Below are 72,089 nucleotides of genomic sequence, written 5' to 3'. Positions count from 1 at the left end.
TCCCACCATATGGGCTTCTGGTTCTTTCTTCTTCATGGTCGCTACCCTTCTGGAACTGTCAGAACCTTCTATCTTTCCACTTTTTTATGGCATTTTCAATAAGTTCCCCGGATATCACAATATTCGCAAAGTCTTTTGTGGCACTTCCTACCAACTTGTCATAGAATGGTGCTTTCAACGTGTTGATGAAAAGGACCGTTATCTCAGTCTTAGTCAGTGAAGGCTCTACTTGGGTCGAGATCTCTCTCCACCTTTGCGCATACTGTCTAATGGTTTCTGCTGGTTTCTTTTCCATCATTTGTAGAGTCATTCGATCAGGCACCATATCTGATACATGCTTGTACTGCTCATAGAATGCTGATGCCAAGTCCTTCTAAGATTGAATCTTTTCTCTACTAAGTTGGTTGTACCATTTAAGAGCCGACCTTACTAGACTATCCCAAAAATAATGTATGAGTAGCTTATCTTCGTTCACGTAGTCGGTTATCTTCCGGCAGAACATGATGAGATGCGTTTTTGGGCATCTTGTCCCATCATACTTTTCAAAATCAGGCACCTTGAACTTCGGAGGCAGAATTAGATCGGGTACCAAACTGAGTTCTTTAGCATCTAGTGCGGAGAAGACTTCAGTGCCTTCTATCGCTTTGAGTCTTTCCTCTAGGCTCCTATATTTCTCATTTGCATCGTGATTATCCAATTTCAACCTGGCTATCTCTGCTGGATCATCCAAATCCAAAATGAGTGGATCAGCAGGACTAGCCCCCGGGTTTGATACGAACATTCCTTGCCCTAGATTAGCAGGTAGTGCAGGTCGTCGCTCCAGGCCTGTAGGTTTCCATTGAGCGTACCCTCTTTGCGTTGCGTGGGCGTGCAGTGGAGTAAAACCTGGCGGATGGGGCGGATCTTGATCGTGATTAATCCTTGACTGTGGTTCCACAACATCAGGGTTCATAGGTCCCTTTCCTTTTACTAGAGCTGACATCATGTCCATCATCTTGGCCATTTGGTCCCTTTGTTCGAGCGATTCTTCTCGAGATCTCACCATTAAGTCTCTTGTCTCTTGCTGCGACTTGGCCACCTGCTCTTGTAATTCCCTTTGAATTCTTTCCATCCTTTCAATCCTTTCATTGAATTCGGCCTCCATTACTCTAGCTTGTCGGCGCATTCTATACAAATGACGTGGTTCCAGTCTTGTGGTATTACAACTGCGAATTGCATGTTTAACCTCAGCAAACGATTATGGAATATGCAATGAATGAATGAATGAATGCATAAATGTCAAATGAATGTTAGTCATGAATGCATATGTAAGAATTTGGTGTTGATTTCAAGATAGCCCCTATTTAGGCATTTCATTCATCAAAAGAGTCTATTACAAAACATTTTGTCATTTTCGATTCAGCCATTACACAAACTTCCTAGCTATATTTACTCGTGCTAAGAATTCTGATATGTTTGATCTTCGACTTGGAGGGAATTGGTAAATGAGAATTTCAGCTTCTTCCGATAATTGTACCACGTGCATGGCTACCCCACGAACTTCATTGATTAGATAGCTAAGTTGCATTTCTTTTTCTTGGAGGCCTTCTTCGTAAGCACGATGTATTTATCGTACTGACTATTCTTTTCTTCCAAAGCCTCCAAGAGAGTATCTAGCTATTGTTGACGATCTTGCAACATGTCTTCTAGCTCTCATATTCTCTCTTTTAGTTCTTGACGTTTAGATCGACTAGTCATTACCTCGGCAGACACAGCTTCATATTCGGCGTTCTTCTTCATTAGCTCCATCATAACCCGCGCAGCCTTTTCTTATTCTTTCTTCGCTTTCCCTTTCCAGAATTCCATCCCACCTTTGATGTTGTTTAATTCTTCTTTCCATTCTGCTGATGATTTGCCCAACCCACTATTCTTGATAGTGACTCTTAACTTCTTATTTTCCAGATAAAGGTCCTTTAAGTCATTTCTTACGACTTCGACTTCTTTTTGCACTTTCTCGATTTTAGACCTTTCAATCTGAACGTCGATCTTCAACTGCTAATTTTCTTCTTGAAGAGCACTGAGGTCTTTTGACATCTTGGTCTTTTCGCGTTCAAACTCTTGTCTTGCCACTTCTAACTCGGACGGTACTTCCTTCAAGAAGGGATTCTAAAAGGCGTAATTCATTGATGAAACTCGCTGGCTATTCACCCGTTGCATTCTCCATACGTCGTAATCTTGAGTAAGAGTATCAGCATACAAGGCCAACTCCATCAGATGAACTTCCTTCCAAGATTTTGCAGCACCTCGGACCTTCTTCATATAGCCTTCGCTCGCAAAAGTAAACTCGGACTGTGCTAATCCTCCAGTGGCGGGTATGAATTGTCGTGAAGAAAATTGCCTCTGGACCATTAATAGAGCGTATCCAATTCCTCCCCATAGCCCAAGTAGTGGTACCCAATCTTGATTTCCAACCTTGTATAACAGAACCGAAGGGCGGATCCACGGTGCTATCCAAGTTACATCTTCAGCTCGAAGGTTCTGAAAAACTGAAACCCAATATTCTTCGGTGACATCCTTTGGCCATTCTCTCTCAATATAGGCTTCCAATGGGGTGAAGGTTTTTGAAAACATGTGGTACGGTGTGCGCTTTACTTTCCAGAAATGGCTCAAAATCCAGACACTGAGTGACTGCACGCATCCGATAAATCGTCCTTCCTCTTTCCTCCGACAACTACTCAGGGATCTGAAGGTCTCGGCTAGGATAGTCGGGACACGGTTGATTCCTTATTTTAATTTTTCAAAAAAATCCACCACCGCAACATCTATGTGTCCAATAACTTTTGGGAAGATGATCAAACCGTAAATGGCCAAAGCGAATAGGTTTACCCTTTTCAACATGTCAGGATAGTTCAGAACCAATTCTCGTAGGGAAGACCATGGAATACAAATGGTTTCATTCTTCTTCTTTATCTGTTTTTCGGCCCATGCGTCAGTCATGTCTATCAATCTTACTAACTTCTTCTTGAAGGTCTTCGGCTTAGGCTCCTTCACATATACTTTATAGAATTGTATATTTTCAACACGAAGCAAAGCAACATACTCCTCTATAGTCGGAGTCATATCTTCTCAATTGAAGGTAAAACATTGGTAAGCCGGATCCCAAAATCTGACCATGGCTTGGATCAATCATTTGTCTACGTTGGCAGTAATCAAGTTGGCTATATCCCCATATCTTTCAGTGAAGATACCCCTAGTGTCTGAGTCCCACTGATTCCAAATTCGAACCAAGTCTTAAAGGTTATTTTGGTGAACATTCACAATTACGTGCTCGGGTAGATTAGCAATACATCCCTCCACTAAACTATCCTATTTTTCTTTCTGAGTTTTTAGAGACCAGTCCTGAACTACGGGATTCTTTTCAGTTGTTTCTATAATTGACTCTTCCATTAGAAACCCGTTTTTTGGCAACCAATCTCTAGTCAACACCTTCCTAATATGATGCTTATAATGCATAATGCAAAATAAGAACACAGACAAACATCTTGGTTAGTACAACAAATATGAATTACGAAAAATCAAAATAGAAAGTGTAAATGTCAAAGAAATAAAAAAAAGAGGCGTTTCTCTCATGTACTTATTTTGGTGAATATTAACGGACGGAGATTAGACATGGCTCTAATTAGGTGGATCGTACGGTTCGCTATATGCGGTTTCGGTTCTATACATGTACTCGAATTGCCCGTACTGTCATCTACTAAGATTAATACGAAACCTCGGTCGTACCCATCACAGGTTCACGAGTTCAATTCGAGGCATCACATTTACTTATGCCTATGTGGAGGGACAAGTTAACTCACGAAAGCATAAGTCATATGTAACCCGAAAGTATTCACTAGCCTGTGCGGAGGGACAAGTTAACTCACGAAGGCATAATGTTTACTTTCACTTAAACGGACGAAGCCCGGGTATAGAGCTCATGTTATGCAAAGATGCACATATACGGTGTGTGGGGAGAAACTCACAAACCTTTCATTTTATCTAAAAACTACTAAACTAAAACCATAAAACTTAAAGCTGAAAAACAAAAGGACAAGACGAGTTAGAAAAATATTTACCACATAATGCGAATGCATGACTTTTCGAAAACAAAAATTTGAGTATCACGACTAAATGTCAATTTGAACAAGGAACTTTGAAAATTTTGACAACGCGAATTTAATTCCAAACACGACTCTCAAAAAAAGGTCCCCAGCGGAGTCGCCAGCTGTAGCGACGTAAAAATTTTGGTTTTGCTTGGTCACTAATTGTGGTGATCTATTGAAAATTTGAAAACTGAAGTTTGATTTTACAAAAAAAGGGAGTCGCCACCGATCCTTTTTATAGGTGTGATCGGACACCTAATAAATTTATTTTTAAAACAAAAAGAAGGCCGAGTTTAGGTCTACGTCAAAATTCAGAGAAAAAGTAGGGTTCGGGAGTCGGTTACACGCGAAGAAGGTATTAGCACCCTCGCGACGCCCAAAATTGGTATCTTATAAACAAGTGTTGTCTTGATTTTAAAAAATGCAAGTCCAATGTAACATTTAGTCGTAATTCAATTGAAAAGATGAGAAATTTTAGTTTTTTTGGTTTTTGAGAAGGATATACCATTTTAACACGAGCCGTCAAATTCCATCCAACATAGCGATGAAATTTGATGACTTATTGTGAAATCGGTGCATTGCCTTGATTATTGAAATTAATTAGAAAAAGATTTTCGTTTGAACGTAAAGCGAATTGATATGAAATAAAAATAAATAAACAACAAATCTAGAAGTACATTGAAACAAATATAAGTGTGACAATAATATTATAAACAATAAAGATATAATGTAATACTCGAATTGAATATGAGATGGAAACAATGAATGTATATACGTAATAATGACATTAAGAATGTGTACGTAAAATAGGAATGAAAAAGGTTTACATAATAATACTAATATGGGTACATAATATATATATACACATAACATATTTAAAATGAACATATACAATATACATATATAACAGACCTGTACTAATAATAATGGTAAAAATAGTAACAATAAAAAGATATATGTACACCAAATAACATATAATAATATTAATATCATGAGTGACAATATGGAAAATAATAAGTAAATTAATGAGTATAATAACATGATAAACATGTCAAATTGCATATTTTTTATGCCTAATTTGGTTTATTGATGAACTGAATCCTGCTAATTAAGTGTTTTTATGATTTAATTCTTGTCAGGGATGCAATTGATCAAAAGCAAGCTGAAAAGGGGCCAAATTAGAAGAAAATTATTAGAATGGGCCAAAGCGAAAAGATGGAGCAAGCCAAGGACTAGTCATAAATTTGACTTTGTAAAAAGCCAAAAATAGGAAATTCTATTTTAAGTTTATTTTAATTTTATTTATTTTTAATTATTATTATTTTAGATTTTATATTAATTTTCTTAAGCTATTTTTAGTAAACCCTATCTATATAAATAGGGGGTTTTAGTTCTTAGGAAATCATCCATTAATCAATTGTCTTTACATTCCTATTTCATTTTGGAATTCCATTATCCACTTTGTTTTCTTTTTCTTAATTCAATTGAGCATTAGATTATTTTGTCTTCTTTTTACAAAATTTGTCTAATTCTCTTTGCAATTTTTCTTATCCATTTCCACTACCTTTTTCATATAATTTCTATCATTTCTATAACCTTCAAGCATGATTAAATTCATGCCACACTAAACCCATTTTAGCTTTAAGCCGGTGTTAACCCCGTCAAAATACCCATGAGTTACGAACCCGAGCTGTTTAACTCCCAACTTTCGATATTTACTATTTCTCCGGATTAAGAGTATGACTTCGTCAACTCACAAAGTCAAGTCAATACTAAGTCAAAAAAAGACGTCGTTTGAGTTAGTGTGGCTAGACGTACAGTTGGAATTCCGAAAGGATCGATTGTCTAATTGGTCTTCCGTGAACACATTGGCGTGCCAAGTGGGGATTGCTGTTTGGTTCCGTCAAGGGAAGTAGTAACCGGATTTAAATGTCTTAACGTTTGAGGGCATTGGTTCGAGCTAGGCTCTTCTAGAATGCAAAGCTGCCGGAGTTCTAAATCACGAACGTTTCGTAGGTTGTTCGATCGGTAAGGGTTAGTTATATGACGTTCCATAACTAATTTACACAAGGAAAAGTTGGTGTCCGAGGCGTCCTTGGTAGCTATAACTAGCTTATCGAAAAGAGGAGTTCACCTAATTTCGAGGAACGGGTCAAAGACGGGAAAACCCGTGCTTAAGGCTGAGCTAAGTTTTATTGATTTTCCTTTAAATCATTTTGTTATTTATTTTTATTTCATCTTTTATTTTTATTTCATCTTTTACTTTTTACTTTTTACGTTTTCTTGTGTTTATTTCAGGTTTCATATTTTATTTCCCCCCTAAACGTCGCGGGCACGACAACTGCCCAGACACTAATCTGGTCAAGAAACAAACAATTTTAAGTAATTCCAGTCTCTGTGGGATCGACCCTACTCCCTATACTGCTTTAATTTGCAAACTAGGTGTAGGTTTATATTGGTGGAATCGACAACCATCAGTTTTGGCGCCATTGCCGGGGACTGGCAACACTTACAATTGTTTAAATCGTCTTTATGACCAGATCTTCATCAGGAGATCTCGAATACGACCCAGAGATCGAGAAATCAGCACAAGCTCGACGAAAAGAGACAGAAGCTCTTAAACGTGCAAGTAAATCAGGAATTGAGCTAGGACAGGGGATCCTAGAGTCCGACGTTGAAAAATTGAGTGAAGTAATTCGCGCAGAGGCAATTCGACGTGGGAAACGAGTCGAAGAGGTTGAACCTGAGATCGAACCACTCTTTGAAACAAAAGGCAACCTTGGTGAACTAGAAAGGATGGCCAACCGAACCATTCGTCAACTAGCCGCTGCTCCCAACGAGCAAACATCGTTATGCATCAATTATCCAACCGGAGGAACCCCTTTCGAATTGAAGTCAGGCTTGATTCATCTTTTGCCCACTTTTCGAGGCCTGAAGAATGAAAATCCACACACTCACTTGAGAGAATTCCACATGGTCTGCTCAAGCATGAAACCCAGGGAGTACCCGAAGATGAGATCAAACTTCGGGCCTTTCCTTTTTCTTTAGTTGATACAGCAAAAGAATGGTTATTTTACTTACCTCCCGGTTCTATCACAACGTGGGATGACTTATCTCTTGTATTTCTTGACAGGTTCTTCCCAGCGTCACGAGCAGCGGAGCTTAGGAGGGACATAGTGGGAATTCGCCAATTGGAGAGTGAATCGCTCTACGACTACTGGGAGCGGTACAAAAAACTGTGTGCGAGTTGTCCTCAACATGGGTTAACCGAACAATCACTTCTTCAATATTTCTACGAGGGTTTGCTCCCTATGGAAATGAAGATGATCGACGCTGCTAGCGGAGGAGCGCTTGTCAATATGACCCCTTAAAGGGCAAGAGAGCTAATATCCACCATGGCGGAAAATTCTCAACAATATCGGCCAAATTTGGAACAGACAAGACGGGTTAATGGGGTAAACGTTTCAACTTTAGAAGATAAATTGGATAAGCTTACGAATGTTGTTCAATCTTTGCTTACAGAAAAGAAGAGTTTGACCCCACTATGTGGAATTTGTACTACGTCTGAACACCCGATGGATTTGTGCCCAATCCTTAACGACAATTCAACGGTACATGTTGACGCTATCGGAGGTTTTCCAGGACCTCCGCAAAGACGTTATGATCCTTTCTCCAACACCTACAATCCCGGGTGGAAGGATCATCCCAACCTGAATTACGGAGCTAATCCCCGATATAATCCACCATACCAACCGAGACCTCTGCAACCACAACAACAACACAAGCCGAACACATCTCTAGAAGCTGTTGTGGAAAGACTTGCCGCCAATGCTGTAAAATATCAACATAGGACAGACGCATCAATACAAGAGTTAACTAATCAAGTTAGTAAACTCTCAATGGCAGTTAATCGCTTGGAGTCTCATGGTAAATTACCTTCCCAGAAAGAGCCGAACCCTCGGCAGAATGCCAGTGCAATCACTCTTCATAGCGGAAAGGTTCTGGAAACAGTACCAACTAAAAGTCATGGGTAAGAAAAGGAACAGGAAAAGCAGATCTCCGATCCAACAACCAGGCCAGAGTCGAAAGTTCAGAAACCAGTTGTGATGCCACCTCTTTTTCTAGGGAGGCTTGCAAGGGATAAGAAAGAGAAGGAGGAAAAAGAAATCTTCAAGACATTCAGGAAGGTGGAGGTAAATATTCCTTTACTCGACGCTATCAAACAGATCCCCCGTTATGCAAAATTCCTCAAGGAATTGTGTACTAGCAAAATGAGGTTAATAGGTAATGAAAGAGTAAATGTAGGAGAAAATGTCTCCGCAGTATTGCAAAAGAAAGTTCAGCCCAAATACAAGGACCAAGGTATGTTTGCTATTTCCTGTGAGATAGGTAATGTAGGCATTAAGAAAGCCATGTGTGATTTAGGGGCTTCTATTAATGTTATGCCTTATTCTATTTATAAGTTGATTAACGCGGGTCCTTTAAAAGAGACAGGAGTAATAATCCAGTTGGCGGACAGGTCAGCCGTCTATCCCGAAGGGCTGCTTGAAGACGTCCTTGTTAAAGTTAATGAATTAGTTTTCCCTGCAGATTTCTACATTATTAGTATGGAAGATGATAATTCAACTAATTCATCTGACATTTTGCTTGGAAGGTCGTTTCTAAGTACCGCAAGCGGAAAAATAGATGTTCAAAGTGGGACGCTGACCATGGAGTTTGATGGCAAAATTGTGAAATTCAATGTCTACGAGGCTATGAGTCATCCTAACTCACTATTGAATATTTCTAGCATTGATATTTTAGATTGTTTAACTCAGTCTTATTCTGAATATCATGACTTTGATGAGTTGGAAACTATCCTTTTCAGAAACATTGACATGGAAGTTTTACATCATCTCGAGGAATTCGCAGTCATTGAAGATCCGTTGTAAGAAATCGTCAATCATTTGGATATGCAACCTTCGTTCACAAACCGAGGTAACCAATTTGAACTATTACCTTCCCAAACTAAAATGTTACCCTCGGTTTTACAGCCACCGATCTTGGAGCTTAAAGCATTACCGGACCATCTTAAATACGTCTTTTCGGGAGAGAAAGACACCTTACCGGTAATAATGTCAAACAAGTTAACCAAAGACGAGGAGGAAAGTCTAGTTCGAGTTCTGAGAGATTATAAGGAAGCTATTGGTTGGACGATAGCCGACATAAAAGGGCTAAGTCCATCCACCTGTATGCACAAAATTTCCATTAAAGACAACACGAAACCAAAGAGGGATGCTCAACGACGCCTTAATCCACCCATGATAGAGGTAGTAAAGAAGGAGATCCAAAAACTGTTAGATGCTAGAATGATATATCTGATTTCTGACAGTAATTGGGTTAGCCCGGTTCATGTCGTGCTCAAGAAAACTGGCGTGACAGTGGTGAAAAACCAATTAGGTGAGCTGGTCCCTACACGGGTACAGAATGGATGGAGGGTTTGCATCGATTACAGGAAGTTGAATGCAGCTACCCGAAAAGACCATTTTCCACTCCCCTTCATTGATCAAATGCTCGAGCGATTAGCCGGTAAGTCCCATTATTGTTGTCTCGATGGGTACTCAGGATTTTTCCAGATTCCAGTGGCTCCGGAGGATCAAGACAAAACGACTTTCACGTGTCCCTTCAGAACATTTACGTATAGATGGATGCCATTTGGACTCTGCAATGCTCCGGCCACCTTCCAAAGATGCATGGTGAGCATATTCTCTGATTACGTCGAGAAAATCATCGAAGTCTTTATGGATGACTTCACGGTATACGGTAACTCTTTTAACGAATGTCTCAATAATCTTGCTAAGATATTACAAAGATGCATAGAATTTAATCTTGTTTTAAATTATGAGAAATGTCATTTCATGGTTGACAAAGGATTAATTTTGGGTCATATAGTTTCCTCGAAAGGAATCGAGGTCGATAAGGCAAAAATGGACATTATTAACTCGTTACCTTACCCCTCATCAGTGAGGGAAGTTCGTTTGTTTCTTGGCCATGCAGGATTCTACAGACGATTCATGAAAGATTTCTCAAAAATTGCGCGACCACTTTGTAGTCTGTTACAAAAGGATAAAGAATTTGAATTTGACCAGACTTGTAAAGACGCATTTGATGTGCTGAAGCAGAAATGGGTCTCCGCTCCCATAGTGCAGCCACCAAATTGGAACTTCCAGTTCAAAATCATGTGTGATGCGAGCGACCAAAGTGTGGGAGCTGTTCTTGGCCAAAGAATAGAGAAAGAGCCTCATGTTATCTACTATGCTTCGAAGATTTTGGATGCTGCCCAAAGCAATTACACAACGACCAAGAAAGAATTATTAGCTGTTGTGTTTGCTTTAGATAAATTTAGATCTTACCTATTGGGAACTAAGGTAATTATCTTTTCTGATCATGCAGTTTTGAAATATTTAATAGGGAAGAAGGAGGCAAAACCCCAACTAATCAGGTGGATTCTACTCCTACAAGAGTTTGATTTTGAAATTCGGGATAAGAAGGGAAGCGAAAACCTAGTAGCTGACCATCTGAGTCGATTACCGATTCCAGTAGACGACACACCATTGAAGGACAACTTTCCAGATGAAAACCTGTTTTCAGCAAATGCAGTGCATCCTTGGTATGCAGACATAATAAATTACCTCGTCACAGGTACTATTCCTTCATATTTGCCAAGGTCTAAAAAAGATAAGATAAGAAAGGATGCACGATATTACATTTGGGATGATCCTTACCTTTGGAAGCATTGCTCGGATCAGGTAATATGACGTTGTGTAGCAGAAACAAAGGTACAATCTATCTTAACTTTTTGTCATTCTTATGCATGCGGAGGGCACTTTGGACCTAAACGCATTGCACACAAAATTCTCGAATGTGGATTATTTTGGCCCAACATATTTCGTGATGCCTTTTATTTCTGCAAAGCTTGTGAAAAATGCCAAAGAGTTGGCAACCTTAATCGTCGAAATGAGATGCCTCTTATTCCTATTCATATTTGTGAAATTTTTTATATATGGGGCATCGACTTTATGGGTCCCTTCGTTTCTTCTTTCGGTAATTTTTATATACTCTTAGCTGTTGATTATGTCTCTAAGTGGATAGAAGCAAAGGCCACTCGCAATGATAATGCTAAGACCGTAGTTGACTTTCTTAAAAGTTCTATTTTTTCCAGGTATGGCACTCCCCGAGCATTAATCAGTGACAGGGGAACACATTTTTGCAATAAACTCATAAGTGCATTAATGGAGAAATATGGAGTGACTCAACGAATTGCCACTGCTTACCATCAACAAACAAACGAGCAAGCCGAAGTGTCAAATCGAGAGATCAAGTCTATTCTGGAAAAGACGGTTAAACCTAAGAGGAAGGGTTGGAGTTTGAGACTGAATGACTCACTTGGGGCCTATAGGACAGCTTACAAGGGACCAATAGGCATGTCACCTTACCGACTCGTTTTCGGTAAACCGTGCCATCTTCCGGTCGAGTTAGAGCACAAGGCTTTTTGGGCAGTTAAGCAGTGTAATATGGAAATGGAGTCTGCAGGGAAGTCTCGGAAGTTAGACATCCAGGAACTCGAGGAAATTAGAAACGATGCATATGAAAATGCTCGAGTTTATAAAGAAAAGACGAAGGTATATATACACGATTAATATTAATAATGATGATAGGAGTGATGAGGATATATACACGATATGGTATAAAAATATATACATGGAATAGTAAAGAAATAATATATATATAATATAAACATATACAATATATACATATATTAGAGATAATAATATGAAAAAAGAAAACTATTAGTACAATACATAAATACATACACGTAGACACATACATAAACATTAAGTGAAAATATATATTAGTACTAATAATATTATTAATAAATATAATAATAGTATATTAATAACAACAATAATATAATAATGTGGTAAAATAATAATAATATAGATACTAATATTGAGATACAAAAAGTTGCTATAATAATGAAATTATAAAAATAAAATAATAGAACATTACTACATATATACATATATACATAAACTATACACTAATAAATAATAATGATGATAATAATAATAATAATAATAAAATTAAAATAGAATAACGGAAAAAGTAAAAAAAGGACGAAATTGAATTGAAAAACTAGTTATTGGGGCCGATTTGAAATAAAAATAAAAAGAAGAGGACGAAATTATAAAACGCGCCTAACTTGGAGGGGCTAAAAGCACAATAAACCCCTTGGTCAAAACACAGCGCAGTACGGGGGACCAAATTGAAAAGCGCTGAAAATTATGGGGCCAAATTGAAAATGAAAAAACTTGATTGTAAAATCCCAGAAAAGCGGAAGGGCTAAAAGTGCAATTAGCCCTTCCGCTTTAAAAAACACGAGGATCCTGTTTGGAGCGGGTCGGGTCGACCCGACCCAGGGCCAAAACGACGTTGTTTTTGTTTTAACCGGGGGGACCAAAACGGTACGTTTTGGTCCCCTATAAAAGATAAAAAATTTTGAAAAAATTCATTTGAGAGGGGAAAGGGAAAAAAAAAGAGAGAAAGAAGAGAGAAGGGAGGGGGAAGGGGTTCTCGGCCTGGGGGCCGGTCACCGACCGATAGTCGGCCGCTGTCTGTCGCCGGCGCGGGCCACCGCGCACGGTGGCCGGAGAAGGTACATTTCTAATTTTTTTTCTTTTTTTTTGCTTTTTATTTATGTTTTTAAAATTGTTATGTTTATTTATATTTTTGTATTTATAAATGTACAGGGAATAAATTCGAAAGTAAAAACAGAGATAAAAATAAAAAATATTCACCTTAAGGTTTTGATGTTGGTATTTGGTTGCTGGATCGACTTATTTTTTGTATTTCCCCTTATATATTTCCGATCTGTTTGTGCTTGTATTGTTTTTGTTCTTTCTTTTGAATATTCGGAAAGAAAGAAAAAAATGCCCTCGTTACATTCGTTTGTTGTATTAAACCATATTCTCCCCCCCTTTTTTTACAATTCTGATTCGGGTTTTATAACCCTCTTTCAATCATTTTTTATTGTTTCTGTCTCTTCTTGCAGGTATTGGGGTGGTGGAGCAGAGAGTGGGTGAACGGTGGGTGGCCGAATGTCAAAGGATTCGGCGTCACAAGCTAGGGTTAGGGTTTAGGTATTTTTTATTTCTGATTTGTGGTGTTGGGCTTAATGTTTAGTTGGGCTAAGGGTTTTGTATTGGGTTTGGGTAATTGGTTGTAAGTGGGTTAGGTTTAGTCATTGGGTTGTTGTGGGTCTGATGGGTTAAGGTTTGGTTAGTGGTTGGTTTAGGTTTTAGTGGGCCAACCGGGTTTGGGTTAGATGTTTGGGTCTTGGGGTTTGATGTAATGGGTAGGTTTAGTTTGGGTTCAAAATTGTTGGGATTTAATGTATTGGGCTGAGTAATTTAGGGATGGCCCAAAATTAGCCTTTAACATTAAATTAATCAATAACATACTTGTTTGATTTTACTAAAATTGTACAAAGAGTTTTGTAGGAAAAAAGAAGATATTTAACTGACATTTAATGTGAGAGAGTGAATATATTTTTATTTTTGGTTGATTAGAGCCGTTTTTTTTTAATGATTTGAACCGTAGTTATAAACCCATTGAAATGCATTAAAATAGTCAGAAGTCTTTTAATTGTAAAAAAACCACCCGGTTTATTATGGTTATTTTAACAATTAACATTTTATGTATTAAATTCACGTCTAATTAATTCATTGTTATTAATTAAAATAATTAATTAAGTTTTTATAGTTAATTAAAATAATTAATTAAAATTTTTTTTGTTAATAATTTTCGTTATTGACCATGATGTCTATTAAATAAATTGATGGACCAATTAAATGATAACATGTTGCAACTTCTAGTGTAATATAATACTTTTTCCATAAGCATAATTAGAAAAACAGAAAAATATAATAAAAATGTTAAAATTTATATAAAATTATTAAAATTATAAAAATATAATAAATTATAAAATTAATAAACTCTAATAATATTTTAAAATTTTATTTTTTAAGAGTTTCTTTCCATAATTTTTGGAATCATATTTTTTTAAAAAAATTATTTAATAATTTAATATTGTGCTAATTTGACCAAAAGATAAAAAATTAAATTTATTGGGTATGTTTTGTATATGAAAGACTAAAATAAAGTTTTAATAGCACAACATTAACGGATAAACTATTTTGCACTATGATCCATTTTGCGAATTAGTATAAATGCATAATGAGGATTAACTTCATTCAGATTTATTTTCTCTGAAATTATCAGGTGTGAAACCTTGACTATTCCACTCTTCAAATGTCTTGTTGATCGGCTCACACACGCATTCCCTTTTTATATGGAAAACATGTAGACACTGAGCAGAGAAGGTATGAAGATTGAAAGCCATTTTAATAGGGAAAGTACTGATCCAGTTTACAACTGAGCTGGCACATAACCCAGACGAAGAGCACATGCATGATTCACTATTGCCTTGTTGACTCATTTCTATTCATAACATAGAAAATGCGTACCTTCCCAAACATTAAATTTATCCTTAGGCTAAACTCCTCCGATCATGGGCTAGCATTTGTGAACCATTATATCAGCCATGGCCAACCATCACCCCTCATTCTTTTCAAACTCAATCAGGAAATGCTTACACAAAGTCTCCAAAATTCTCTTCTAACCAATCCAATTCCACTCTCTCACTACACTCCTAACTAATTTACTCAGAACTTGCTTATCCAAAAAACCTTCGCACCTTTACTATCAACTCTCCCCTTTGTAGAAACTACCTTTACCGATTCATTTTAGTTGAGCTAACTCAAGGGTTACAGAATTTGGATATATAGCCTCAAACTTTTGGATTACAAACAAATAAATATTTAGTTTCATTTCAAGTGCTTACAATTGGTACACACGCCTGGTTTAGTTGTTCTAGCAAGCTCAATACATATATAGGCTAGCAACAAACTTGGTATTATAAGACTAACCCACAAAAGATCAAATCGACTGGCTTGCAGAACATCGGAAAAAAACTATGGGTATATTCAGGAAAGAATTTCAAAAAAGAAAGAACAGATGTACAACATTTCCATTGGAACTTTCAGCGACCTGTACGAAGAATTGTATATGCACTAGACAAGGAATTCAGAGAAACACCCTTCCCAGTTGATGAAGAAAACAAAATTATACTATCAGAGCCCGAGTTATCTGCTACAGATAGGCTAATTTCAGTAGTCTGATCACGTACTTGAAAGGTTTCAAGGATAGAAGATGGCATAATATTCGGGGCACTGTCAAGTGTTATATTAGGCAAACTAGCATTGCCTTCAAGATATTGCACTTCTTTAATGGTGGGTCTCAAATCTAGTTTGGGGTGGGAACAAAGCAGACCTAGTTTCACAACATTCTCCATTTCCTCCACCATGTAATTCCCCTATAATCTTGGATCTATAGCATCAACAATGGCATCTCTTTTCCAGCATCTATTTACTAAATCGACTAGAAGAATCTCTTCGGATGGTGCATTAGGATCCAATGGCTTCCTCCCATAAGCCACCTCTAGCAGAAAAGTCCCAAAAGCAAACACATCTGCAGTTTTTGTTAGAGAATGACCCTCCATGCAACACATGCACCAGCAAGCAGATCAAACAGCTCATGCCAAGCAAAAAGCTGTCGAGCCAAGTGTTGCAGCTATTTTGTTTTGTTCATTTTAATGCTATCTAGTTCATTTTGAACTTAGTTTAGCTTGTATTTGATGTAATTTGATAGTGAAAGAGCTAATCACCAGCTTTGTTTAAGTGTGCAAGCATAATTCACCTAGTTCCAATGTATTAAGTGGAGTTAGGTAGCTATTAGGTGAGTTTTAGTTCATTTTGACCAGCCAATGTCTGGTATATGTACAAGGCGTCATGTCATTGTTTTAAAAATTAATAAAAAAAATTCATTTCTTTTTATTCATATGCTCCACCATTTTCTTTACTTTTCAATTCTGTTTGTTGTTCTTTAGCAATATTTCAGTTCTTGTTTCTTCACCATGTCACCAAACTTGCTAAACAAGCCTAAGCTGAACCAGCTTCTTCCTTGTTCATAACACCAACAATTGGTATCTAGAGTCATTGTCTTAGTGGACCTGTTGCATTTGAATCATAACTTGAATGGCTTCTTCAGGTTTTTCTCCAGCAGCTCCACCAGTCTTCAATAGAGAAGGCTTTCATATATGGGTGGTTAATTTGAGGACTTACCTGCAGGCCTTTGATCTGTGGGAAGTTGTAAACACCGATGCTAAGCCAGCACCACTTAGGGCCAATCCCACAATGGCTCAGATCAGACAACATACTGATGAGAGGACCAAGAGGCACAAAGCCATGTCCTGCATTTAGAACTGTGTGTCAGATGTCATATTTATAAGAATTATAGCTTTTGTGTAACAGCCTAATTTTCAGTGGTGTCAGAACAGTAATTTGAGATCACTAAATCCGACAAATGAGTAGGAAATATTATTAATTTAGTGAGTATAAGTTAAATGTGAAGTTAGGAAAAAAAAATTTAAAATAGTGAATAGCGTACTAAAAATAAATATTAAAATAATTAGAATCGAAAAACGAGGTATTAAGACCTCGGGAATTTTAAATCGAGCCATAAATATTTTTATAAATATTTATGGAGCGTTAATAAGTTAGTATTAAAGTTTCGTCAAGAAATTTTAAAGTTCTGATAGTTAATTGAACAAAAAGGACTAAATTGTATCAAATGCAAAATTGTGAGAAATGATTAAATAGCTTAAATGATAAAAGAAAGAGGGTTTAAAAGGAAAATAGACCCAAGGTATCTTTGGGCTGGACGGCAAGGCATGAAATCAGCAAGAAAATAAGGAGAATTAAGGGAAAAATTGGAAAATTGCAAAATTTACTTAATAAAGCTAGGACTAAAGTGGAATTATCTAGATTTCTCTTTATTTTTCTGCATTCTCATCAGCAAAAACACCATGGAAGAGTTCCTTCAAGCTGGTTTTTCATATTTTTACTTCAAGTAAGTTCAATTCTTGATTATTTCTTGAAATTTTTGTGTTTTGTGACTTTTACAACTAGGTCCACTTGTTGAATTCATTAGTTTTTAATTCTATGAAAGAAATTGAAAGTTTCTATGAATATGTGCTGGAACTATATGATGATTTGTCATGGAATTAGAGCTTTAAATTGTTTATATGCTGATTTTATTGAAAGAATTGAATAGAAAGTGAATGTTTAGGACCTAATTGTAAAAGAGTTTGAAGTTAAAGTTTCATGTGGAAATTCTGAATTTCAATAGTTATGAAATAACTTCTAATGACTAGGAAAAGTATTAATTGAGAAAATTATCTTAATTGAGGGGTTAATTAGTAAGGATTGAATTGTATGAATTGTGAAATTTGGGGAAAAATGGAAATCAACACTTTGCACTAAAACTGCTTTGGACAGTAGCAGTAGTCTAACTCTTAAAAATCACCAAAAATTTTAGAAATATAATTAGAGGATGAATAAAATATGAAATTAAAGCTTATTGAGTCTAGTTTCTTATAGAAGAAATTATGTATGCAATGGAATTGTAAATCATGAGATATGATAAATTTTGTGAGACAAGGTCAGGATGATTTTGGGTTCCCCTATTCTGAATTTGAAAAATCATCAAAAATTGGATAAAAACAATTAGGGGCTTAAATTTATATGTTTATAATCCTGAATGAGTCTATTTTCAAGATAAATAAACGAGGACATCATTTGAATTCTGTACAAGAAGATAATTAATTTTTAGTGAAGAAGGGTCTGAACTGTCAGACAGCAGAACAGGGGAGACTTCAATGAATAAACTGTATTAATTGGCCCAACCAAAAATTATGAAATTTTTATGGCAAGAAAACATATGAGTCTAGTTTCTGGAAAAATTTATGGATCTTAATTTCGAGTTCTGTAGCTCAAGATAAAAATGATTTAGTGACTATGACACGGATGGACAGCTTGAATATTCACATAAGTAAATAGTGAAAATTATAGATGATGTTACTTACAAGTGTGTTATTTATACTAAGGATGTGGATGGAGAGGAGTAGGAGGAAAAGTAAATATATATATGAATGACTTGATCACATGCCCGATTATAATCGATAAATGTTGAATTAGAAATGATATAATGTTTTATTTGGAATATTTATTATGAAATTATGAATATCGTTATAATACAAAAATCGTACTTGTGAGTTTGTATAACTAAATTTTAGTGACCATTTGTTAATTTTATGAATTTCATGATGTGTTATTTTATATGTATTGATGATAAAATCGCGAATAATGTAAAAACATGAAAATTGAATAACTGATCAAATTGAGCATTACAATTCAGTGACAAGATAAATTGAAGGAAAAGACCATGGTTGGACCATGGCAACAAGTGATAAGTGATAGCTTCGGCTACACTTATCTGATCAATGACAAGTGAAAGTGATAAGTGATAGCTTCGGCTACACTTATCTGATCAAGGACAAATGAAAGTGATAAGTGATAGCTTCGGCTACACTTATTTGATCAAGGATAAGTGAAAGTGATAAGTGATAGCTTCAGCTACACTTATCTGATCAAGGACAAATGGCAAGTAAAAAGTGGTAGCTTCGGCTACCTGATCAATGAAAAGTGGTAGCTTCGGCTACCTGATCATCGGCTACTTGATTAGTGAAAAATGGTAGCTCCGGCTACCTGATCAGTGAGTAGTGATAGCTTCGGCTACAAGTGACAAGTGATTTCTGTGTAAGACCATATCTGGGATAAGACATCGGTGTGATATGTATATAAAATGTAAGACCATAGCTGAGCTATGGCATTCTAGTGAAAAGACCATAGCTATGCTATGGCATCAGTGATTGTCAGTGAAATTCAGTGCATACCGGTGCAGACCAATTCCGTAAGATGTTCACTAATTTGAAAAAGTTTGGTAAGTATTACATGGAATTATGTGACATAAGAAAATACGAGTTGATGAGACATGAGCATAAAACCCGATTGATGAATGAGTTCATTTGTGATTATATATTTCTACGCCTTGAGTGTATTATCCGTATGAATTGGTATTCCAAATGAGTTAATAAGAAAACTTCTAGTATGAAATAATCTGAGTTCGAAATGAAATATCATGAAAACGTACTTGAAATACATTGGTATGTCTTGTATATGCTATTTGAATTCATGAATGTGGAAAGTAAATGTATGTGGAAATAAGAGATGATGATATCTGTACATGGAATTTATTGATGAATACGTACATCTAAATTTATATGATAGATTTTAGTGTACATTGAAATTGGGCTCAATAAGTGATTTGGCAATTTAAATCGTGATTGGCAGGAAGAGTTAGTGAATTGCATATTTATGAATTGTTACACGTATTTGTCTGAAATATGAGGAAGTGATGGTAATTGATACATGTAAATTTGAGACTATGATATATATATAAAAACATGGAATATGTTTGATAAATGTGTTCATTTATAACTACGGAATTATGTACCTCATGTGTGTTATTTGCATAAAGATGATATTTCAAAGACTTTAGTGAATAAAGCTTAAATACGAAATAGTATGAAATCGAGACAAGTTGTTATGAAAATGTATTTAAATTATCTATAAGTGTTTCGTGCTTCTCGGTAATGCCTCGTACTCTATTCCAGCGACAGATACGGGTAGGGGTTGTTACATTTTGAGACACCAAAACAAGCCTGAGACAAGCTCAAAGAGGAGTTCCAAGGCACAGAGAGGACAAGGCAACAGCAGCTATTGACTTTGAGAAGAGATTATGAAAATTTGAAAATGAAGGAAGAAGAAACAGTGAAGCAGTATTTAGATAGGATTATGGCTGTGGTGAACAGCATAAGGTTGCTAGGAGAACAGTTCAGTGAAGCAAGGATCGCGGAGAAAGTGCTCTCAACATTGCCTGAAAGATATGAGGCAAAAATCTCATTCTTAGAGGATTCGAGAGACTTACCAAGCATCTTTTTAGCTGAGCTTATTAATGCCCTCTATGCTCAGGAGCAAAGGAGAGCTAACAGGATGGAGGAGCATCAAGAAGGTGCTTTTCAAGCCAAGGCCAAACCTGCTTCAAGCACCACTGCCTACGAAGGCAAAAAAAATTGGAAAAACAGGCCTAAGTATGATGCTGAAAAAAGGGACCAACCTTGCAGGCATAGTAAAAGGCCTGGTCATCCAAAAAAAAAAGATGCTGGTTTAGACTAGATGCACAGTGCCAACATTGCAAGAAGATGGGGCATGTTGAAAGGGTTTGCAAAAACAAAGGCAGGCCTAGGCAGAATCAAGCACAACAGAAAAATATTGAAGCTCAAGTGGCTAAAGACAGTAGTGACCATGAGGAGCAGGTCTTTACTGTGTCATGCTCAGTTGGTCAGAAGAAGGGCTCAAAAGGATGGCTATTGGACAGTGGTTGCACTAACCACATGTCACCAGATGCAACCATTTTCAAAACCTTGGACAGAAGCCGCAAAGCCAAAGTGAAAGTTGGTAATGGGCAGTTTATCAATGCTGAAGGAAAATGGGATGTGTTGATATGCACTCCCACAGGTGGCAAGGTCATCTCAAATGTGCTTTTGGTGCCTGAGATTGACAGGAACCTTCTTAGCATTGCTCAATTGCTTGAAAAAGGCTATTCAGTTGTGTTCAAGGGCAAGGAGTGCCAAATTACTTATCCAAATGGATCAAGCTTCATGTCAGTCACTTTGACTGATAAATGCTTTGAAGTCAACAAGCCAAGTCATTCACACTCAGCCTGCATTACTTCTACTGAAGATTTCAAGCTTTGGCACCAAAGACGTGGTCATGCCAACTTCAGATCGATGGCTCAAATGGTCAGTGAAGAATTGGTTGAAAATTTCACCAATACAGTTGAAAAGGAGGATGTTTGTGAGGTTTGTCAAATAGGAAAACGAGCTAGACAGCCATTTCCTGCAAAATCAACTTTGAGAGCATCAGACAAGTTACAGCTTGTGCACACTGATGCGTGTGGCCCTATGAAGACTGAATCACTCAATGGTAATAGGTACTTCATTCTTTTCATTGATGACTGTACCAGATATTACTGGATTTTCTTCCTGAAATATAAGTCTAAGGTAGCTCAAGTGTTTTTGAAGTTTAAAGCTGTAGTTGAAACAAAAACAGGATGCAAACTCAAGACCATCAGGTCAGACAATGGAGCTGAGTATACCTCAACTCAGTTTTAAGCTCTTTGCAATGATGCAGGCATCAAACATGAGCTGACGAATGTCTATACCCCTCAGCAGAATGGGGTTAGTGAAAGAACAAACAGGAGTTTGATGGAATGGCCAGATGTATTCTATTTGAGAAGAATTTGCCCAAGAACATGTGGGCTGAAGTAGTTAACATTGCTGTGTACATTCAGAATAGGCTTCCAACAAAGGCACTGGCTCACAAAACACCATTTGAGGCCTGTTTCGGGTTTAAGCCATCATTGGCTCATTTGAAGGTCTTTGGTTACATATGTTACAGCCATATACCAACTATGAAGAGTGACAAACTATCCAAGAAAGCTCTGCCTAGCATTTTTGTGGGCTACAGTATGGTCAAGAAAAGGTATAGGATCTTAGATCCTTTAACAAACAAAATCCAATTGAGCAAATATGTTGTCTTTGATGAAAAAGCATGCTAGAACTGGGAAAGAAATAAGTCAGAGGCTATTTTTGAAGAGCTGATGGCTGATCAGGTTGCACCTAATCAAATTGGTCCTGAAAGGAACATCGATGATGTGCCAGCCAGAGGCACCAGACCCTTAGTTAAAATTTATGAAAGGGCTCATGTTGCTGAGGTTGAACCAAGTAGTTTTGAATAAGCTGAAGCTCATAAAGGGTGGAAGCAAGCCATGGTTGATGAGATCAAGATGATTTAGAAGAATCAGACATGGGAGCTGGTTGAAAAGCCTGTTAACAGAAAGACCATTGGTGTAAAATGGGTCTATCGAGCTAAACAAAATACTGATGGTAGTTTAAACAAGTTGAAAGCTAGACTTGTTGTCAAGGGGTTCAATCAAAGATATGGCCTGGACTACATGGAGAATTTTGCACCAATAGCCAGGCTAGATACAATCAGATTGTTAGTTGCTTTGGCTACACAAAAGCAGTGGATCATTCATCAACTAGATGTAAAGTCTGCATTTCTCAATGGCTTCATTGAAGAAGAAATCTATATTGACTAGCCTCAAAGTTTTGTTGTGTCTGTAAAAGAACATATGGTATACAGGCTTAAAAAGGCTTTGTATGGCCTGAAATAGGCTCCTAGAGCCTGGTATGCTAAAACTGATAGCTACCTGTTAGCTTGGGATTCAAGAGAAGTATCAGTGAGCCAATACTATATGTCAAGAAGGAATAAGCTAAAACAGCTCATTGTGTCCCTTTAGGTAGATGATCTCTTAGTGATAGGAGGAGACCAGATTATGTTGGCTAATTTTAAAGCCAAAGTGAAGGACATGTTTGAGATGTCTGATTTGGGGTAGATGACTTAATTCCTAGGAATGGAGGTGTTGCAAACATGAAGTGAAATTTTCTTGGGATAGAAAACATTTGCTGTAAAGATCTTGAACAAGTTCTCTATAGAGAATTGTAAGCCAACTAGCACACCTGTGGCTATTGGAATAAAACTGTCAAGCTAATGAGACTATGAACAAGTCAGAGAATCTACCCACAGAAGCTTAGTAGATTGCTTGTTATATCTAACTACAATAAGTCTGAACATTATGTTTGCTGTTAGTGTGCTTTCAAGATTCATGCACTGCTGCAATATTCAACACCTTCAAGCAGCAAAAAGAGTGCTCAGGTACATCAAAGGCACCTTGAGCCATGGATTGTAGTTTAACAAAACTAAAAACTTGAAATTGGTAGGCTATACTGATAGTGATTGGGCTAGTTCAAAGGATGATATAAAGAGCACTTTTGGTTATGCATTTACACTTGGATCAGCAATGTTTTGTTGGAGTTCAAAAAAGCAATCGATGGTGGTTCAATCAACAGCAAAAACTGAGTATGTTGCAACTACAAGTGCTGTTAATCAAGTCATATGGCTTAAAAAAATCTTAACTGACTTGAACCTGCATCAAAGGGAAGCAACAAAGATCTTTTGTGACAACAAATCTGCTGTTGCAATTGCAAAGAACTCTGTTTCCATGGTAGAGCTAAACACTTTAGCATCAAGCAACATGTAGTAAAGGAAATGGAGCAAGCTCGAGAGATGGAGCTGATTCATTGCAATTTTGAAGAACAAATTGCTGACATTTTCACAAAGGCCCTTAATGTGTCAAGATTCATCAAATTGAGGAAGTAGTTAGGAGTTAGCAGCATAGAGACCAATGAGGAGTGTTGGAGAATGGCCTTCCATGCAGCACATGCACCAGAAAGCAGATCGAGTAGCTCATGCTAAGCAAAAAGCTGTCAAGCCAAGTGTTGCAGCTGTTTTGTTTTGTTCATTTTGTAATTTTAGTTAATGTAATGCTATCTAGTTCATTTTAAACTTAGTTTAGCTTGTATTTGATGTAATTTGATAGTGAAAGAACTGATCACTAGCTTTGTTTAAGTGTGCAAGCATAATTCACCTAGTTCCAATGTATTAAATGGAGTTAGGTAGCTATTAGGTGAGTTTTAGTTAAAGTCTGGTATATGTACAAGGCATCATGCCATTGTTTTAAAAATTAATAAAAAAAATTATTTCGTTTCATTCATATGCTCTACCATTTCCTTTGCTTATCAATTCTGTTTTTTGTTCTTTAGCGACATTTGCAGTACCCATGAAGCTGCACTAAATTCTTATTGTTGGATTTTTGAAGAAGGTGAGGTTGAAACAAAAGCAAAAGATAAAAAATGGAGAAGTTAATTTTTTGGTGAACTGTTTCATTAAAAAATTGTTGCATAATTTACATGAAAAATTATGCTTAAATATGTTTAAAAAATAATAAAATATTAGAACTTAGTTTAATTCAGTGACTAGATTCATATAACTTTATTTTTTATTTGTTATTTTCTATCTAATCGTCTGTCAAAATGTTTAATCAAAACTTATCATAGTTTCAGTTTAAGTTGGTAACTCACAGAGTCAAGAGCTCGCAGGTGAGCTCTCATGCTTGGTAAGCTTGCAGTTCTGGTAAGTTTACAGTTTGTAGTTCACAGGTGAGCTCGCAATCTCGGTGAGCTCGCAGTTCGTAGTTAGCATAGATGGTTCTTTCGAAACACTCCTCATTGACCTCTATGCTTCGAACTCTAATATCATAAAATAGTTTTTCAAACCTCATCTTCTCAAGAGGTTTTGTTAGAATATCAGCTAATTGGTCTTGTGAACTGCAGTGAACTAATATAACTTGCTTGGCTTGCTCCATTTCTCTCATAAAGTGATATTTGATTTTGAAATGTTTTGTTCTACCATGGAACACTGGATTTTTACAATTACAACAACTGATTGGTTATTACACTTGATCTTTGTTGCTTCTTCTTACTTCAAATTTAAATCACTCAGCAGTTTTCTCAACTAAATGGCTTGATTTACAGCTACTGCAGCTGCGACATACTCTGCTTCAACAGTTGATTGTGCTACTATTTCTTGCTTCTTTGAGCTCCAACAGAACACACTCGATCCTAAAGTGAAGATATAGCCTGAAGTAATCTTCATTTTTTAAGAAGATCCAGACTAATCACTATCTAAACGCCCAAGTAACTTGATCTTTTCAGTCCTCATAAACTTCACGCCATGATCTAGAGTTCCTCTTATGTATTGTAGAACTCTTTTTATTGAGTTTACATTACAACAATGCATGAACCTTGACAATTAACTTACAACAAACAAGACTTACTCCAAAATCAATTGAACCATATTATTTCCCTGTCCACCATTTTTGAGAACCTTTGAAAGCTTAGATAACACAAGGCTTTGCGCTTCTCCACTTGTATTGAAGCTCTATCCCAGAATATAATGGCTATTACTTCTAATTGAACCTGTTGAAGTAGAGAAACCAACATACATGGTATCCATTAGAATACCAGAGAGATTGATATATGTGGACAATAGAGGCTGGTTGGGTTTCGGCCTTCCCTCTGGTGCCAAGGTTACAGTGAGTAGTTGTTCTTCATCACTGTAGTCTATCCAAACCTGTGTTCAATGTCCATTGTTGACCTCCAAGCTTATATTCTTCCTTTCTTCATTAGAAAAATAAGCTGATGCAACGGATTGGTTCAATTTCACGACGCTCAGACCGATTCATACATGATTGTTATCTACATCTTCTATGTCAAGACTCAAGATAGTATCAAACTCAACAGCAAAAAAACATATTTGAAGAATGGCCATTGGTTGATTCATTAACAAGTCCTAGATATTGGATTGTAGCAGCATGGCTGAAATCTGTAGAGTGTGAGATGACAAAGGCAATGCCATGGCCACTCGAGTCTTTCAATCCAGGAACGATGGTGATGACGAAATTCGTTGAGAAGGAAAGAGATTGAGCTGAACTTGAACAAGTGTTGAAATTTATTGGAGATTGATAGAAAGCATGGCCGATTAGCAGTTTTGATGTGTTGGTGAGCTGCAATAGACAATTGGAGTGGATGTTGGCACTCCCATCAAGCTGCAGATTAGCATGAAGGAAGCCTCTATTGTAAATGAATTCTTCAGCCTTTGCCATGGAAATCAATGCCAGGCAAGAAAACAACCAAACATGAAATGATGTGAAAGCAGTTGCCGCCATTGTTAAAAGAATGAAAGGCATCCTCTATGAGAGAACATACATAACACATCTACCTTTTTATTTATTTTCTGAGGCAACCACTTTCAACAATAGACCAAATGAATTTGTTGTAGTTTTCCAATGTCAGAAAGTAAACTTCCTAACACAATTATCTATAAAAAAAACTAATAAAAATATAAATATGTATATTGCCACCCCAATGCCGAAAAAAATTAAATTTACTATTTAAAAAAGTCTCATTTTATTATGTTTTATACAATTTTATTTTAATATATATAATTCATTATCTTTATAAGTTACATGTATAATATTATTTAAGCTCCTGACTGAGTGGATGTTATGAGTCAATAGGATACCAACTCGTTGAGGGAAATTATCAAAATATTTTTTCGTATTTAAATTAAGTTATATTATCCGAGTATACTTTAGTCTTTTTATTTTAACAAAAATCAATAAAAATAAAAATATGTATAGTACCAATTGAATTGGTAAAACCTTAAATTGATGACTCAATCAAAGCTTTATTTTGATCTATTTCATGTATTTTAATCTTAATTTTTTGTTAAGATTGTGTCACAAATTAACTTGAAACCAACTTAGGATTGATAACAACACCACGACAACATTATTGTGTATTTATATGTTTAAATTCGTTTTACTTACAATTTAATCTTTTTTTTTTAATTTTAACATTGAACATATTTCATGTGTTATTATTAATTAGTTTTAAACCATATTTTTAATTATTTATTGTATGTTATTTTTAAATACAAATTTGTATTCTAAATACATAATTTTCACACGCGTATGCGCGTGTGACAGAGTTTCTAGTATATATATAATCATTCAATTATTTTAAATTCAAAGATTCAAATACTCAAAACCCAAGGATATATCTAAAATTTAAATTATGCATTATCATTCCTTTAGTGAAAGGTTATATATATTGATATAATATTTAGAATTATTCATAATATTTTTTAACCTTTAAATAGAAAGAAAAATGCATCTTAGTATACTTGAGCTCATGTCTTCCTACATTGACAACAATACTAATACCAACCAATTTAATACTCATGTGACAGGTAAAGATGATATTTAAAAAGTGGTAAAAAGAAAATAAAATGATACATTATATTATTTTTCTCATTATATAGTTTTTTTAAATAAAATTAATATTTTTATCACATTATGAAAAATTTTGAAATTAATTATTTTAAATAAATTTAAAAATAAAAAAAGTAATTAGAAAAAATTGTAATACCCCTCTAACCCTAAATCGTCGCCGGAACAGGGTTACGAGGTATTATCAGACAATTTACGATTAATATTCAATTAATTATCGAACATATTATAATACAATCATAAATTCATATAAAACTTTTGCTAATTGACTCTTTTTTTTTATTTTTTTAAATTCAAAATAACTCCTTTTTAAATATTTAACATTCCCTGCAAATTTCAAATTGCAACGAAACCAATTCTAGTATTTCAACCAACGCATTTATATACTCAAATATACTTAAATCATACTTGACATGTTGACTTTAACAACTTAATTAATGAAAACCCTATTATCATTTCTAATTAGCTTATAAAAGTATTCAAACCATTTCAATTCAATACCAATGCCATAAACAATTTTTACCATTTCACTAATTTAATTATCAAAACACCAAATACCTTTCTTTACAACAAAATTTATATAACATACCAAAAAAACCATTATAATCCCTAAGTACATGCCACTTTCACTTAAAGGAAGAAAACATCACCAAAATCTTAATGCTGGAGTCGGGATCGTTCGGATGCTAGACCAGGACACTGGACTCCTATCAACCTACGCATGAAAACAACCGTACGCTAAGTATTCCTTACTCAATGGTATTACCATAATTCAAATTATAATAGCAATAAGAATTATAATTACGAAGCATGTAACTATCCAATTTCTCAAATATCAATTCATTCTTAAACTTTCATTAATTAACAATAACAATACAATTTTTAGCTATTCTTCAATTTCCATAACATATCACATGTAACAATTTCAATCACTACATGAACATTAAGTTCATGCCTTGCATTTTCAAACTCAATTTCAATCCATAATTCAACTTTCTCATTTCTTTCAATATTTTCAATAATATAATCAATCAATTTATTTTAAACTTCTTATTTCAGTTGTTCACCCTATTAACAAACCTGGACTTTAACGGATATACGGATTCCAACCCAAACACACCAGTACGGCACATTATGCCTAAAACAGTACATAGTACCTGATCAGTATACGACACATAAGTGCCTGAAACGACACACGAGGTGCCTGAAATACGACACATAAAGTGCCTAATTGGCAAAGCCGATAAATCCCGTACTCTTCCAAATCCTGTGGCATGCCAATTATATCCGCTTCAGCCCGACTAGTTAATAGGGTATTCCATATTACTTTTCAATTTCAATTTCATTCTCAATTTAATTACAACTCAATTCAATATACTTTTCCATTTCAATCCACATACAATTCAATTTCAATATATATTAATCATTCAGCTCAATTTTCATTCAATTCAACAATAACACATACCTTATAATTTACTAACCATATACATAAATTAATTTAACATTTAATGAATAAATAAATAATTTGAATTACAGTAATACAAACTCGAACTTCGCAGTTACTCCTCGACGACCTTCTCCTTCTCTTTTTATCTCGATACTTTGAATTTTTTATTAGCTATCAAAGTTTTAAACCTTAAACCCTTAGTTTTTCCTTTTTCTTTTTTTTTTCTTTCTATTTCCTGCTCTGTTTCAAATGCCTCTGTTTCGTTCTTCTTTGTTTAGGTTTTGATTTTATTTCTTTTTAGTTTATTTACTTTTATGTTATAATAATATAATATGTAATAATTATTTAATAACAAATATCTTTTAGTTTAAATTATAAGTAATTATATATTTATTTTATATTTATACTAATAATTTTATTACAATTGTCATTATTTAATTTGTTTATCAAATAAAAATCTTATAATTTAATTATTTAATTAATAAATATTTTTAACTTAATAATAATAATTAATAAATATCTATTTTCTAATTTAAATATAAATATTACAAATGTATATATTTTATTTATACACTTGTAATAAATCATCTCCATCCACTTGTCTTCATTTTATTTCATCATATAATATTTCATCATCACCGTACATTTATCATGATTTACTTTATTTATCCTATAAAAATCTCATAATATAATTAATATAAATTATAAATTAATAAATTAATAATAATAATACACTCTAATAAATATCTATTTAATAACAAGTATAAATACCACAATTGTACACATATATTTTTGTACATATGTACAATATCATCACCATCCATTTGGCAAATTTTTAATTTATTTATCATACAATTGTCTTTATTTTATTTATTTCCTATAATATAATATCTTAACTTTAATTAATATAATTTATAATATTTTAATTAAATAATATTTTTATAATATAAATAAAAAAAATCTAAGATTTTTCCATGCATTGCCGCCTCATCTTAAACCATTGGCTTATTTACCTATTTAGTCCCTCTTATTTTCTTTTACTTTATAATTAAACTTTACACCTTATTCAATTTAGTTCTTTTCACTAATTACTCTAAATTAAGCTAAATTCACCTAATTTAAACCTAATTAAACACATCACTAGACTCATAAATATTTCTAATAATTATTTTTGAACTCGATTTACTAAGACGGTACCCCGATGTTGCATTTTTCTGATGCTCATGAAGTGTGGGCCATCACATAAATTTTATAATTAATCCATAAAATTAAAAATAAATTTAAATAAGTATTTGCATTTTATTATAATTATATGCATTTAGTCATTTGTTTCATTTTAAAAAAACCAAAATTATTTGTAAATTAACCAAAAAAAAACCCTTAAAGGATTTTGTATAAATTTAAAAAGGTTAAAATATGCTATAAGTTCTTATACTTTTTGTATATTTAAAATTTAGCCTCAAAGTTTTAAAGAATAGATTATTTCTCTTCTATTGTAAAAAACAATTAATAAATGTTAATTTCAGTACACAATACTTTTTTCTCATAGCAAAATAATATGTTTGCACTCAAATTATTTTAACAAATTAAAATGAATACATAGACATATTCACACAAAAAAGAAAAATTAACTCAGAACTCAATTTTGACTTTAATGTCTATATATAGAGTACTGAAAAATACCTATGTACTTCATTGAAATTACACAAATTTTTTTTTTAGAATAATTTTTGAATAGTTGTGTCATTTAAATGTAAATTCAAGTTGTAATAGAGTTAACATCTACACTACATTTGGTTCGTTGTAATGAAATATAGTTGTAATGGAATAGAGCTGTAATCAGTAATTCAACTATTTGGTTGAATGAAATGAAATAGAACTGTAATAATATTCTTGTGTTTGGTTGAATGGAACGATTTTGTAATAGTATAAGTAAAAAAAATTGAAATGACTAGAGTACCCTTAGCAAAATTTTGTTAGGTAGATGATTACTGTTATTATTATTGTTATTAAATTTTAATAGGATTATTATTAAAAATAAGTTAATAAAAAATAAATAATTTAATCATATTTTAATATAATTTAATAATAATATATAATTTAATAGTATTTTTAATATAATTATTTTTATATTAAAATATTTTATATTAAATTATATTAAAATATTTTAAATATTTTATTTGTATATGTCTAAGTTTTAAAAGATTAATCTGGAAATTAAATTTTTTTGTTATTTAATATTGCATGGAATAGTTATTCTTTTGTGAGACCAAAGAATAGCTATTACGGGAAGACAAGTAATAGAAAAATAATTGTCTCATTAAATGAGTATTACGTTCAATCAAACAAAAAAATAATTTACCACATGGTGTTAAGGTATAAAAAATGTTTTGAAAATTATTTTTTCAATTGTAGCTCAATTTCAAACAATAGACTTCATTTACGTAACTATAAAAACTTTAAAAATATTAACTTTATTAAATAGTAAATGATATTTTTAAATGATAAATGTTGACTTTATTCCAATTTGAGCTTATTTGATTTTTTTTTTATAATATAGTACTAAATTAATTCATTTAATCAAGAACTTATAGTAGAGTAACCTCTTAGCTATATTCACCGTAGTATCTATCTATCATATAGAATAGTGTTAGTGTTATACGAGTCATAAAAGTCATCAAGCAAGTATTCAGCCTCTTCCTCCTTGAGCTTTCTCCATACTTCTAATTCAGACGCAACTTCTTCATAGTTTGCCTTTCCTCTCCCTTCACTCTCACACATCTCCTAGCAAGCGTTCCTCTTTCATAACAGCAATAAAGTACAGAGTCAAATTCCTCTCATGTTCAGGTCTTTCGAAAGAAATTGCTTTCAGACCTGTTAGTAATTCTATGAGAACAACTCCAAAACTATAAACATCACTCTTTTCAGTCAATTGACTTGTTTGAAAATATTCTGGGTCCAAATAGCCCAGAGTTCCCCGCACGAGTGTTGTTATTTGTTCTTTATTTGAAGGGACCAATCTGGAAGCACCAAAATCAGATACTTTAGCATTGTAATTCTCATCTAAAAGTATGTTGGCCAACTTGACATCACGATGAATAATAGGCGGAGATGCAGCAGAGTGCAAATAGGAAAGGGCTTCTGCTGCTTCTGTGGCTATTTTCAAACGAGCTTCCCATGATATGAAAGACTCATGATCGGCATTGTGTAAGTGATCGAAGACGCTACCATTGCTTACATATTCATAGACTAGCAAAGGGACTTGTGTCTCCAAACAACATCCCAACAATTTCACCACATTTCTGTGGTTGATTTGGGATAACACAATAACTTCATTAACGAATTGTTGAACTTGGATTTGATCTCCAATGATGGACTTTTTAATGGCAACACTGCAGCCATCAGGCAACAATCCTTTGTAAACAGTACCTTGACCTCCTCGTCCAAGGATTTTACTTTCATGGTAATTGTTTGTCGCTTTTTTTGAGTTCTTCGATTGTAAAGAGTTTAGCTGTCTCGCCGTATTCTTTATATCGTGAAAGGTGTTCCCGGAACAAAATCCCACCATTTTGCTGAAAGTAATCTTGTTTCAGTTTGTTGAGCTTTCTCTGCCTCAGCCCCAAAGACACCCATGAGGAGCATAACAGCGAAAATAAAATGCCTATACCTGTAACAATATGAGACTAGAAATTGTAATTTAAAAAAAAAATCAAATAAGCTCCATTTTTATAGTTTCAATTGAACTTTGTATGGATTAAAACTGATAAGCTTTAATATCTTTTGTTATGTTGTTTATCTATATCTCATTAATGTGTGCCTAAACTTTGTAAACCTCGATCTGATATGTTTTGTAAACATACATCACAATATTAATTTTCATATAGTTCTTTTCAATGAGAAATTAATAATGACGTTGTAGAAATAACAAACTTGGATGGATTTTACTCCAAAACAAATTAAAGGATTAATTACATCCAACATTAACAATGATGTATCAATCAGAATCAGAATATGAAAACTATTTAGACCAATTAAATCGGTTTAAATTTGGATTAATTTCATCTCAGTATTAATACGTTTGCACAAAATATTTACCAAATAAAAGGAAATCAATTTTTGGTTTATATGTACCAACCTAATGCAACAAGAAGAGTGGGAAAACTCTGGTGTGATTTGACTTTAGGACTGCACCCTGTTCCATTTTTCTGGCCATCACCCTCAAATCCCTCAGGACACGAACAATAATAACTTCCAGCTACATCATAACATGTTGCAGTTTCATTGCAAGGCTTCAGTGTCCCGCATTCATCAATATCTACAAATTTTCAAACATTTTAAAGCAGAAAAAAAAAACATATATTGGGAACAAAATTAAAAGTATTCATCAAAATGAATCTGGAATGAAAAAGAAGTTGATATCTTTACCTTGGCAGCCATAGGAGAGGTAAGGGTTACCCTGAAAGCCATCAAGACACTTGCACAAATATCCAGGGTTTATACAACTAGTATTTTCCTTGCAACTATAATTTTCTGGATCTATACAAACACTATTTTCCTTGCAAGCTTAGTTTTTTGGATCTAATTTAGCTTCAGTGCAATTTTGGTTCCCAATTGTCCAATCAAGTATGATTGGGAGTTTCGTTGTGTTGAAATTAACATTGGAAAGATCTGAAACAGAGAAATTATAGGCTCCATCTTCCACAACAAATCCATAACTACAAGGATTGAAGTCCAATACATTGGAATGATTCCGACGGGTATCAAAATTTAAGACATAATTCCTCACTCCTTTAGGGATAGCTGCCTGGCAACAGCCAATACCAGAGCAAGACCCATTAATCACATCCTCCACGTCACTGCAGAATGTTACACACCCGGTTGAATACGTATGTCCCAAGGTACCCTCAATGAGAGCATAGGTATCACAACCAATGGCTGTGAACTTGTTTCTGGTATTAGATATGGGGAAGTTTAAAAGTGAAAATGACTCGCCATATGAACTGCGTCCTAATGAATTATAACAGTCAAAACCTACCAATTGTTGGATGCGCAAATAACCATCTAGAGAGATGTGGAGAACTTCAATATCGGTGGAACTTAAGAATGTTTTTGGGGGGTTGGAGGTGGTGTCGCAACGAATGAAAAAGTTGCTGCTGATGTTGCACCCATTGCCTGTTCCAAAAGGATAAGGGATGCTGATATCCCCGCAGTTGCTTTGGCACTCCGGTTTTGGTTGCGCTGCTACCCAGGTTGCTATAATTGTTAACTTAAGTGAAAGCAGAGCAAACTCCTTACACGTACGATCCAAACCCATGACCTCTGGTTTTTTCCTTGGCTATTGCTTGAATAAAAATATTGGTTTCATATTTATAGCAAAAATTATTTGAAGATTCAAAGTTGGTTTAAATGGGAAACACCAATCACGTTTATGAGTTAGGTCAGCATAGACTCTTTCCTTATTAATCATCTTTATTGCAGCGTAGACCCTTTCCTTTCTCTTTTGTTGATTATTCGTAAAGTGGAGTTAAAAGCTAATAAACTAAAAAAACTCGTTTATCCTATAATTTCTTTCAATTACGTTCTTGAAAAGTAATCTTCCCCAAATCAAGTTTACCCACAAGGGATCAATAGAACATGAGAGAGTGCACAACTCTGACCTTATGTGGGTACAATTTAGTGTAAAACTAATCGTGGCTGCCTTCATTTCTCTGCGTGCTCTTGAAGGCAAGGGCGTGGAAAATTTCTCTGGCATTCATAAAGTAACACAATTGGATAGACTAATTCCATATTCAACACCCAAACAGTTTATTAGAGTTGTTGATTGCACCACCTCCCCAGAAGTTTCAGCATAGTCTTCAATAAATATAACGTATAATTATACTCCAATTCTTATACCTGTCAAACTTTTAAAATTTAGTACCTAAATTTCAATTTATGTAACTTGGTTTTTCTAACTCGTTTAATTTGAAAATGAAGATTTGAGCACCTGCTCAATCAACCCAAGGCAGAGAGAAAGAAGTCTATAAATATGCATGGTAATCATAGAGCTAGGTCTGTTGACCTTTTGTTTCATATTCATATCTTCCTCCCCTTTCTCACGTTCACTTATTTAAGATTAGAGGATATTCCAAAAGTTAAACTCTTATGAGTGAGGATCAAAGTTCTGATCACATGATTATGGGATGAGGTGAGTAATTATTGTTGAATATTGGCAATATCCCACATTAGGAAAAGATAGAAAGGGAGAGGGTTTGGTTTGTTATATATAGAACCCCTCCCCCTTTGGTTGTATCATCCCAAAATCTTCTCCTTTGTAATATTTCTAGAAGAAATATTAATTTGGTAGTGTCCGAGGACGTAAGCTAAATTGGCCGAACCTCGTTAAATCTCTGGTATTTTATTTCTTATTTGTTTGCTTATATTTAATAGCTTTATGTTGGTTATATTTATTTAGTTATTATTGCTATAAATATCTAAGTGAGTTCTGTCTAGTTGTTGGGTTTTAAGCGGGACCATTTGTGACCCCTCCAATTTAACTGGGAATTTTCTTAGTATAATTGTTGGCATAATAATTATCTAAATATTTCTGATAATATTGTTATTAATATTATCGTCGCTTCCGCAACAATTATTACACTACACCTTACAATTAGTTTTCTTTTCTCTTTTTGCATATACATCTAATCCACTTACAAGCTAAAATTGACATCAATTTTTTTTTGTTTGTATATTCCATATTCATTTTATAATTTATTTTTGAAACTTGTGGCTGCCATCCTTACAATATTGTCTCCAATGTTCAAATATGCATTCTCTACTTAAAAGTTCACACTCAACACTAATTGGTGACTTATCCCTAATTTAACATTAAAAATTTATCATTTAAATTTCAACACTTAGGCTTTGATTTATTAAAATACTTTCTATTTTTTTCTATTTTTATTTTTTAAAATTTAAAAATATTTCATACTAGTCAAAGCTTCCTAATAGTATCTATTCTTCAATCAATCAAATCAACCACAAGTTTATTTAAATTATATAGAATCAATCGGTTAATTTTTACAAAACCTAAAAGATTAGAAAAACTAAAGATTTCACATATGAGAGCTCAGAACACAGCCCAACTTATCAAATTATGCTAGAGATTATTACACAACTCTAAATCTTTTTGGGCTAAAATCTTAAAATTAAAGTATCTTCAAGAACTTCAACATTCCTCACAGCCCTCTGTCACTTGGAATGCTCTCAAAAGCATTCAAGGTTACTTTGGGGATGGCTTCAAATGGATCGTCAAGGATGGTACCTCTGTTAATCTTTGGGACCAAAATTGGTCGGGCTCCATTCCCTTCGATCATTCATTGCTAACCCTTTAAATTCAATGAAGAAAAACTCATCTCTCCAAGTGTTCTAAATGCTATCTCAACTTCCACTTTTCGCAGAGGCAAGGATATTCTTGGATGGAATTTGACTTCTACCGGGATCTTCTAGCTCTTTGGAATCTGCATAGCTATTGGCCCTTGGTATAAAGGAAACAACAACATAAAATTCTAGTAATGACTAGAGCTGGATATGTAATGTCTGAAAATCTGTTACAGAAATGCACATGTCGAATTAAATAATTAAGTAATAAGAAAATACCGTCCCACGAAGATTAAATTTTAAACTGCTAAGTACCAAGTATTCAATTTTATTAAATCTGGATCAAGAAAAATAAATTATAATTAGAACTAAAATTAAACTAAACAAATTAAAGAGATTTTTATTAAACTAAAACAATGAAAATTACTAAGTTTTTCAATCAATTTTAAGATTTTAGAACTCTAAATTCACCTAATTCCATTAATAAATTATTTCTCAGTCAATTGTTGAATCTATTTAACTACTAACACATGATTCAATGACATTAATTAGACTCTTTCAGTATCTAGCTAAGCTAATTCCCCTTCTCTACTAGCTATATTCCTATGCTAAGCAAGTTGGGTGAAATCACTATGATCAAACATATTGGGTTGACTAGGGCATCAGGTATTTTCTTATTTTAGCCTCAAATTAACTAGTTTGTCGACCTACTACATTTAATCCTTATCTATTCAATCTAGATCTAAACATTAATTTTCTCTTCCAAGACAAATTAAGATTATCAAATTAATACGACTTAATTTGTGGCCAGACAAGTAGATTAAAAATGCATGGGTTGAATAAATAATTAACAAGGATCGAAATAATTGAAGAGAGAATAAATTAATTAACTACAAATTAGATTAGTTATTGTTTCAAGAAAATAGAATTTAATTCATGCTGATTTGAGAAAGCATTACAAAAAAAATTCAAAACAAACTTGTTTTAAGATAAAGTAAAAAGAAATAATCTAGAGAGAAAAACAATTATTGAATTAGTATCTAGTGCTCTGGATCTCTTTTTCTTCTCCTCTTAGCCTTCAAGTTGATTTCTTTTCTCCCTCTTTTCTCTTAAATCACGCCACTCCTTATTTGTAGGGTTTTAATCGTTTTGCTCATCCAGACACAGAAATGCAGTGGAGCAAATTGCATGATGTTTCAAAATTTTGAGTGAAAATTGTGCTCCACCACATCGATATTCGATGGAGCGATAGACTTCTTTTCACAATTTTCTTATTCTATACTCCAAACATTTTGTTCTTCATTCAAAACTTATAATGTAAATAGAAAAATAATAAATAAATTCAACTAAATCTAAAAATAATAAAAATTAAATAAAACATAATTAATATAAAAAAACTATAAAATGCACTAAAAACTAAAGTAAATGCTAAAATAACCTCCTTAAAAAAAACTATACTAAAACAAGTTATCAATATGGAAAATCAATCTTATCCCCCAAATGACCTTTTTCTTATGGGAGATCGCTCACCTCATCCTTCCCATAGTTTTTTTCCTTAATAAACATGGCTTAAACTTGCAAGATTGTTGGCCCTTTTACGCAACGGGTACAGACACACTTAACCATATCCTTTGAGACTCTCAAGTTGTTTTTGAAATCTGGTCAAGATTGGAATTTCACCTCAACTTCTTTCTACCTTCAACCTTCCTTTTCAGGACTGGATTGAAGTGAACTCTTTAGCAAAATGTTTTTATACCTGGCAAAGAAAAAAATACCTTAGTACTTGGTTTTCATCTATATTGAGATATATTTAGTTGGTGGGAATGCTAAAGTCTTTGGAAAGCAGTACAATCCTGATTTGATTATCCCAACTGCACTTGCTAATGCAACGGAGATCTTTTCCATCTCCAATAAGATCAAGTATACAAATATGCCAAGATTCATCAAAGTGAAATGGACTTCACAAGAGATTGGGTGGTTCAAACTTAACTGTGACGGTGTTTCGATAGGAAATCCTGGTTCAGTAGGAGCTGGAGCTCTAATTCGAGATTTCCAAGTAACATGGGTGTCTGGTTGTCATAGATTTCTCAACTATTCTTCAAAAAACTGTTGCTAAATTTGAACATTGTTGATATCATTGTGGAAGTTGATGCTACTACAGTTATTATTAAGAATCAATCTTGTTCAGATTTGCTTTGCAACACCTTGGTGAATGTTTGCAAGACTTTATTGGAGGCTTTCCAGAATAGTTGATTGCTTTATAATTTCAGGGAGAGAAATAGTTGCCTTGATGTACTGGCTAGAAAGGGCAGCACTCCTAGTTTGCTTTGTAAGAGACTCTTCTAAAGACTATGTTGTCTATGTCGAGCTTTATGCTCCAGCTTTGTTAAAGCCGATATGACTGGTAGTGTTATGTTTAGAGTTACTTTTTAATTTATTAATGAACTACTAAAAAAAGAGAAATTATTGATTAATTCATTAATTTACATGTTTTTAAATTAAAATTTTATCAACTTATAATTAAATTTCAACTTATATAAATAATAATATTTTATAATCAATTAATAGCATAAATATAAAAGTAGTGATAAATCATTTATAATACAAGATAAAAATATTATGCATAAAATAATAAATCATAAATCATAAAAATATTAAAAATTGATAATAAAATATATTTGTAAATTTTTTTATTACAATTTTCAATTTTTTTATTAATTGTTAACAAATTAAAAATATATATATGTATTTATACAAATATCATAATCTTTATAATATCCAATTGAAATTATATATTTATATTAAAATTTATAATTTAAAAAATTAACTTACAATTAAATTAACAATTATATATTTTTAAAATTACTACATCAAATTAATTAATAATTTTATAGTAAAATATTATAATATTCATATTTTGAACAATTCGAGTGTATGTAAATATAGAAAAATTAAAATACAGAATGATTGCATATTTATTTTTTATTGATACTATGTTTTAAAGTTTATTACATTTATTTATATTTTGAATGTTTTAAAGTTTATTACATTTATTTATATTTTGAATTTAAATTTAATTTTGATGTAATACAACGGCGACTATTTTAATTAATTATATTTCTATAAAAATATTTAAAATGGTAATATAATTTGATAGCAATGACATAACGTTGGATGACTTTGGAAAAAAAAATTAAGATATAAAAAATTAGAAAATTTACAAAGTATTTTTTTTTTAATACAAACAAAAAGATTTGTAAGTTTAGAAAAATAAATCCTGAGGTGAAAGATTGAAACTATTATCTTCCATGACCAACTTGTAAAATTATATGATCTGTGATGCTATCATATGTAACATTATTCATACCGCCATTAGAACCAATTTTCAACGATGGTTCACCGAGCAAATACTCAGTCTCTTCTAACCTCGACTCATCGTTGTTTACCAATGGATGATGCTCCAGCATCATTCTCAACCCCTCCAACTCCATTGCGACTTCCTTCATTGTGGGCCTTTCTTCTCCTTTCACTCTTAAGCACCTCCTTGCAAGGCTACCAATTTCCTCAACCATCTCTATCTTCGCTTCATCCACTACGCACTTCTCAAGAATTTGCACCAAGCGATCTTCTTTCAAAGCTGAAATGAAATACATTGCGAGATTTCTGTCCTCTTCTAACCTTTCAAAACAAAGTGCTTTTTGTCCGGTCAGTAGCTCTAGAAGGACTACCCCAAAGCTATAAACATCACTTTTCTCTGTCAGCTGACTTGTCTGCAAGTATTCAGGGTCCAGGTATCCGAGGGTCCCTTGAACCACCGTTGATATCCCGGCTTGGTCTAGTGGAACCAACCTCGAAGCTCCAAAATCGGATACTTTGGCAGTGTAACTATCATCCAAGAGTATGTTGGTAGACTTGACATCCCTATGAATGATTGGTATGGAAGCTGAGGAATGCAGATATGAGAGCACACCTGCAGTTTCTGCTGCTATACGTAACCGGGTTTCAAATGTCAAGGAAGAAGCCTTGCTTTTGTTGTGGATATGCTCAAAGAGAGTACCATTGGTGATAAATTCATAAACCAGTAATGGAACTTCCGTCTCTAAGCAACAACCTAAAAGCTTCACCACATTCCTGTGATTGATTTGGGAAAGCACAACAACTTCATTGATGAATTGATCGATTTGGCTTTCATCAACAACTTGGGACTTCTTAATTGCTACGGTTCTCCCATCTGATAGAGTTCCTTTGTAGACTGTGCCATAACCACCTCGACCAATAATCCTACTTTCATCATAGTTGTTGGTGGCCGTCTCCAGCTCCTCAGCTGAGAAAATTTTAGCCGTTTCAGTGGAAGAGTCCCGCCTGGACAGTTCTTGCTGCAACATCAAGCCTCCATTTTGTCGAAAGAACTTGTGTTTAAGTTTGATGAGCTTCCACTTCTTGAATGCCCAGTACGACCAAGTGCTACCTGCTATCAATACTGTAATGCCTACGCCAAGCCCTATTATTCCATGGTTGTCATAAAACAATCATTAGAATCCATTTTGAGACTCAGAAGATGAGCATTATAGGACGCTTAAATAGTATAGCAGAGAACTTGTAAGACTGAAATTGAATAGAACTCCTTACCAACAGTAAGCTCAATTATAAGTGATCCTCCAGATTGATTGGCAACACATCCTGTACCATCTGCTCTTCCATCTCCATGATAACCCTTGGGGCACAAGCACGTGTAATTTCCTTTTGTATTTTCACATATCTTTTCACATTTATTGAGATTTGGGTCTTTACATTCATCTATGTCTGTAAAAGAATAGATCCCATTCCCACCACAATTTCACCAAAAAGGAGCTACTAGTATAACCTCTAAATAACTAAGACTGTTGAAAATCTGAAGGAAATTGAATTTGCGGAAATAAAGAAGTAAAATACCTTGGCAACCATTAGGTAGGTATGGATCTCCTTGATAGCCATCCAAGCACTTGCAACGATATCCAGATCCATTATCCACGTTATAACAAGTGCTATCTCCCTGACATACATCACCCGAACTCTTGGTCTTTATCGTTTCACACGTCTCGTTCCCGATAAACCAATCAAGCACCATGGGCATCATGGTTACATCTTGCAGATCACGAAGATAATTCGAAGAAAAATTGAAGCTATTTTCTTCAACAACAAAGCCATAGCTGCAGGGATTGAAATCCCAGATACCTTGGTGATTATTGTAGCTTCTTACAGAAATGTCAAAATACCCTACATCTTTAGCAATGGATGTCTGGCAACAGCCTATACCAGAACATGTGAAATTGTCCACATAGTCAATACTGTCACACTTGCTTATGCACCCACTCGTGTATCCCTTGGCGTCTTGAACACCTTGAATGGTTGCTTCAGTATCGCAGCCAATGGCAACGAACTTGTTATCAGTATCCGAGACCCTGAATTTGGACAGCGTGATGGAAGGAGTATTGCTGGAAACTGGGAAGCCCGATTTATTGTAGCAATCGCGGGCTATAAATTGCATAATCCGCAATTTGCCTCCGACAGTTATGTTTGTCACCTCTATATTGCTTCCTGTTAAGAATGCTCGTGGAGGATCATAGTGAGTCGAATTACAAGCTATGTAAAAATCTTCATTGAGATAGCAATCCGTCGTTGTACCAAATGGATATGGGATACTGACGTTCCCACATCTGTCTTGGCAACCGAGCTTGGCTATTGGCGTTGATTCTGCTGCTGCAACTGCTGCTAGTAACAGGCAAACAAGTGCAAGATGCGAAGCTCGTCTTTCATCTCCCATGGAGGCCTTCATTTCTCTGCGTGTTTTTGGAGGCAAATGCGTGCGTAGAATATTTCTGTGGCATTTATTCCTGACATATAGTAACACATTGGAAAGACTAATTCTTCAGTCAAAACGTTTATTTGGAGTTGTTGATTTGAAATGAGTTGCAAGATTTCAATGAAACCATCTCCTGACGAGTTTCAGCATAGACTGCAATAAATATAATATACATCTGAAGTTCTGGTCGTGTGAAAATGAAAATTGTATCTCAGGCCTTGAATATGTATAAGTAAATGAAAATAGATTAATGAGGTTTTAAGTTTCATTAGATTATTGTCTTTGGAATATCAGCTGTGAAACCTTGACTAGTCAACTCTTCAAATGTCTTGTCCACCGGCTCCAGCGTATAGCGACCTTCTACCTATCTAGACACATATAAATGGCCGGCCGGCCGGCCGGCCGGGGCTGTTTGGAATTTTTGAAATGTTTAAAAATTACATGATAAACCGAATTTATCTATGATTGATTTATTGTAAGAATATTAAATAGCCAAATCGATTAAATCAATATTTATTAATGATAAAAATATAAAATAAAATAAGAATTACGTATGGAGATGAAATTAAGATATTATATCCAAACACATTATTTAAAATAATAGATTCAAATACTATCCGAGACATAATTATAATGAATTCAACATCCCATATATATTTCTATAAAAAAAATATATAATGTTAAATTTAGCTCTCAATATTTTATATTTTTTATCAATTTGATCATTATTTTTTTCAGCTAAAATGGTAATATTTCAAAAAGAGTAAAATCATTGTTTTTGATGAAAATGTTAATTAAAACATTTTTTTTAATAATCTTGACATAACATGCGTGGTAGTCCATATTTACTTTATTTTGATATGATACTATTTGCTTTATATATCACATAAAAAATTATTAAAAAATTATTAAAAATTCAAAAAAAAAAAGAAGAAGCTTGAATTACACATGGATTGCTATGTGAGCTACCATGTTTAAAAATTTAACGTTTTAATCAGTATTTGCATTAAAAAAAACAACAATTAAAAGTTTATGGGTCAAATTTAGCTAAAAAATGAATAATGACCAAATTGGAAAAAGATGTAAACATTAAGAACTAAATTGCTCATTATGCCTTTCTACAGATTGTAAATCAGGATAAAGTTCAAAACTACACATTAACTTTGGTCTAATGTACAATCTTGTGATCGAATTTAATTTTGTGTAATTTTACACATAAGATATTGATTTGATTTAATTTTCACAAACCATTAACATTATTATTGATAAGATCATTTTACATGGGTGACAAAGATAAAAAAAAATTTCTAGAGGGAAAAAATTAAGTTATATATTTTTATGAAAGCTAAGATGCAATTTCACCATTGTATTAGCTTATATCTTTAAAGTTGCTAGGACTAAATCACACTTTTATCATTTTTAGAGGGCTAAATTGCAAGTTTACCATATATTAAGTTATAATTTTATGGATTTTACATAAATAATTATAGTTATCTAATATGAAAATAAATTGATATATTTATTAAATTAAATGTATACAATTGAACCATAATCAAAATTTAATGTGTACAATTACACCAAATCAAAATTAATATATTAAATTAAATATTAAATCAATCTTAACATTTAAATTTTAGAAATTATCTAAATTTGTAATATTGAAATCTGCAGAAATCAAATTGAATAATATTAACCATATGGTTTTTGATTATTTATTGCCGTCCTTGAGAGGCAAACAAAACGTCATTGTCTATGCGTTTAGCTTACAAAAGAAGAGTTCAACATACATTAGTATCATCCTAAAATCACACCCATATAATTATATGCCATATCATTTTTTTTTAAAAGTGCATAAAAAATATATTAAATTTTTTATTACTATTTTTAATTCTAATATTAATAAATTAATTTTTTTTATAAAATTCTAAAACTTAAAACCTTTTAAATCTTAAATCTTAATCTAACATTTTTTTTTCTAAAATCATAAATATTAAATTCCTAAATCCTATATCTCACTATATCATAAATCATAAATCTTGAAAAAAACCATAAACATTCCCTTACTATTATTATCTGTTAAATTTTTATATTAATTTTATTTAATTAATCAAATACTAATTAGAGTTAAAATATTATTAAAGAAAATTAACATAAAGTAAAAAAAATGTATAATATTAATTAAAAAATTTTAAAAAATGAAATAACACATCTTATTAAATACCTAAAAAATAACATTTTAAAATTATTCTAATATAATTTAAACTCGACCGAAAAAACTATCACTTACTCGAAAATTTTTAGACAAACACTTATAAAATTAATAAATCATAGACGATTTACCTTCAAAAAGAATAAATCAAAGACAAATTATTTGAATTAATAAAAACGTGATAAAAATAAAATGATATAAAATTTGGAAATAATTGCTAACCTTTTCCAAATTAGAGAAGTTGGATTGAAAATAATCGCATCTTTGTGTTTATAATTAAAGAGTTTCAATGCTGGCCGCCAAAGAATTACTCTTTCAAACCACATATTGTCTTGAGCTAAGAACTTCACCTATATTTCTAAAACCTAGTTAAATCAATTAATAAGACAATCAAATAAATCCCCTTTTCATCACTTCAACAATTTCAATTAATGCTTTCAAAAAAATAACAATTTTTTTATATAATATTAGGTAAGAGATGGGTAATACGATTTGAACTCGGTCCATACAAGTCTAAACTCAAAAAACTAAATTTAATTAATTAAACAAACTTATAAGATTTTACTTCTTGTTTAAAATAGATTTTTTTTATTATCAATCTTTAAATATTTTAATAATTATATTTAGATAATATATTTTTAGGGTAAACCATACAATCACTCATTTATCAAAATTTTTCATTGTAAGTACCTAAAATAAAAAAAAAAGTCAAAATAATCAAATTATGTAACTTGCCAAAAATGAATTTTTATATAATTAAATGAATATCTATATAATTTACCCATATTTTTATTATATAGTAATCTAAATTTGATTAGATCCAAATTATCCTATTTCAAACTCAATCTAATTTGGATTTGGATTGGACGACAAAATTTATCTTTGAGCAAAACATATTTATGTAATTCATATCATAAATAATTAAATATGTATTATAATAAAGTAAATATTAAAAAGGTTAATTTATTGTTTGGGGTTTGAATATTTTTTAAGTTAATTTCTAAACTTGATAATTGTTCCTATATTGAGGCTTGGACTAAGCAATTGTTCTCATATTAGGACTTGAACTTTTTTTTGTCCATGCTAGTTTTTAAAGTTGACAATTGTTCCCATATTGAGGCCGGAACATTAAGATTTTTAAGGAAATATCAAACTCCGATTTAAAAATAATTTTCAAGTTTAAACCCTAAAAATAAATTTAACCCTATTAAAAATATATGCTAAGTACTACATGACCTTAAATAAAAAAATTTAAGAATTACAAAAGATAAATTGGTTTTTTTTTAGAAAAATAATAGGAGATGATGAAAATAAACTAACGAGTTAGGTGTGGACAAGCATATTATCATATATATAAGTTAAATCAAAACTTGGGTTTGACCATAAATATATCTACTTAAGGATTAAAACTATTCCGATCCAAATTAAAATTAGATAATAGCTAATTTTGGTACAATAAAAATATAGTACTTATTATATAGAGAGAGTTTTGATCCAACCAAACTATCTTTAATTGTGTAATACATTACTTACCCTCTATTAGAATAAAATATTATTATTATCAAGAATATAAATATTTGGATAAAAATTGTTATCCAAATATTTATATTAGGTTTCATTACTAATGTCAACTAAGGTTTCTTCAAGATTAGACATGGTGCTGATTGGGTAGCGTTCCAATTTGGGCCATCTTGTCTTAGTGTATTGATTTTGGACAAGGACGTACGGCTTCTCATGTTTGTTTTTACTCTCCTAGATCTAGAGTAAAATGTTTCAGGTTTTGCTCCTGTCTACAGATCTCAGTTTTTACAGATTTGATTTTGTTTGTAAGAAGGGTTTTGATAGGATGAATGAATATACAAGATTCTTTATGGCAAAAACTAAATATTTGTAGGTAGAGAAGAGTTGGTTATCCTATTCTCATTCTCACATACAATAACTAAATATTATCTCCACAAATTCTCACATAACAACTTCCTTATAGACAAGGACTTTGATATATATTCGCATATTACACCTCAAAACACATCCAAATTATTTCATTTTTGTGGGTAGACAAGAGTTGGATTCTTTATTTTCATAAAAAAATTGTTGTTGATTTTTGTTTAAAAATAATATTATAAATATAATTTTATTTATGATCAAAATTTTCTAAATGTCTTCATGTAGCAAACCACATAATAATATGTCTTAAATAGAAATAATAGAATGTATATCATCCTAGCATAGTTCCGATAATTGAAAATAAAGTCCTTTACATAAGCCATTAAGTAAATCCTTCACATAAATTTTTTTCATCTTATCTGGGATGAGAAAAGATAGTTAATTTTACAAATATATAGGAGATAATTGCACCAATAAAAAAAACAAGAGAGAGAGAAATAATAGAAAATAAATATAATATGCAAATTGTTGATACATTTGAAGGTAATGAAAAATTTTGTGGCTGAAACAGTAACTACAATTTCAGGTATTGTTTCATTATCGTACTTACCTATTTTCAGAATTGGCAAAATTTTTAAACAAAAGCATTAGTCTATCTTTTTTTTTTAATATTTAGACGAGTTAGAGTCCAAAACATGATGACTAATTGAGTTAAAATTGAAGACTTAAAGATTGATTACTTGCAGATCAAGTAAAGCCATTTTCTATATTTGAAGACCTCAGATTACACCGAGGCTCTTATGGAATTATTATCATATGCTGATTTTTAGCTTTACTTTGTAGAAAAGTGATTAGACTATGACTCTTATGTAAGAAAAACTTAAATAATATATATAAACTTAAGTTTTGTCTAGGTTGAAGAGTAACTAAGAGACATGATAGAGCAAAAAATTTATTCAAGTTAGGAACATTTTATGTGTGCATTATTTTTGTAAGCAATCAAGAGTGTCTCTTGTATTGCAAAACTAAGTTTTCAAGAGGGAAGTTTAGTGAGAGAGTAATCTAGTCTTTATACAATAGTGAGGTCACTAAATTGGTGTGAGTTAGATAATTGTTAACACTTAAATCATCGGTTGTATTATGAGAAAGATAGTAGATCATTGCTCTGGGCAAGGCCTCGTAGACGTAGACTAAGGTCGAACTGCGTAAATAATCTTGGTGTTCATCTGTACATTTTTTCACTTTTAATTTAGTAGTTGAAACTATGATCATAGTTCCCAGCACTATTTTAGCCATAGTTTCTGTTTGCAAACCAAGTACCCCTCATTTCTTCAATAAAAAATATAGTATATAAATGATTAAATATGCATATAAAAATAAAAATAAACTTTTTTGCAAAGAATCCATTGAAGCAATAGAGAAAATGGGAAGGAAAAAGGGGACAATAGCTTTTTTTTAACCTTTATTAATACTAATACCCTAAACCAATATAAAATAGGGTTAATTTTGTCTTACTATTTTTTCAACTTTTCAATCTATATGAAAAAGTAACTTTCCCATCTTTTATCATAGAAATTATATTGCCATGTTTATAGGAAATTAACACCTAAGGGAAAGTTAGATTTTAAGGAAAGTTTAAAAAAAAAAAGACATACCAAACATTGGAATCACTTTTCAACTGATTAAATTCCCACGAAAGTTATCACTTTACATTATACCAAACGCTCCCAAAGTGTTTTGGGAATTTGAAAAGGCTCAAAAAATCTAACCATAAGGTGTGGTACGGTGGTTGCTCGCCTTGTCTCTTAATCATGTGGGTGGGGTTTAATCCCCACTCATGTGAATGGAGCACATTTTGTGGCCAGTTATTTATCTCTTAAAAGAGCATTCACAATGAGAAAAATAGTCATTATTGTTAGCTATTAATACTCTCATTTTGACTAAAAAGAGAAAAAAAACACAAATTGAAATCTCTAATGGAATGTTAGTATCATCTTCATCAAAATAATCTTGAGTTATTTATTAGGGATAGGTTTAGTATTATTTTCAAAAAGTGTTTTTAAAAAATATGGATTAATGGTTTTGAAAAGTTTGATTTAAAATTTAGTTGTTTATCATTATTGTCAATAAGTACTTTTAAAGAAACAAAATGTCAAAGTTAGACATGATATTGTAAAGTAAAAAATATGCATTTTAATTATCTTCAAATCGTTAATATTATAATGTATGAAATATATCAACTTAAATTATAACGAAAACTAAATAAAAAAAGTTACTATTACTCATTATTAATATTTTGATATACGAAATATAAATTTTAAATATTTTTAAGCAATTAATATAAATTATTTTTAAATTTTAATTTGAATATATAAATCATATTTCTAGTACTAAAATCACAGCAAATATAATCATTACAAATTGAAATATAAATTTACGAAATAAATTTCAAAAAAGAAATAACTACATACCTAATATAAATATTACCAAAAAAATATATTAGATGATAAATAACGGTTAAAAACGTTGTAATGGGCCAAATCTGCCTGGGCCCAACAACCAAAAACTAAAATTAAATTAAAAAAATATAATAAAAAACCCACAGTCCATTAAATGTCTATTTACAGACTTTGGCCCAATACATAACCTAACCCAATACCCCATAGTCCAAATACAATGGCCCAAAAACTAGAACAGGCCCAAACGGCCCAAAAACTAAGCCAACTTTCGGCAAACCCTAGGGCAAAGGGCTCCTTGCGCCGCAGTCCTCACGAACGGCATAACCACATCACGCCAGCTACCTCCTTACGCGTCAGCAGCGCCACGTCCACCCTTCGTACGCCTCACGCCAAGGGCCAGCGTATGTCCTCTACTCCGTACCTGCGAACAAGACAAACACAGCAGCAGCAAAAAGCAATGGAATATTGTATTTTGATTTTTGATTTTTTCTTTTTTAGTTTCGGCTATAAAGCCAAGAATGGATCAATTGGATTTGGTTACGCATATTTTACGAACACACGCATACAGAAGAGAGAAAAGAAATCAAAAGATAGAAAAGGTGATTTCAAGTTTCCTTGTTTCTTTTTTCTTTTTCTTCCGATTTATTTCTTCTTTTTTTCTTTTTTGACTCGATTTCCTTTTCAATGTGTGAATCGATTAATATTTATTAATTTAATTTTTTAATTTAATATTTATTTAATAAAATAAAAATAAAATTTCTTCTTGAGTCAACCTTCTCAGTCTTTCCAATGAAAGCCCAAAAACATCTCGAAAACGAGTAGATACGGGCGAGGGTCAAGAATTTCACTTCAAATCTTTGCTTGGTTTTCAAAAGAGTAAAAATAATTTGAAGGTTTCTAAAAAAGGGGGCAAAGGGGGTCGAATGACTTACCAAATCCTTTAGGGATGGTCGAGCACCTTCAATGGTCGGATCGGGTGCTGTTTGCATGCTGTTGATCACCAAAATATCATGGTGGTTCGGTTGCTGGCAAAAGAATCCCTAGCAAACTGATTGTTGGGGTTATTAATTTGGGTTAAAGGCATGGCTGCGTCTAAAGAGAAAGGAAATAGGGCATTAAAACCTTTGTAAAAAAGAAAACAGCGCCATTTGGGACATTGGGGGTCCGCGCGTCAACCCGGATCCGCGCCTTTTCACTCAGAATGGGAAATTTTCGCACTAGGTCCCCCATGATCGCGCGAGCCTTCGATTGCGCCTTATGCGCCTTGCCCTTTTTTTCTTCGATTTGGACTTGTAATTTGTGCTTTGTTGCAATCTAATCCGCGCCTAAACACTGCGTTCTGGGAACTGGATTATTTCCAGGCTGAGTCCTTACGCATTTGTGTGCTTCGCACTTTGATCCTCTTTTGATTATTCCATTTTTAAATCAGCCCATTCATTTTAATTTAATTTTAATTAGATCCCATTGATTTGTAGAGTTCATTACCCTTTTTTAATTCACTTAAATCTCTTTTATATGCATGTGCATGCACACTTTTTAAATTTTCATGATGATTTCACTATTTTATTATCGTATTATTTTACAATATTTTGTATAGATACTTTATTTTAATATTCTCATATACTATTATACTTATGGACTTAATATTCTCATATACTATTATACTTATGGACTTTGTGATTAATTTAGTTTCTTATCCTACACATATTATTAATTCCATGTTACTTTATATACGTATTTTCTCTTGAATCTTCTTGTATATATTCTTAAACTATATATATATATATAACATGTTTTATTATACATTGTAGTCATAAAAAATAATAAAAACTTCATGACGTATATGTTATTGAAAGTATTCTCCTTTTATATGTATATGGTCATTTTTTTAAAATAGATATTTCATAAAAAAATACTTTGTACATATGAGTATGTTTTTTAGTCTATTATATATATATATATATATATATTGTGTTAAAAGTTAATTTTATTTCATATATATGTTATTAACTTTATATTATTTTATATATATAATTCCTTCCAAATTTATTCTTGCATTTTATTTTATAGTATTGCATAATATCTCTTTAAAATTATTATTATACATACATATATTTATTGATACCTATAGTTGATCTATATATATATTATTTAATTTATGTATTTTATATAGTTTTCCTTATATATATATATAAGCACATTCTTAAAGCTATTATATAATTTATTATAAAATTAATTTAAGCTTGCATGTATTTCTATGTTTTTGCAAATAATTATTTTTAAAAAGTTATTTTTGTATACATATGCTTAATTTGTAAATCCATTATGTTTTAAGAATTATATTTCATTGTACATTTTTGTTATTATTATTTTTATATCCTATGCATAAATCTAAAATTTTCTTTATTACATGTAAATTGTCAATTTTAAACCAACATTCTTTAATGTTTGGTATATTGTTTGATTAAAATATTCATTTCATTTCATTTCATATATTTTAATAATCAAGTATATATCTCTAGTTTTTTATTCATCCATTCATGCATTATACATTACGTGTTATTTATTATTTCAAACCAGTTGTTTACGTGTTATTTATTATTTCAAACCAGTTGTATACCACGTTTTCTTTATTTTATTTTATTTCGTATATCTTGTATTGATCACATCATATTAGGTTTTGTATATTATTTTGGCATACTATCGTGTATTGTCTCGTTTTATTTTGCGCGATGTATTTTTATAATAATTCTTGATTGGGTATTGTTATGTTAATTATTCTCCATGCAAGATTGAAGTTGAGTTATATTTCTAAGTTAGTTATACTTAGTTGTAAGTGTTTGTTAGTTGGTTAAATAAATTGTATTACCTCCACTCTTCCATTGTCGTAGTTTATGCGTACATATATTACCCCATATCATCATTTTCCACGTGGTTTTTGAAATGTGGTTTTATAAAATCCAAATTTTTATGATTAATTTCATCTTATTTCAAATCGAATTAATGCGTTTTAAGCTAGTTTCACAATTATTTAAGAATTCTTTAAAACGAAGGCGATATCCGATATTTGGCAATTCGAGGAATCGTGCCCTAACGTGTTGGGTTGCAATTTCTCGTTTGCCCAAAGTAATCGAAGATCCCTTTAGAATTTCACCCATGTCTTTTATAAATCCTTTAAAACGGAGGCGATATTCGATACTTGGCAATTCGCGGGATCGTGCCATAATGTGTTGGGTTGTAATTTCTCGTTTGCTCAAAGTAATCGAAGGTCCCTTTAGAATTTCACCTATGTCTTTTAAAAATCCTTTAAACGAAGGCGATGTTCAATATTTGACAATTCGCGGAATCGTGCCCTATTGTGCTGGGTTGGAATTTCTCGTTTGTTCAAAATAGTTGAAGGTCCCTTTTGAATTTCACTTATGTTTTCTAAAAACTCTCCAAAACGAAGATAATGTTCGATGTTTGGCAATTTGGGGAATCGTACCCTATCATGCTGGTTTGCAATTTCCTGTTAGTTCAAAATAATCGAACATCCCCTTTAGAATTTCCCTCATGTTTCTTAAAAACTCTAAAAAATAAGGCAATGATCGATATTTAGAAGTTACGAAGAACCGTGCCCTACTGTGCTGGGTTTCGATTTTTTCGTTGGACTAAATAATGGGGCATCCTTTTGTGATTTTCAACATATAAACTTTTGGAACTCGAAACTTATCGTGTTTTCAAGGGTATAAAGGATCGTGCCCTATCGTGCTGGATGTGATGCCGCATTCCTCTGAAACAAGAGAATTTTGACGATCAACTTGGGTTATTCAAATATTTATAAAAGGAACCACATTTCAAAAACTCTTTTAAACCTCAGACATAAGGACAGTATTTAATCGATTTGGTACCAATTTTGGGCGTGATGAGGGTGCTAATCCTTCCTTATATGTAACCGACTCCCGAACCCGTTTTCTCATATTTACGTAGGCCAAAATCATTGTTTTAGTAAAAAGAAATATTTTATTAAAATAACCGAATTTTTAGGTGATCCGATCACACCGAAACAAAAGATTGGTGGCGACTCCATATTTCCTTTTGCAAAGTCGATCCCCCCATTTTTTTCATTAAATTTAAAATTTAAAAAAAAGTTATGGTTTCGACAAACGTATTTTTTTAAAAAAATATAAATTATAACTTTTGTAACTTTTCAGTCGAATTTTCTCTCAAAAACTTCACATACATTGAAGGGCCTCAACCAAATTACAAACCAAAACCAAATCAAATTGTGGAAAATTTTGGATTGTATAAATTTTGAGAAATTTTAGAGTTTTAAAAAATAGAAAAAAAAATTTGTGTTAAAAATTGCAACCACAAAACTATTCTTAAACTTTGCACTTCAAATTTCCTCTAAGAAAACATCTCACGAAACTGGTGTTGGTTTTTGGAGAAGGAGAAACGATTTCACAATAAACTACATAATTCCTTTATAAACTTCACGAAACCCTTCAACTTTTTTCTTCACCTTTTATTTACATATTTTTTTATTAACCACATACACGCTTAGGTTTTGGCTATTTGTGTTTAATTCCATTCTATTTCTATTTTTTATTTAATTTTTTTCTAGAATATTATATTATACACGTGGAATTGATGCTTTAAAAAAAATCCATATTTTTTTGTATGTTTTAGTATTTACTAATACTATTAACTACAGTTATCATGATATGTATAGTTCAAGTATCATATTGGATACTTTATGAAAGTACAGATATTAAATGTGATATTGTCTCAAAATGTAAAAAATATTTAGTAAAATCTAACCCATAGTTTGGAGATATTTTGTGTAATTAACTCTATAATTACTTTTTAAAAAAGCTTTTTTTAGGTCTAATTTCAATTTAATTTTTTAATTTCTCATAATATTTATAAATTTTAATTTTTTTAATAATAAAATTATTTTGCATTTCTAAAAAAATAAAAAATTGAAAAACTTCTATATTTTTTGAGTTTTTTACTTTTTAAAAAAAATTGAAGAACTTTTGATTATAATTTTTGAACAAGGACGAACTTAGAAAATTGCTTGAAGGGTCAAAATTACAATTTTATTATGGGGGGAAGGCCATTGCTTGTCCCTTTTACCTTCATCCCTGTTTTTGAATGATTTGTATTTGTGATTTTTAGAATTTGAATTTTCTATAATTTTTAAATTATTTGCTAAAATAGCCGAAAAAAAACCATGTCACATCAAATAGCAATAAAAAGTTAATAGGACGATTTTTTTTAAATAAAAGAGTAGAGGTCAAATTGAATAAAATTATAAAAATTAAAGACTAAATTTGTTATTATTTCATATATATATATATATATATAAGGCCAAAATAAGTATTTAATGACATAATTTTGACAAAAGGGCTGTTTCCCCATTATCTAACGTATAGGGATCTGTTTGTTCGTTTTTTTATTAGAGGGGCCAAAATACAATTAGGAGTATAGTACAGGGGCAGGTATGGTACTTCTATGAAAATTTTGTAAATATACTTTCAATTTGGTGGGTTAAACTTAGAAAGTAATATTGCAATTCATGTCCTTAAATTTATATAAAAATGCACAAAGACCACATTTTATAGGCTCCCACATCCCATTTCTCTATTAGACTGTGAACATTAAATCATGATGTAATTGTAAAATACATATATACATATTACCATTGGCGTGGAACTGAAATAATTAATCCATCTGCAAATTTATAATCATTTATCGACACGATACATAAATCTAATTAATAAATCAATTATAGAGATACATATAATATAATATAGAAAAGAAGGTACTAAATATACATATATAATTAACGGTTGTGATGAATGGGGCTGGAAGATGAGAGCCATTTGATGAAGCTATGGAGAGTATGAGCGTCAGCTCTGTAGTAGTTTTGGGTGAAATGGAGGAAATCGGACCATGTGAAATCAGGGTAAGCTCTTGGGAGTTGATCAACTTGTACAAGATCCTCTGGGGGTCTCACCACCTTGTCTTCTCGTGGGCAAACAAAGTATACCAATGATTTTCTCGCCCTCTCGCTGTTTACTACTGCCCTATGCAGGCAACTCTTGTATCTCCCATTTGTTAATGCCTGCACACCCTCCTTATATTAATTTATTTATTTTTAGACACCACAAACAAAATTAATAAACGGTACATACTCCTATGTTTGTTTGCTTGGCTATAATATATCTATTTGTAAACTTCCCACCTACAGCACTTCTTTGTCAACTTAATTATTTGAACAAGTAAATCCTGGTTTACTATTTATTTGTGTATTGCTTAGTTGCCGACAAAATCACTAATGTATCTCATACATACATACATACATACATACATAAATACATACATACATACGTATGTATGTACGTATGTCCAAAAATCTTGTATTTTTGCTAGCTTCTTCTGTGTTTCACTCTATGAGAGAATGCATCTCCCAATGTCCCTTGGAAAATATATATATGGGCCAACCCTTTAAAAGACACAAGCATGGGACAAATTAGGGCAATCCCATGCGAATATAAAAGTTTGTCATGTAATGTAATGATTATGTCTCGTACTAGGAAAGGAAAAAACAAATTGAAAATCTAGACGATTTTCCATTGAAAGATTGGAAACCTACCGTGAAGGTCTCACCGATGTTGATTACTAGGGCATCCTGACGAGGTCGAACAATCTGCCATTTGTTGTTTGCAAAGATTTCCAAGCCTCCAACTTCGTCTTGGTGGAGAATTGTTAAAGATGTGGCGTCACAATGAGGACCAGTGCCGAAGGTAAGTCCTGGCTCGGGGCATGGCGGATAATAGTTACATCGCATTATAGACCCACCGTCCTGAAAATAATTTTTATAGTGCAATCGATCAACTCCCAAGCTGATTGCTAGTATTTCCATCACTGCTAGAGCTAAGCTCTTCATTCCTTCACAGTACTTTTGATATGTTATGCTACAAAATGAAGAGATTTTTTTAGTAAAACTTTGTGGTTTTTATGTCAATAAGCACAAATTAGGGTTAGGTTGATTGAGTAACTATGCAAGAAATTTCTTCAGAAAAAGAAGAAGAAGAAGAAGAAAGAGAAACTAACCCCATTTCTTCAAAATCATCTCCTAAACTGGATTTGAACAAATCTACGACACTGGATTCCTTGGGATTCTCATGCAACCGGAAAGTTAAAGTTTCCTTCCATGGCAAATTCGAAGAGAAACGATCCGAATGTGCACCTGAATAGCTCAAGGTGTTTAATCCAGCAGTAGTGGCCCTTCGAGCCCTTAATTTGTGGCTAAGTGGCAAATGGAAGAAACGATTGAGGTGATAATATGCAGCATTGATGAGGTGGGAATCAACCCCATGATTGATGACTTGAAAGCAACCGTGGGTTAGACAAGCAGCCCTAATGACCTTGGCAGCCTGTTGAATCGCCAATTCATCACCTCTAAAGAAGCGTTCAAGATCTACAAGTGGCTCCAACAGCTCTTGATGAGCATTAACTAAATCAACTTTGGGCCAAAGAAATTCTTTGGGGACGTTGGTTTGGTTTTGGAGAAAAGATGAGCCGATAGAAGAACTATGATGGTCAACTAGTGTTTGATCTTGAATCTCAAGCGGAGAGGAAAGGAGATGCGTTGAATCCATTAGGAAGACAGTGTATGTGGACGTAGGGCAAGAAGGTGAGAGAGTTGCATTAAATATAGGTAATAGACTCCCATTACAAGCTATTATCAAATTATTTGGTATCATGTGCAGGGTTCGAAGATCAAGGAATTTTTTTTTAATGGAAAAAGTTGCAAATGCAACTAAGTTCAATTTTCAAATAATTTTATAAAACAGTGGATCGTACTCTGTCCAGGTATCAACTCCTTAACAATAATTATATTTTAACTAACTTTTCAAATCAGATGTCAATTAAATATTATATGTTGTAAAACCAATGATAAATTCAAGCTAAGGTTCCCTATGAATGTCAAATCATGATCTCCCTCTCTTTCCTTTTATTCTAAATTCTAATTAAAAATAGAGAATCTCAGTGTTTATCCCATAACTTATATTGTAGCACATATTTTCCTGTGTGAGTTAGGAAAATGGTACTGCCCATCAATTCCACATCTCTTTCTCTCTTATTTTTGGTGCTTATGTTTTTTATTTCACTATACGTCCTAACCATCATGCTAGATGGATCTTGGGATGTATAAATATAAAATCATATTTCCTATTACATCATCCATCAACCTAATCAATCAAATAAATAAATAAAATTAATTTTTTTTAAAAATAATTACATGTCACCAATTAAATGAATCCATATCAATTTTTTCCCATGTAATATATACAATTCAACCAAAAATTCTAAAGGCACATGAATTATGGTTTAATATATGCATGAATTTTGATTTTGTGTAATTTTATATATAAAATTTTAATTTAATTCGATTCTTGTAAATTATTAATACAATTATTGATATAATATCATTTTATATTTATATATTGCATGCATAAATAATAATATTTATTCAATATAAAAATAAATTGATATATTTATTTTTTTAAATGTGTATGATTAAATCAAAATTAAATTTTTAAATGTATATTTAAACCACAATTAAATTTTTACATATATATTAATACATTAAATCAAAATTCATATATAATTATGAGATAATCTTTTTTTTCAAATTAAAAAGTATGCACTTCTTTTTCAATAAATCATTTGCCCACCGATAATAATGGGAATTGAAAACCCAACCAATGGTTATTTCATCCATCTCTGTCTCACTCTTAATAATATCGTTTTGAGACCATGGGAAAAACACATGTTCCTTTTAATGTTCCCAAGGAAGATTTTGCTTTGAAGTGTCATCTCTCTCTTGCTAACATGTCCGAAACAAGATAACAAAAAAAATGAGCCTTTTGTTCCATTGTGGTTGTTGAATTGACAGAGTGAAAGGCGTCACCAACCAACCCCAAGGCTACCAAAAAAATGGTGGTGAGTTTCAAATAGTTATTACTATAATATTTTTCTTATATTTGGAAAAATCAGGTGCTAGAAGGGGTTATGACTGGTGGTGATGGTTGCTCTCGGTGGCTTTGGTGGTTGTGAATTCTGATTCCAACGGGGATCTGAAAGAGAAATAATGGTTTATAGTTTAAAAGGAAAAAAAAGTGTTTTAAATATATATACTGCGAATATTGATACCATATAAAAAATAATAAATTCATGTTGACACAAATTCAAAAATATTATGATGTCTTAGTTCGTATGAGTACAATGAATCACTTAATTGTAAATAGGTTTAAATATTAGCTATTAGTCTTTGTATTTTACGTAAGCTGTGAATTTTATACATGCACTTTAATTTGGTCATTTTTAGTCCCTATACTTTTAGAATTTAAAAAAATTTAGTCCTAATCAAATGATAACTATTAATTTAATTAAGTTATTTATTTTTAAAATTTGATGTGTCAAACATATTATTACATGTGTAATGCTATATCTATTTGTTATTTTCACACATACTTACAAAAAATCAATTAATAGATTTAACGATTATTGTTTGCATTAAGACTAAAATTTTAAAATTCAAAAAATATATCCACTAAAAATGATCTAATTGGCGAATTGGACTATTCTATAAGTTTAGGCCTAATACAAGGCAAATGACATAATTTAACCAAATAGATTTAACTTTTACTCTTGGATCAAGACAAAATTTTCAATATTTAAAAAGTATTAAGGATTAAAATTGATCAAATTAAAGTACAGGTATTAAATCCACAATTTATGCAAAGCATAGAATCTAATAGTAGAATTTTACCGATTATATTATATTAATTATGTGGGTGAAAAATATAATTATATACCAAATATATCTATAAAAAATAATAGTAAAATAATAATGATTAGCAATCAAAGTGGTTTAGGTTTAAATCTATGTATTTTTCTATTTTTTAATTAAAAGATATGAAAAGATAAAATATCTTCAAAATAATATAATTTATAATGTAAAGAAATGATATTTTAATTGTTACTCAATTAAATTAATGATCAGTTAACTCATAACACCAGTTTAGGCAAAAGTTAATATATATATATTTATGAATGATGTTAGCCTAGAAGCAGTTGCTATGTAACAACCTAAGTGTTGGGAGAAGTGATTGGGGAAGTTTACACTTCTCCAAGCACTACGAACAAGAAGCAAAAATAGGGGAGACAAAATTGTTTACATAGTTCACTTTCCTTACATATGCGGAGCTTAACTCATTGAAAAATATTTACTATCCTCAACACTTATGATAAGTGAACGTAAATCAAACACACCCCAATGACAATTTTCTCACTTTTGTACCCTTAAAGACCAGTATTCTTACCACTAAATTCACCCCTATGAACTTACCTTGTAAAACCACAACACAAAAGTTTTACAATCAAATGTGCTCTCACAAATAATGTTTCTTACTTAAATAAATTAAGTGCTCTCAATAATTAGTACAATAATCTATACAAATCTCTCAACATAATGAAGATCTATATCAATCCCTATTTAACAACATCTAAACTAATTGAATGCAATATAATTATAACAAACAAGGTAAGCAAAGACTGTTGTCAGCCAAGTCTTCAACGTTCCAATTCGATCCAACTTCCTTGATCTAAGGAATTAGATAGACATAATTCGATCCAATCCTTCAAAAATATTTCTCAAAGTGATATGGTCTTAATTGATGAGTTAAATACAATTCAAAATATTAACATAACCCAAAAATCTGATTCAATAAATTATAAATCAAGCTTCCTCAAACATATCTCAATCATATTATATTTTTCATCATTACAAGATTTTTTTTTGTTTCTTCCTTTTGCTTTTGCTTATAAGACAAAGTTGGGTGTAAAAAGATTAGCAACATTTTTCTTTGTGGGCATGCGACATTTGAGTAATAGTTGGAACTTTAAAATTGCGGAAGATATAGATCAACATTATTGGATAGCGATAGGGGTATTGATGAGTGAATCGAATATCTTAAAAAAAGAGAAAGATTTTCCATTCTATCATAATTATTACGTACATCAATCACTTCCTCAAATGTTGTATCACCTCGTAGGAGCCCCCCCCCCCTTTGTTACCTATACTTCGCCCAACAAACAACCACTCACCAATTTGCTACCTAATAGTTCCAAATTCCAAACCTACTTCACCTTAACCTTATTTGAGATGTCCAAAACAACATAACTACAATAATTAAGATATCTGTTATTATAACTTGGGTTAATTTTGAATTATATTAACTCAATTAATTACTTCATGATATACTATTATAAATTTATAAAATTAACTTTATTTTCAATTATGTGTCTTCATCTTGTTTAATCACACTACATAAAATTACACACTTTAAATTTGATTCAAGAAAATTAAATTAAATTAATTTATTACTAAATAAGGTTTGAATAATTTGAAAACATAGTGGAGCTTTTATTCTTTTTAATATACATTTTTTATATTTTTAATTAATATTAAAAAAACTTCAATTCTAACTCAAGCTTCAACACTCAAATATAAAAACCAACTCAAATTCTTATTAAAATAAAAAACCTAATTAAACAACTTCAAGTAGCTTAATTCAAGTCTAAGTTGAACTTTATAAGCCTTTGAGCTCAGCTCAATTGTTAGTTGTAGGTATAAACTATATAAATGATAACTATGCTCACATTTGTTCACCTAATTTTAGAATTTTTTATTTATTTAGGCATTAATATTTGGATTTATTCTACCTAGTATAATCACACATTTTGTCCTTAATACTTACATATTCTATCAATTTGATCCTAAGTCTAAATAACTTAATAAACTTAACCTTTATAAATTCTATCAATTTGATCTTCAAACTTCCTAACCAGAGTTTTCCGCTTTTAAAACGAATACATTCCATGTCTATAAATTTGCAAAACTCAAAAAAGAAAAAAAAACTTTTCCAATATAAAACAAATGGTTAGGATATAATGCAAATTATATTTTAATTTAATAATAATTAAAATATTTGCATAACTAATTAATTTTTTATTATTTTTAATTGAATATAAAGATTGAAGATAATGATTAATTAATAAAGGGACATGACTTATGCAGCAAAATAGAGTTGTTTGGATTTCCTGCTATGGAGTACCAATTCACTTGTGGAATATTTAGACTTTCTCAAATATTGCAGCAAACTTTGGTGAGAGGCAATATTCATATTCTTTCACCTTGAACTGTGGTAATTCATCATATGAGATTCGCATTGTTGAGACTAAACCGGTGGTTTTGATAAATAATAAAGAATCTAAGGGTTGGGTCGATATAATTGATAGTGAAAATTCAGACTTGCCTTCTCATACAAATGATTATGGTGTGAATAAAAGATGGAAGGAAGTTGAAAAGCAAAAACAAGTGGATTCCAAACCCAACAATCTCATGCGTTCTCTCAAAATGCCAGCGCTCATTGAGTGTTTGGAGGGCCCAAGGCTGTTGATAACACTACAGCAAAATTAATTTTTAGCAGCGTTTTTTTAGACATTTAGCGGCGCTTTTATAAGCACTACAAAAAATGCCGCTAAAAGTCATATTCTTTAGCGGCGCTTTTCCCACAAACGCCTCTAAAAGCCGCGACCTTTAGCTGCGCTTTTCTCACAAACGCCGCTAAAAGCCGCGACCTTTAACGGCACTTTTCCCACAAACGCCGCTAAAGATCATGAAATTTTAAAAAAAAAATTATAAAATATTATGAAGGTCCTGAAAAATTAAAATTCATTATCAAAATATTGAGGAGAATAATATCCATCATATAAATATAAAAATTTTCTATTGAAATTCATTATCAAATTAAATTTTCTATGAAAATTTTAACTTTAAAACTAAATATAAAATTTGATGAATTCAAATTTAGAATTTAAAATAATAAATTAATAACACAATTAAAATTCAAAAGTTAGAACTCAAGTTATTAAATATTAAAAACAAAAATTAGATTAAATATAAAGATATAAATAAAATACAACAAGTCTTTTACTAACAGCAAGTCCAAATACAGCATCTTGTTTGCGAACCTAAACAACATTGAAAATTGAAAGGTCTTTTATAAAAGACAAATTAACTCGATAATCACCTATTTAACCACCAATCAAATACACAATCAGAGATTCTAAATTTACGCTGCTCACTAAATTTAAGTAATTAACTCGATAATCACTAAATTCACACTCAAATTAAATTGCCTAACTAATAAACTCATACCGGTTCCATGAACTTTCGTTAAAACATTGATATTAAAACCACCGGAAAACCTTCCTCCCTTGCCTTCGTCAACCAATTTAAAAAAAAAAAAACAGAAGTCAGCGAGCTAAATTCGAAGACTCAACATGCAATAAAATGATGATTCGATTAAAAACTTGAGACTCACCGTAAGAAAAATAGCCTTTAAATCGTTAAAAAGCAACCTCCTAGGAGATCATGATATCAATTTGCTACAACATTGACAAAATCATGCATACAAAACAAACTAAAGAAAGGCCAAATTTTACATTAAAAATGCTAATAAAACTTGCAATTTGGAGATAAAATTCTGACCTCCAGGACTAGTATAGACTACCGGATAAGTATAATACTAGAGAAACAAAGCTTTTAAGCTATTCCAAACATGAAGCTGAGTTTAAAATATTTAAAAAGGAAGAGGATGAAATTAATGAAAAATCAACCGATTAATGAGTTGACGTTTGGAGGCATCACATAAGACAATTCGTCCCAATTTCAAACGATCAACTTGGCCATCATCTTGTAGTAGAAGAAAAGTTCCATAGAGATTAGTTCATTTTTCCCACTGCACTGTTAACCCCAACATAATCACTCAGTTTGAAACAAAATTTGCTATTAAGAACAAAAGTACACTTGAAACAACCAACTTTCTATTATTTCCCCAGACACAATTGTTACATCTTCTTATTCAACTTAGAATAAAATTTCAAAAGAATAGGTAGGCTAAACATTCATGCAAGCAAACTGTAAAATTAAAGGTAGCAAATTCTCATTCATCTCTATTTTTAACAAAAACACGAAATTAGAATTTGGAATGATACCCTTCAAGGTCAATACTCAAAGCTTCTCAGCTGACATAAGAAATAGAAAGCATAAATACTAGGGTCCAAAATTGATCTAAGCTTAAAAACTGAACATACCCAGAATTCAAATCTAGAAACTAATCAACATCCAATAAATTGAAACCAGAACACCCATAGTAGCAAAAACAGCTGCAGGATTCTTTTAAATATTAGCACTAGAAACAAATTTGCACCAACATTCAAAGAGGTAATAACCCACAAGTCTACAAATCAGCTAAGGTAATTATCTTTCACCCATAGTTTTTGCCTAATAAAATTATGCTCCCAAGCTGATAAGTAATCCAATTCAAACACATAATTTCACCTAAAATACAATAACTATAATATTCAAATCAGAATATTATTTTACAAATTTAGAAAAATAAATGAGAAAAAGGATTAAAAATCCGAACCTGCATTACCTTATATCTAAAATGAAATCATGAACCCGTTTCTGATCCTTTGATTTAAGGGCATCTTAAACGAAACAAAAACATTGATCAAGTTAAAGAAAAAAAAGACAATGAAGAAATTAATGGTCAAACATTAGCTCCAATAATTGTTCAAAATTTAAGACAGCTACATTCAAATAAAAACTAAATAACAACTAAAGCATCCAATGGAACATAATTTCACTTTTCATCACTAAATGTTTCCTCATAAACATGGCTTCATCCAAAACAAAACCTCATACCATTACAATTTGCCTTTTAAGCAGAAGCTGCTGCAACCTTCTTCCTTGGTGCTGCTTCAGTACCTATACATAAACCCAATAAAAAATAAGAACATTTTGAAAGAAAAAAAAAACCAAAATTTTGTATTAGATCTCAAATCCACCGAATACTACTTCAAAATTCATGCTTTTTTCTTTGAGTGAACTCGCTTTGAAAGACAAAGCAGGATAAGAGCCCACCACGGAAGCTGCAAAGATGTTTTAAGAACAGTAAATGATAATATAGAAAACCAAGACAATGAAATACAGAGTAAGAAACATTAACAATCAAGAATATTTTCATTTAAATCACAAATCTCGAGTTTACTAGTTTCGAACTTTCAGAGCACTCAGACAAATAAATATATTTATCAGCTTTACGAATTTTACATACCAAATCATATAACTAATCAGTAACAAAAAGCAAAAATAGCCGTATATTAATGCCTGAACGGTAAACAAAAGCAAATTTCATACCACATCGGTCTTTACATAGATTAATAAGACAATGCCCAGGTTTATGATATATAAAATCCCAAACAAAATCTGCAGCCAAAAACAAAATGGAAGTAAGCATAAATAAAGCACAGATCACAGACAAGAAAATTCAATTTGACTAAGCACTAAGATCACCTGAGCTGGAAAAACTTGTCCTCCAGTAACATACTGAATAGCAGAATAAACATAAAGGAAACCAGCTGGGTAAACAAGCGGTCCAGTGTCTCCTTTCAAGTTCTTACAATCCCTTTCTCCTCCAAGAAACCCACTTACCTGTCATCTTAATAAACACTAATTCCACATTATCCCATCAAATAAAAACGAATAGCCGAATTAACCCATGAAGTAAATTAGCCTGATTAGTATAGAAAAAAAGTACCACACCTGAGACATGTGAGCGTCCCAATCTATCTTCGTATCTGAAAATTAAAATCTGTGAGAAGTCACCGTGAGTTCAATTATACGGGGAAGAGAAAAGAAAAAAAAACAGTGAAGATGGGATTTTGGTTATCTTACAAGGGACGTAAGCGATGATGAAGGAGACGAGGAGGGAGTCAATGATGAGTAAAGCCAACGCCATTGTTGTTTTGGGGTTTTTCATGAATTTGGGGATCAAAGAAGATGAAGCAGCAGCTTTTTTCCGAGAGCGTTTGGCATGAGCAGAGGTTGAATTTTTTACTGCCATGGCTATTTTTGCTTTTGGGTTGAATTTGGTGTTGGCTTAATGAAGGAGAAAGAAACTGGAATGCTTGAGTTTTCAGAGAACAAACGGAGGTAAATGAAAGAGTTGGGTACACTTGGGATATTTGGGGGCAAATTTTGAGAGTAAAAGGAAATGAGAAGAAGATGAGAAGCGGGTAACCAAAAAATTGTGAGCGGGATTTTGAAAAAGGGATAAAGAATAATGGTCTTTTGTGGCGTTTTGCCCAAAAACGACACTATTGCTCAATTTTAATTTTTTTTATTTTTAACATATTTTTTCTATTTTTTCTTTCAAAATTTTTGTGCTGAGATTATCATTTTTTGAATTTTTTTTAAATTTTAAATATTGAACTTTTTAACTGAAATATGGACTAAAATATTAAATATTAAATATTTAAGCTTTTTATTTAATATATAAGAGATTATCTAAACCTTAAACCCTTAATTATAGTCTTCAAACCCTAAATCATAAAACATAAACCATCAACCTTAAAAGAATAAAAAAACACTCTATAAAACAAGTTGGAACTAAAACAACACTTATTTAAAAACAAAAACAAAAAACAAAAAAAGAGTTGCAACTTTTTAATAAGAAGATTGATTAACGAATAAAGGAATGTTTTATAAAAAGAAAATGAGTTACAATTAAAAAAATATGGAGACACAAATGAGTGCAGAGGATTTTCGTATAAATTAATAAATATATATTTTAATTAGTTAGTATAAATAAATATTAAAATAGTATAAACAAAAAACTATTAATAAAATTTAATAAAACAATTTCTCTAGTGGAACACTCTAGTTATAATGTCCACTCTGTAAGATATTTCTATGTTATATAAACTTGGAAATTATACATAGTTCAACAAATGCTAATTAATATTTAAGCTTGCCACAATCAAAATCACCCTGTAACGTCCCCTAACCCTATACCGTTACCGAAACAAGGTTACGAGACATTACCAGTCAGTACAGTCCAATTTCGGTCATTAATTAAAATAAATATTCACACACATCCTAGTTTTAAGATGTCGTCCCTTTAATGGGCCCTCGTGGTCCAATATGAACAGTAAATTCAATTCGGGACTAATTTAGAATCACTACGAATTTTTAGTAAATTTCAAAATTCATACTACATACCATTGCCAACCATAATTTACTCATTTCATCAATACTTTTACAACCTAAATGACTCTCATTAAACATCCTGGGTACATGTCATTATCAATACTCAACATACTTTACCTTAATGAATCCGGGATCGTCTTGGGATGCTGATTCAACGTACTATCTTTACTTAACCTGCGCACAGAAATAAACCGTACGCTGAGTATGGTATACTCAGTTGTATTTCTATAATCTAAACATTTAATAATATAACAAATACTTAAGATCATAATAACAATTACAATTATGCAATTATTTATTCATAGATAAATTTCAACTACTTACCATATAAATTTTATATAGTTCATATAATAAACACAATAACATAATTGTTCAATTCTTAACTAAATCTATTATTATTACTCTATTCTTTCACTTACTACTCGATATAACTTTCCTTAAGTTACTCACAATTCAATATCATTAAACTATATTCAACTATACACTTATCAATCATATTTCATTTTAATTCATTTCAATAACAGTCAATTTCATTTATATCATATCAACTTACTATCCCTGATAGCTTTCAGTATATACATACGATTCATATATCTCAAATCACATTTCAATTCATCAAGTGGCATCATATATCAGCAATTCGAACTCCAATCATTTCATGAACCTTTGGTTCATATTTTCAATTTCATATCTAAATTTTCAATTCTCAATTCAATTTCTCGTTTCATTTCAATAGCTTGATCAATCAAATTTATTCGATTTATCTTTCACTTATTTACCCCTATTAACAAACCCGGACTTTGACGGATACACGGATTCCAACCCAAACACACCAGTACGGCACATTGTGCCTAAAACGGTACATAGTACCGATCAGTATACGACACATAAAGTGCCTAAAACGACACACGAGGTGCCTGATACGACACACGAGGTGCCTGAAATACGACACATAAAGTGCCTGATCGATAAAGCTGGCAAATCCCGTACACTTCCAGATCCTATGGCATGCCAATTATATCCGACTCAGCCCGACTAGTTAATAGGGTATTTCATTCACTTTCTCAATTTAATAATTCTTTCATCAATATACCATTCTGATAATCACATATATTCACCCATTTTCACAATTCATACAATTTCATTCAATTCAACAATATATTTCAATTATTCACATTAATTCATAATTCAATACAATTCAATTCACTTTTCAATATCAAATATTCAAATATCACAATCTCATATATTCATATCAATTTCCTCATATTTCTAATCAATATATTTTTCAATATAATATTCATTCAATATTCAAATTTCTACATAAATCATATATATTATATAATTCAATCAATATAAATTCAATCAAAATAATTTCAATCAATATAAATTCAATAAATTCATCGCATACTAAAATCAATCCATTTCAATTGTAAAACATCATAATTCAATCACTAACAATTGCCATATGTATATAAATATAATAAATAATGACTAAGTTCGGATTATAGAAATACAAACCGTAATTTTCGAGCTAACTCCAGTTGACTTTGTCTTGTCCTTTCTTAGCCGAGATTTTCGGTACCACATTGACTACGAAATTAATACAATTCATAATCATTAATACATTACTAATTCATATCTTGAGTTACAGAATTCTAAATTAAGATCCGCTAATTTTTCCTGAAACTAGACTCACAAATATTCTTACAATAAAATTTCCAGAATTTTTGGTTAAGCCATTAAGTACAGTTTATTCTTTAAATTCACCCCTATTCTGCTGTCTGACAGTTTCATCTCTTCTTCACTAAAAATTAATTATCTCACAGTACAGAACTCGGATAATATTCCCGTTGATCTCTCCTGATAATAGACTCATTATGGATTCTAAACATATAACTTTAAGCCTCTAATTATTTTTCTTCAATTTTTGGTGATTTTCCAAAGTCAGAACAGGGGAACCCAAATTCATTCTGACCTTGTCTCACAAAATTCATTATATCTCATAATTTAAAATTCAATTGCTTATATCGTTTCTTTTATAAGAAACTAGACTCAATAATATTTAATTCCATATTTTATTCATCCTCTAATTCCATTTCTACAATTTTTGGTGATTTTTCAAACTTAGACTACTGCTGCTGTCCAAAATAGTCTTAGTATAAAATGTTGATTTACTTTAATTTCAATTTAATTCTAACTAAATTCACTTACTTTTCTATCTTAATTCATACTTTATTTCTACTCAATTTTTAACCAAACTTAGACATAATTATCTATTTTTCATCATAAAACCATAATTTTGAAATTCTTTCAATTTAGTCCTTAAAGCATAAAACTTATGAATCACTTTACAATTCAATCCTTATATCATTTCTAACTTGAATTTCTATCAATTTAGCCCTTAATTCATCATTTTATTTAACATGGACAATATCTAGAAATCTAATAACTTTTAAAATGTCAACTTAATTTTATCAAAACTTTGTTCTAAAACATCAAAATTAAGTAAAAAGGGCTTGACTGACTTACCTATTAAAGCTTAAAGCTTCAAACCTTCAATTTTCTCTTTTCTCCCTTTCTTTCTTTCTTTTTCTCCCCTGCTCTCTGTTTCGTTTCATTCTGTTCTATTTCCTTTCTTTTGTTTCTTTAGTTTATATATATAATATAATATAATTAAAACATAAAATATTTTTATTATATAATAATATAATAATATAATAATATACTAAACATAAAAAAAATCTTAGATTTTCTTCACGATAAACCGCCTGAATTTATACTTTTTGTATAATTACTCTTTTAGTCCTTTTTATTTTATTTTAATCTATAATTCAACTTTCACACTTTATTCAATTTGGTCCTTTTACTTAATTACTCTTAGTTAAATTTAAATTCACTTAATTAAACTCTAATTAACCACTCATTTTACTTCGTAAATATTTTTAATAAATATTTACGAATCCATTTTTCAGAAACGGAGACCCGAAAATACATTTTTTTGGTAACGGTAAAATTCGGGTCATTACAAACCCTTTCTTAATAGCATCCCAGGTAAGAATCTAGAAAGGAAATTATCTCTTAAGAAGTTAATAATTGTCCCATTGTAAACTTCAACCCTAACCCTTAAACCCTAAATCATAATCCCTAAACCCATAATTCATCATAAACCTTCAAATACTAGTTAACTCCTAAACCTTAAACCCTAAACCTTATATCTTAAACCATAATTAACTCATAAACCTGCTTAAACCCTAAACCATATATCTTAAACCATAAACCTTAAACTATAATGATAATTAATTCAATATTTTAAATTCAATACTATCTCTTTTACGATTATATAAGAAAATATTTAATATATTGTATAACCATAAATTTTAATAATTATTGTTTTAGAGGTTATAGATTAGTGTTTATGATTTTTTTGGGGTTTAGGGGTTATATGACTTTTAGCGGCGTTTTACTAAAAGCGCCGCTAATTCCCTGGTTTTTAGTGGCGTTTTACCAAAAGCGCAACTAATGCTCTGGTTTTTAGCGGCGTTTTATCAAAAGCGCCGCTACTGCTCTGGTTTTTAGTGGCGTTTTACCTAAAGCGCCGCTAATGCTCTGTTTTTAGAGCGTTTTTTGTAAAACGCCGTTATTGCTCTGTATTTTAAATTTTTTGCTGCGTTTTTTGATAAAATGCCGCTAAAGCCCTATTTTCCTGAAGTGTAATAATGATAAGCAGGTTCTCAAAGCTGCTAATTCATCTGGTGAGAATCGAAAATATTTTGGCGGTAATATTCATAATGTTAGGGATTCATTGATGAGGCAATAGCTTCAGGCGAGCCTAAATATGGATCTCGATACTGATGGCTTAGCCCAAGAGGTGGGTGGGGCAATTGATAGCTAGGCCCATTTAGTCCAGGTTGATGGTCTCCTAGCAATCCTGTTATTATAAGTCAAATTTTGGAGCCTCAAGACTATTGTTCACTTGTTTCAAGCCTAATTCTGAAGACAAATAGTAAGGCTTTGGATAAATCATAGGGTAAATTACACCAATAGTCACTCGAATTTGAGGTAGCTGACAAAACAGTCACCTAGGTTTCATTTTAGTCACTCAACTTTCAAAAAGTTACAAAACAGTCCATTTTTTTATTTTTCGTCACAGATGTCACAGCAAAGTGACATAGCAAGTAACAGTGTCCAATGACAGTCCAGCTGGCCGGTTAGTCTAACTTTAACAGCCTGTTGAAGCACCATCTTAGGGTTTGAAAAAAAATAGTAGAAGAAGAAGAGGAGGAGGAGGAGGAGAAGAATAAGAGGAAAAATGGAGATACCTGAAGCGATTCCGGTGTGCTATTGTGAAAACCCAGCCAAATTAAACACGTCTTGGTCCAATAACAACCCAGGTAGGAGGTTTTTTGGATGTAAGAAATTCGGCAGTAAATTTCGAAAACCATGTCGATTTTTCAGCTGGTTTGATCCACCATTGACACCCCATTCAAGAATTGTGTTGTTGGGTCTTTTGAAAAAAGTGAGGACATTGGAGGATGCAAGGAAGAGAGAGAGGAGAACCTGGTTATTGGTGCTTGTAATTGTAACTGTTTTGTTGTTTTTAAGCTTAAAAATCATCTTATGTTCATTGAAAACTAGCTTATGTTTTGTAATTTTGTTGCTAGTAAATTGTTGCTTATGTTGGTATACATGGCTGCTGGTATACTGTTGCTTAACATATGTTATACATGGTTGCTGGTATATTGTTGCTTAATATATGTTATACATGGTTGCTGGTATACATGGCTAACCAGCTCTTGTTGTTGTTTACAAACACTTGAAAGACTTGAAAAGAGATATTTTTGTTGATTACAAATTATTTTGGAATATTTTTGTTGATTAACATATGTTATACATAACTGCTGGTATACATGGCTAACCAGTTCATGTTCTTGTTTACAAATTGCTAGAACAAGTATTATACATGATTGCTGGTATACATGGCTAACCAGCTCATTTCATTTGTATTTCTCAATACTCATATATCAGAAAAAGACAATAGATGGAAAAAACATATGTATTTCTCAATTCTCAATTCTCACATATTTCTCAATAGTCACGCATTTGTTAGAAAAAATAATAGATGGAAAAAAAACATATGTTAAAAGAGAAGAGATAACAAATAGCATGGATCAATGCTCATATATTAAGGTGAAAACGCCAAACTGTTTACAAAGGGAATAAGGGGTAAAATATTGCCAAATTTTTCTACAATTCACCCCAATTGAACAGATGTGAATTGTAGGGAAATTTACAAAAAACTTCAGTGACTATGCCTAAGTTTATCAACAGTAGCAATCATAGGCAAATTTACAAAAAAAATTATCTACCTAAGCTAATAAATCAATAGCAGGCAAATTTACACATTTTCAAAAAGTTAACAAAATGCAGTCTGTTCACATCATCATCAATGGTCTGTCATGGATGGCTCTTGAGTAGAAGACATTCATCTAACAGTGGTTGGTTTTCTCTTGAATGGGAGCTTTTGTCTTAGGGCAGCTTGTTGATGAGTTGGGGCAATAGGTAACTGAATTGGGGCAGCCTGTTGAGTTAGAGTACCCTCTTGCTGATTTGGAGTAGCGTGTTGCTGAGTTGGGACACCAAATTTATGTCTTTTAACCTACAAGAACAAGAGAAATTTGAAAAACAAACAAATTCATAAATAGAATTATACTGTAACTTAACTTAAAGCAAATGACTTATTGGAATGTTTTAGCCAACTTCCTCTTTGCAACTCCTCTTATTGTGGCCTACTCTTTTGCATTTACTGCACCTCATCTCCACCCCTCTCTTACTCAACCTTTCTGTTGTTTATGGTTCATCAGGTTCTTTCATTTTCACCTTAGTAGGTCTGTTAGGTGGCCTTCTTAGTGGAGGAGGCAATATTGGTAGCATGTTTGATAAAGAGGCCCATTGTTTAGGACCCCTTACTGGAGTTACAAAGTTGGAGTAAATTTAAAGTTGGGTTTACTTGGTATACCAGGTTTGTACATAGGTCCCCAGGAAATCTTCTTTTAAATAAATGACAGCTAATGCATGCATGCAAGGGAAGCCAGTGAGATCCCAAATCCTGCAGGAGCAGGAATTCTCAACTAAGTCAATGTAATGACCCAAATTTTTAGGTCATCAGAAAAGTGAGTTTTTGGGTCTTCGATTTTGAAAATTAGATTTGTAAATATTTATTATAAATATTTACGAAGTTAAGTGAGAGGTTAATTAGATTTTAATTAAGTAAATTTAGCTTAATCAAGGCTAATTTAGTGAAAGGACTAGATTGAATATAGTGTAAAAGTTTAATTATAAACTATAGAAAGTTCAATGGACTAAATTAGCAAATAAACCTTAGGAGACAAGTGTGTGGTATGTATGAATACATTTGTATTATTTTAATTGGTACAAATGTATGTATAAATAAGTATTAACTTATTAAATAAAAAATAATAATTATAATAATATAATAATATAATAATATATATGTTATAATAATAATAGAATAAAGAAAATAAAAGGAATAAAACATAAAGAAAAAGAAATGAGAACGGGACGAAACAGAGTAGGGAAAGAAAGAAAGAAAAAGCAAGGAAAAATTAGGGCTTTGAGGTTTCAATCTTAATT

At 32.1% G+C, this 72,089-nt stretch overlaps 4 protein-coding genes and 1 pseudogene across 11 annotated transcripts; 1 reads left to right on the top strand and 4 right to left on the bottom strand.

Moving 5' to 3' along the window:
• The first annotated feature begins 7,516 nt into the window (after positions 1-7,516).
• On the top strand, positions 7,517-9,052 carry LOC107943035 (uncharacterized). The gene is made up of 3 exons (XM_016876761.1): positions 7,517-8,119; positions 8,162-8,483; positions 8,610-9,052. The coding sequence occupies exons 1-3, from the start codon at positions 7,517-7,519 to the stop codon at positions 9,050-9,052; spliced, it is 1,368 nt and encodes a 455-aa protein (XP_016732250.1).
• Positions 9,053-31,040: 21,988 nt separating this feature from the next.
• Positions 31,041-33,826, bottom strand: LOC107943911 (wall-associated receptor kinase 2-like; annotated as a pseudogene).
• A 5,220-nt stretch (positions 33,827-39,046) lies between these two features.
• On the bottom strand, positions 39,047-41,865 carry LOC121229520 (wall-associated receptor kinase 2). Its single transcript, XM_041114096.1, has 3 exons — positions 40,795-41,865; positions 40,492-40,665; positions 39,047-40,363 (listed from the first exon to the last, which is right to left on the bottom strand). The coding sequence occupies exons 1-3, from the start codon at positions 41,675-41,677 to the stop codon at positions 39,162-39,164; spliced, it is 2,259 nt and encodes a 752-aa protein (XP_040970030.1). The 5' UTR covers positions 41,678-41,865; the 3' UTR covers positions 39,047-39,161.
• Positions 41,866-53,857: 11,992 nt separating this feature from the next.
• LOC121203065 (gibberellin 20 oxidase 2) lies at positions 53,858-56,061 on the bottom strand. The gene is made up of 3 exons (XM_041114095.1): positions 55,361-56,061; positions 54,900-55,221; positions 53,858-54,368 (listed from the first exon to the last, which is right to left on the bottom strand). Exons 1-3 carry the CDS (start codon positions 56,011-56,013, stop codon positions 54,087-54,089), a joined length of 1,257 nt encoding a protein of 418 aa, XP_040970029.1. The 5' UTR covers positions 56,014-56,061; the 3' UTR covers positions 53,858-54,086.
• Positions 56,062-61,286: 5,225 nt separating this feature from the next.
• LOC107960378 (dol-P-Man:Man(5)GlcNAc(2)-PP-Dol alpha-1,3-mannosyltransferase) lies at positions 61,287-64,477 on the bottom strand. 8 transcript variants are annotated; one of them, XR_005927294.1, is made up of 8 exons: positions 64,125-64,477; positions 63,993-64,027; positions 63,744-63,881; positions 63,588-63,656; positions 63,093-63,155; positions 62,821-62,875; positions 61,705-62,126; positions 61,287-61,601 (listed from the first exon to the last, which is right to left on the bottom strand). XR_005927294.1 is itself a non-coding variant. In XM_016896714.2 (7 exons), the coding sequence occupies exons 1-6, from the start codon at positions 64,291-64,293 to the stop codon at positions 62,828-62,830; spliced, it is 522 nt and encodes a 173-aa protein (XP_016752203.1). In that variant the 5' UTR covers positions 64,294-64,477; the 3' UTR covers positions 61,287-62,126; positions 62,821-62,827. The 8 variants fall into 8 exon arrangements, 4 of the variants coding, with proteins under 4 accessions (XP_016752203.1, XP_016752204.1, XP_040970028.1 ...); XR_005927296.1 differs by adding an exon at positions 63,246-63,319 and having other exon boundaries at positions 61,287-62,126; positions 64,125-64,476; XR_005927295.1 differs by having other exon boundaries at positions 61,287-62,126; positions 63,093-63,319.
• Positions 64,478-72,089: the final 7,612 nt, after the last annotated feature.

This window comes from Gossypium hirsutum, chromosome A05 (genome assembly GCF_007990345.1).
Source record: "Gossypium hirsutum isolate 1008001.06 chromosome A05, Gossypium_hirsutum_v2.1, whole genome shotgun sequence".
NCBI lineage: Eukaryota > Viridiplantae > Streptophyta > Magnoliopsida > Malvales > Malvaceae > Gossypium > Gossypium hirsutum.
The sequence above is the reverse complement of the archived record's forward strand: the minus strand, read 5'-3'. Positions and strand labels throughout refer to the sequence as shown.

What these genes read in the sequence shown, in the direction of transcription:
- LOC107960378 (XM_016896714.2), bottom strand. Translation starts at nt 64,293, where the DNA reads ATGGCAGTAAAAAATTCAACCTCTGCTCATGCCAAACGCTCTCGGAAA. An exon ending in CATCATCGCTTACGTCCCTT is followed by an intron (nt 64,028 to 64,124) that starts GTAAGATAACCA and finishes TTTAATTTTCAG; the next exon opens with ATACGAAGATAGATTGGGAC. An exon ending in TTAAAAGGCAAATTGTAATG is followed by an intron (nt 62,876 to 63,092) that starts GTATGAGGTTTT and finishes GTTTCGTTTAAG; the next exon opens with ATGCCCTTAAATCAAAGGAT.
- LOC121203065 (XM_041114095.1), bottom strand. Translation starts at nt 56,013, where the DNA reads ATGATACCAAATAATTTGATAATAGCTTGTAATGGGAGTCTATTACCT. An exon ending in GATGATTTTGAAGAAATGGG is followed by an intron (nt 55,222 to 55,360) that starts GTTAGTTTCTCT and finishes TTCATTTTGTAG; the next exon opens with CATAACATATCAAAAGTACT. An exon ending in ACATCGGTGAGACCTTCACG is followed by an intron (nt 54,369 to 54,899) that starts GTAGGTTTCCAA and finishes GAGGGTGTGCAG; the next exon opens with GCATTAACAAATGGGAGATA.
- LOC107943035 (XM_016876761.1), top strand. Translation starts at nt 7,517, where the DNA reads ATGGCGGAAAATTCTCAACAATATCGGCCAAATTTGGAACAGACAAGA. An exon ending in TCACTCTTCATAGCGGAAAG is followed by an intron (nt 8,120 to 8,161) that starts GTTCTGGAAACA and finishes GGGTAAGAAAAG; the next exon opens with GAACAGGAAAAGCAGATCTC. An exon ending in GCCCAAATACAAGGACCAAG is followed by an intron (nt 8,484 to 8,609) that starts GTATGTTTGCTA and finishes GTCCTTTAAAAG; the next exon opens with AGACAGGAGTAATAATCCAG.
- LOC121229520 (XM_041114096.1), bottom strand. Translation starts at nt 41,677, where the DNA reads ATGAAGGCCTCCATGGGAGATGAAAGACGAGCTTCGCATCTTGCACTT. An exon ending in CCTACCTAATGGTTGCCAAG is followed by an intron (nt 40,666 to 40,794) that starts GTATTTTACTTC and finishes ATTCTTTTACAG; the next exon opens with ACATAGATGAATGTAAAGAC. An exon ending in TATAATTGAGCTTACTGTTG is followed by an intron (nt 40,364 to 40,491) that starts GTAAGGAGTTCT and finishes ATGGAATAATAG; the next exon opens with GGCTTGGCGTAGGCATTACA.